Consider the following 60808-nt stretch of genomic DNA (forward strand, 5'->3'; position numbering starts at 1 on the left):
GATTTTCAATTTATTTGCAAAGCATCAGTAAATCAGTGAAAAAAAAACAGTTCCACTGTTTGCATAACACCCTTTTGATAACACGTTCTGTGTTTGGTGAATGGATTGATGAAGCAATACTAACTATTTAGCAAAACATAGTGAACATTATGACCGATGTGCAACATTGATGAAAGATTCTCTCTCATAAAGGCTGTAAAACTCAACTTTGCAGTCCTTGACGTCTTCGTCACTTTGCAATTTTGAAACCTTTCTAAACACAGCTGAATAGTTTTACTCTATTTTGATTTAATATAGTCAGCCAAAAGCTTGCATAATATTTCTTTATTGCAAATTTATTCTTAGGCATCAAAGTTTCCCATTCCTGTATAATCAAGGACCGCATTACTATGGGTGACATTTCATGATTCCTATTTATGAACCCAAAGAGATTTATAAAGACTGCAGCTTCACACAGTGTTATAAGGCATCTTTCAGCTCACAGCTGTGTTTTACAGCCCACAACTTTGCTGTTTACTTGCTGCCTCCAAGAGGCCAAAAGTTTTGCAAATGCTGCTTTAAATTATATAAAGCACTCTGAAAGTTTTCCACCTGTTTTAGGCACATATTTAAACAGTTTTAATTAACCTTCAATCAGGATCTGCGTCCATCATTGAAAGCTTTGATGACTGAATGCTGTTTAGTGTGCAAATATATAACTGAAGCCCACACAAAAAAAGAAAAAACACACATCAGCCACTTCAGGCTTTTGTGATGTGTCTTCTCAGAGGATGATGGTTTATGTTGGTAGTTGTAATTTATAACCATTAGTGAAATGATTTTCCTCAACACCAGATTTATCATTGTTAGGAAGATTTATCCTACCATCATGCCGAGAACAGATGAGCTGGACTCGAAGAGAAATGCTCCTCGCTGTCATCTGGCGTTGCTACACTATAGTATATATGAACATGCATCATGCATGTGGGCGGCACAAAATCTAGTCAGGGACCTGAGAACCCAGACTCTCTGTACACTGTGTATTAAATGCAGCCAAAGTTTGTGTTTGATTGTATTATATCATAAAGGCGTTTCTCAGTACCTGGTTTCCCCCAAACATGGTGGAGGCAATTGTGACCAAAAAGTTCAATTTGTGTTTCATCAGATGAGAAGTCTTCGCTTGTTATGTTCTGAGAGTCTTGAGCTGCCTATTGGCAAATTCCCAGCAGGCTGTCATGTTCCTTTTAGTGAGGAATAGCTCGTGTCTGGCCATTCTGCCATGAAGGCCTGATTTGTGGAGTGCTTCAGTAGTGGCTATCCTTCTGTAAGTATCTCCATATGCGAACTTTGGATCTCAGTCATCGTGACTTGTCTGACCACATCTTTGGAAAACTTTCAGTTTTGTGCCTTGACACACTCCTGTCACTGATGTACAGAGAAATCTCTTAGCTTCAGAGTTTCGTCGTGATGCATCCTCAATCATCCAGGTGTTCATCTGGACACAGCATCGAAAACACTACGTCCAGGCTTCAGAGCTTAGGTTGTACACAGCATACGCCATTGACAGTGCGGCCTTCTGCTGACAGGTTCATGTTTTTCCTTCATTCAGATTAATTCAGTAGTCACAGGTAGCCTCCATTTAAGGACCACTGATAAAAGTGGGAGCTGTAGCACAAGTGATCATGCGGAAAAAGTGAATCGAGTTGAAATTAAAATGAGTCTGAAAGAGACCTAAAAATCCAAATGTTCTGTAAACATGAGCTTGTCCTGAGGCATGACAATAATTATTTGTCCTTGAGGGAGCACGCGCCTGTGAGCTCTTAGTCAAGTGCCATTAATGCAATGTATTTGCATCCTATTGTACTGTCGTGCTGTCAAGTCCTCATGAAGTTGTACTGTTGGGGCCTTTCTGAGATGTTCTGAGTTTACTGCTATTTATATTCAATACTTTATGATAATCTTAAATGCAATTTAGTAAGTTTTCAGAAACGCAGTTTGACTCTAACCCCAGAGCAGTCTATTCTCATTTTTGGAGCAAAAATATTACAGTTCTTTCAAAGTCCCTGTAATACACTGGACTAGGACAAAAGCCAGGCGGCTCACCTTGATTGATACATATATCGTACATACACACATTATGTATAGATTTCATTTCATTTTGTTTGACTATTGAAAAAGGTTTTACTCCGGTTGGTACAGTTGTTGTTTGGTTAGATCTTAGTTGAACTGCAGCGTGTGGCAATTAAACAACATATTTTAGGAATTAGCAGTGGTTCATGGTCAAAGTAGCCATTCATTTTACCTGAATCCTTGAGTCTCTTCCTTCCCCATTATGTACTTCCATCTATTTTCTTAGCACGTGAATTTCACCTTCCTCTGTCTCATCCTTGCTTCTCCACAGCTGGTGCTAGCAGCAGCCTCCTGTGACTGTGATTATTAGTTGCTGCTGGCAGAAGTCGCAAAAGTACAGAGATTCTGTACTTAAGTAGAAGTACAGATACTTTGTTACAAAATGCTCCAGTAAAAGTATGGATTCAACTTCTTTACTCAAGTAAAAGCAAAAAAGTACCGTACTCTAAGCAAGAAAGTTAAAAGTAGCTCCTTTAAGGACAATTCTACCATCTATTTTTACACAAAAGTAACTGGACCTTTTGCTATACAAATAATACAATAATTCTAGTACATGAGAATAAAAATGAAAGCACTCATCTTCTATCCGCTATTTAGGACACAAGCAGTACAAGAGAATTAAATATATGTGTTTATTTTTTCTCTTGCCTACATTGTAGAATGTGACTTTGTATAAAGTTGGTATAACAATTAAATTCCATCAATGAACCATCATCAGCTTAAATGTAAATGGTGAGCCCCCAGCAAAGGTAGGAAGAGGGACTGGTCGCATTAATTAGTTTGACTGGACGATCCAGTGTCAGCAATGAAAATGAGCAAATGGGCTGTTTACAGTGCTTGTAAGACTGGTGCACAGCAGCCCTTTAAGTGGAGCACATCTGTGCTTTGACAGGTATCTCACCTCTGTCAGAGAACAGTAGATGTTAAAAACCAGTCAAAAATAGAATCCATGCCATCAAAGATGACACAAATCTACAAATACAAAAAAAGACCATAAGTGGTTGAAATAAAGCCATCTACTTATTAAAATATGTGATAAAATGACAGCAGAACATTTTGTCTCTCTGATTTTGATGTCTAGAAGCAATGAGTGCTCCACCACAGCACGGTGGAGGTCAGCAGTGCAAAAAGAGATCAAAATCACGAGTTCATCAAGCTCCAGTCTGCTCTAAAGACTCTGTTTCTGAGTCGTTTCCTGCCAGAGCCACTAGTAGAAACCCCCCCCCAAAAAACTGTCCCCCACTAGTAGAAGAGGGGGATATCATTTTTTATATTATCTTACTTGTCATCTTAGACAGTCAGCCTTGGCTGTGACTAGTTCCATGCACTTGTTCAAACCTGTTTTCGAGGGCCACTCGGTAGAAGATGGTTAAACTAAAGTGAAAGTGTCCTCAGATGGAAAGCAGCTGAAATGACATGTAAATTGAACTGATGGGCTGCTTAAATTCACAGTACAAGATGAAAAAGGATTTACTGAACTATGAATAATGCTAAGCTGTTCTAAGAAGTTCAAGTATAAAAATATTAGAAATAAGCGTAGTAGTTCCACTAATTTACATTTTTGTGTTTTGTGTCCCACTTTGTCTTTTTCAAAAATTTGATGAAATCAAATATTTTCAGAATTCTAAAGGAAATAATGTGAATGATAATGTGAAGTTGAGTTCACCATAGGTGGTTTATAATAATGATAAAAAAAAAACCCCTAAAATGTAAATTAAAAAAAAAACATACTACAATATGTATGAGACAGAAAGGTTTTTTTTCTACATTTTATTCTAAGCACAGATCTTGTGGCGTTCTTGGTTGTGCTCCCACTAATATGGGTTTTGTACATCTGGCTTCACTTCACTGGCTCCTGTAAAATCATAGATTAAAATCCTTTACTTAACACTTCCTGTTTGACGAGGGAATAATATATCTCAGAATTCTCATAGCTATGTAATATCACAACAGTTCAGGCTTACTGTTCCCAGACCTGTGTGAGGCAGAGCCTTCAGCTGTCAGACGCCTCTCCTGTGGAACTTCCCATCATGCCCTGAGCACCTCTCCTCTACTCTTTTTCACTTCTTACCGTTTTTCTGTGTATTTCATGCAGCCCCTGCTTCATGTCATTAAATGTGTGTCTCTCTCTAACATGCTTCATCTTGTGTGGTTGAGCTTGGGATGAGTCTGGTCATGTTGGAGATTTCTTAATGGAACGTAAAAAGTTCCTGGAAATTACTGTTGTTGCAATTTGATGCTATATGAATAAAATGAATGACTTGAGTCGCCAATTTTCTTCTGGCTCCTCCTTATCTGTTATGTCCTGTGGAGATCCATATGGGCCTTTTAAAAATACCAGGAGGTAAGTAACTAGGAAGCAATAACAAGAAACCAGCAGGAAGGCAGCAGTGATTTTAAGCGTTTCTAATCTCTTTTAATCCTCTCTTGTCATTTCCTCTGAAGGCATATTAATGACAGTGATATGTCACACAGCATGCTCACATATTCTGAATAATCCCCATTTATTAGTTCATCAAGCTAAATGTATTGCCATTGCTTGACTTTGATAAAGGTTATCTAAAATATATTTTATTCTTAGATTTTATCACAACCTTCTATTCCTATGCTGCTCACCTATTTTAGCGAACCATCTATTTGCCATACTGATGTTTTAAATGTTAGCGCTAATGTTCTACTTTATGTTTGAAGTTTTGACATGAGCTGTCCTTAACAGAGTTCTGCACAAAGATCATATTAATCTCAGCTGTAAAGTACTGATTAAGCTGCAATGCATAAAATGTATTAATATAAAAAAACGAAAGTATCAGAGCCCCAAATATGTACGTTTTCAAAATGTATTTCTAAGCTTGTCCTTGCCTGCTGTGATGAATGCAAGGTTTTCTAAGCCTCACTTCTAAAACACTTTGAAATAGTACAAAGAGCGTTTGAATGGAGTTAATCAGGCTCTTGTTGCATCAGATCTCTAAATTTAATTGGCCGTTGACAGCGAATCTCAGTACACAGCTTGGTGAGTGACTTTAAAAACAGTAATGAATGGACTAATGGTGAGATCTTCATTGAGTTGCTCACAACCTGAATTTATAAGCATCCTGTGCCTGGATGAGAAAGATTAAAATTAGGATAATTAAATGCATAATACTACCAGACTAAGGTTAGAAATGGTTCATGCAACTTGTGTGACCACATCAAAAATAAAAAGTAATGATTTCACATCTTGCCTGCCACACTCAAAGGCAGCGCAGACTGAAAAGCCACCCATAGTATAAAGCGGGAGAAGCAATTTTGCAAAAATATTATACGCATTTTAGAAAGAGCTCCTGTGTTGTGTATTCATAGTGTTTATTTATTATGTCAACATGAAAGGTGACAGACACAGACAAAGGAGCAGAATTAATGCTCCTGTTCTATGCATGTCTATAGGATTTATTTAGTAAATGTTAAGTCTGCTTTACCCCTGCAGCAATGGTTAAATAACATGCTATGATGTGTGCATCTTGGCTCCTGGTAGCTCCTATTTTTTTATTCTGCCCACTTTCCAACACTTTTATTCTTTGTGTCTCTGCAGCAACTTGCAACATATGCTGTGAATCTGGATCAAAGTGGCATACCAACCAGCAAACCGCCACTGCAATCCTTATAGCCGTATCCACCTACTCAGATATAATACTGAATCCAACGTTGGAATTCTTTCTTTTTGCTCTCTCTTTTGATACAACTTAGAGGGGAACATGTGACCTCTTTGCTATTTTTAGCTTCCATTCACATGTTAAAATAACATCCTGCTCTGGGAATAATAGTGAGAACTTGTGCATGTATGACATGCTGATATATCATAATCATAATGTTCCTTCTCTCATGCACTGGATTTGTGTCAGGATGAGGTCGTGGACGAAAGAAGGAGGACCCAAACGCTGGACTCACGGTGCAGAGATGAAGAGGATTTATTGGAGGGTGAGTGAACAAAGCAGGACAGATGGAGTGACTGGCTGGCTGAAAGACTGGAAGAATGGCTGGCTGACTAACTGAACATACAGACGGAGGGACGACATGAACATCAACATCAATGACACGACAGAGAACTGGTGAAACCGAGGAACTTAAATACACAGGTGGATGATGACAATGATTGGAAACAGGTGAGTACAGGGCTGAACATAATCTGACTAATGACACGGGAGACAAGCTGGCACGGGAAAAAACAGGAAGTGAGAACATTAATGTGGCGAACCAAACTGAACACGAACAAACTGAAATCACTGGGTCAACGACCCAGGAACCCTGACAATTTGTCATCATTTTCAGAGCTGCAGTGGTAACATATAAAACATATAACCACCTGGACAGAACATTTTGTGACAGCACAAATGTGTATCAAAGGTTTGTGATATTAGGCTGCAAGTCATTCTTGGTGTTTAACTATATACCCCAAGGCTATACCTTCTGCCAGGCACCTCAGATACTCTGTTAGATACTTGTCCTGAGGATATACTTGGAATAAAATTTTTATTTTCTTTGTTCATAAGCTTTATATGAAGTAATGTGAGATAAGAGAATAGTTTTAAACTTTGAGTAACAAGAAACCAATCACACAGAGACAAAACTTTAGACAAAAAGTCATTCAGAAAACTGCTATTACCTCATTATCTTTATGAAAATAAATTATTCTGTAAAGATAACAATGACAACACAACATGACAAGATAACAGAATGTCTACCACTGAATCATTTTGATGTAAAAAGCTAGTGCTGTTAAGATATTTGTGCTCTTTTTGATACAGATGTCAAAATGTGAACTTTTAAAAGAAACCCTAACTGCTTAGCGAGCTTATATAGACACAGTACACACTGTGTATCTATATATAGACTTGCAGATTCTAGGTTAGACCCTCTTTTGCCTTCAGAATTTCCTTAATTCTTTCTGGCATAAATTGAACAAGGATATAATTGGTGGTATAATTGAGTCCATATTGACAAGACTGCACCCTACATCTGCTGCAGATTTGTCTGCATCACATTCATGATGTGAATGTGAACATTTACTATAGTGAACTCAAGTTCAGGAAAGCAGTTTGAGATTATTTGGTTTGTTTGCTTTGTGTTGCAACACATCACTGAAGATGAGAACACTGTGGTCACAAAGGGATGGACATGGGCAGCAATAATACTCAGGTAGGCTGTGGTGTTTAATAGATGCTCAGTTGGTACTAAGGGACTCAAAGTGTGTCAAGAAAGTTTCCCCTACATCATTACAATACCAGCAGCATGAACCATCGATACAAGCCAGGATTGGTCTATGCTCTCATGTTGTTTTGATGTGTACACAAAATTCTGACCCTGAATCTTGCAGTAGAAATCGAGACTTATCAGACTGGGCAACATTTTTCTATCATCCAGTTTAAGTGAGCCTATGTGAACTGTAGTTTCAGTTTCCTGTTCTTATCTGATAAAAGTGGCACTCATGTGGTCTTCTGCTGCTACAGTCACCTGCTTCAAGGTTCAACATGCTGTGAATTCAGAGATGCTCTTATGTATACCTTGATAATAATTCATTATTATCAGGATGTCCTAAAACCTCCCTGAAAAGCCTTCAGCTAATCCAAAATGCTGCAGCAAGAGTCCTGACAGGGACTAGAAAGAGAGAGCATATATCTCCTGTTTTGGCTTCCCTTCATTGGCTTCCTGTTAAATCCAGAATAGAATTCAAAATCCTGCTCCTCACGTACAAGGTCTTAAATAATCAGGCCCCATCTTATCTTAATGACCTTGTAGTACCATATCACCCTATTAGAGCACTTCGCTCTCGCTCTGCAGGCCTACTTGTTGTTCCTAGAGTATTTAAAAGTAGAATGGGAGGGAGAGCCTTCAGTTTTCAGGGCCCTCTTCTGTGGAACAAGATTCCAGTTTGGATTTGGGAGACAGACACTATCTCTACTTTTAAGATTAGGCTTAAAACTTTACTTTTTGCTAAAGCATATAGTTAGGGCTGGATCAGGTGACCCTGAATCCTCCCTTAGTTGTGCTGCAATAGACGTAGGCTGCCGGGGGATTCCCATGATGCATGGAGTTTTTCCTTTCCAGTCACCTTTCTCACCCGTGTTAATAGACCTCGCTGCATTGAATCATATCTGTTATTAATCTCTGTCTTTTCCACAGCATGTCTTTATCCTGTCTTCCTTCTTTCACCCCAACCGGTCGCAGCAGATGGCCCCGCCCCTCCCTGAGTCTGGTCCTGCCGGAGGTTTCTTCCTGTTAAAAAGGGAGTTTTTCCTTCCCACTGTCACCAAAGTGCTTGCTCATAGGAGGTCATTTGATTCTTGGGTTTATCTCTGTATCTATTATTGTATGATCTACTGTGCAATATGAAGCACCTTGATTTGGCACTATATAAGTAAAATTGAATTGAATTAAATCTAATTGGTTGTAAACATGGTTATTTTAGATACCGCTGCTTTGCTATTAGCTTGAAGCAGTCTGACCATGCTCCTCTGACCTCTGCTTTCAGTAAAGCATTTTTATACAGAGAACTGCTGCTCAATGGATATTTTCTCGTTTCCAGGCTATTCTCTGTAAAGCCTAGAGATAGATAGTTTTCCTAAACTGGCATCAGACCAAACTGGTACTAACAGCCACTTTATGTTCATAGTCACTTAAGTCAACTTTTGTCTGATGCTTGATTTGAGCTTCAACATGCTGTCTTGACCATTTAGATGCCTTTTTTTTTTTTTTTTTTTTTTTTTAAATGACATCAGAAACAGCAGTATGCGACATTACGTGATGGCAGAGCTTCAGTTCATCCTTTGTCTTTTTTTTTTTTTTTTTTTTTTTTTTTAATAAATAGGACAGGGGGAATGAATGAGAGAAAGAGGGGGAGAGAAAGAAAGAAAACCAAAGAGGAGAAGTGACGGTGAGAAGGGGGGGGAAGAGAGAGAAAAAAAAAAAGAACTCCTGGGTCACCTGTATGGAGAAAAAAAAAAAAACAAACAAAAAAAACAAACAGAGGAGACAGCAAACAACAAAGAGCAACATAATAATAGAGAAAACAAAGCACCATCACAATAAACTAGCTAGTCATAGATATCAATATTTACTAAATAATAAACGATATTGTGCAGCACGCAAGATAGACAGCGCACAGTGTGCTTTGAGGCAGCAGCCAAGAAAGCTTTAGTCCGCGTCTGTGAATACCCATGTGTGCATACCTGTGTGGATCAGCATGCTTGCATTCCAAAGGTTTCTCCATGTAATGATCTGCTAGGGAGTGTGGGGGGGCCACAGCCCCGTCCTCCAGGGTGTGAAGTGGGTATGGAGGAGATCAAAACTCCAGACATCCAGAGGCCCCCAGAATACAAGAGACCATGGAAGACCAACAGAGGGGCAGCCGCGCCACTGTTCCAGTAAGAGCTGAGGAGAGTCCCAGATGAGGGCTCGCCCAGCAGCTGCGGAGCAGAAGTCAGGGGGAGTTGCAGTGACGCGCCCGTGAGCTCCGCCGGCCCCCAGCTGCGCCTGAGTGACCGAGCCCCAGGCCGAGAGGCCGGGGGCACCCCACCTCCAAAGGGGCCCGAGCGAGCCCCAGGCCCCGACAAGCGGCCGCCAAGGAGTGAGCCGGTGTGTACCCGGACGCCCACCCCCAGATACAAAGAACCACCAACACACCGACACCTGAGGGAGTCCGCCACCGGCAGGGGAAGTGGTGGTGGGTGGAGATAGGCCTCCAAACCTTGGAGGACCATTTAGATGCCTAAATAGATTGAATTACTGCCATGTGGCTTTCTAGCTGCCACTGAGATTGGATATATCCTGCAGTGACAAATTACACAGGTGTACCTAACACACTGGGTGGTGAGTGCAGCTTCCTTAACTGCAGAAAGAAAGAGAGAGACCATGACTTCTAAAAACGAAATGTTTAAAAGTTCTGTCCAGAGACAGAAGATGTTCAGCAAAATCCTACAACTATCTTGAAGATGTCTCACCTGTAGTTAAGCGTGAAGCAGTGGAAGGCTGTTTAGTAAGACTGTGGAGTGCTTACCAGTTTGGTAAGTGTCAAAGCTACACATACTTATGTGCAAGACATATACATACACACACATCCTTTGTTATTACAAAATAGGCTCTGAAAAATGTCTTTATGCTTGAGCTTCAATATGCAAGTATGAGGTGCTATAGAGTCAGTCAACCACGGCATCTCATGTCTCCCAGAAGAGGCACAGTTGTAGTGCCTCTTCAGATAATTGGCTGTAAATATGGCATATTGCTGAGATTTTCTTTACCACATCAGTGAGTGCATGCTTACATATATGAGTTCATGCCAAACTTAACATTTTTGTTAATCTCTGGATGCCAAAGCTGAGATCTGCTGAAAAAGAATCCGATCTGAGCAGTTTATCTCAGATGCTTCAATAATAAAATCCTGTCAGGTGCTGAAAACAAATGCATTGCCCAGGCTGTCTCTCCTGCATTTTGTGCTTCCCGTTTAAATGGAATTCAGGTGAGACTGTTCCCTTGCTCACTCTCTCTGCCTAGCTCACACTCAGAAAATTAAATTTGGAGAAATAAAGAATGGCATTAACACTCTGATGGATCACAGTTAGTCTCAAAGTGTATTTACAAAGAGGTAACTGGAGACTGTTACTGCGCGACTCTGCCTTGAGGAGCCCTTTCATAAGGCTCTAGCTACAATAATGGGAGATGGTTTCCATGACAATGATGCACTTTTGAGGGGTAAATGAGCAGGAGCTTGAATATGAACTTTCAAATACCCCAACCCTCCCACCACCCCTCCCACCTGTAGGCAATGAGCTCCTCTTGATTGCTTTTGTCGCTGTGTGAGGTGGAAAAGAAATGTTTAATTTGCAATCATGATGACATACTGTACCATTAGATGAATCTGTGCACAGAGACACATTTTCAAGATTGCTTTTCATTTGCGTTTAACTTGTATCTCATCACAGTGACTGAGCATATCAGTTTTCTATTCCCATCTTAATCCTCTAATAACATAAAACCAAAGTAGTAATAGTGCAAAACAAAACAATCACACCAATCAATAATTGCATTAATACTTGACTCTATAATGTATGAAGAAAAAACTACTCCCAAGTTGAAATTCAGCCTCATTTTAAGATCTTTGAGCTAATTGTTTTGGCATTCAGTTCAAATATTTATTTATCTGGTTCAGTATCACTGTTCTCTGTAAACTAATACATAGGTCTAGTCAAGGTTATGACTGTACCCAAGCATGAAACTTAGCACCTGCCCACTATCTCCAATCAAAATAGGAAAAAAGGAAGAAAAGTGACTCATCATCAGGCTTAGAAAACAGTTAATGATCCATCCTGTATCCTTTTTTTCAGAGTAGAGATGGAAATGAGCAAGCGGCTGTAAAACAAACCTCTGTAAGCTGTCATTGTTCCCAACATCTACAATATTTTTTAATAAAGAATAAGCGCAATTTAAAAGTTCTAGAGTCACCACTTTACTGGAGTTCTACTATGGGAAAAATGCTTATTAATTAATTAACTAATTTATTGATTGATTTTTGGTGCTTTTATGATGTGAATGCTGCTATATTTGCCACCATTTGCCAAAGACAAATTTCCCACGCAGGATAATAAAGTTTATTCTTATCTTATCTCACCTTGCAATATTTAGTGGGCCAGGAGCAATATTTCTGTTGGTGACCAAAACACATAAAAGAGTGAACAATGAATGTGGATTTGGCAGATGGACAGATACTATCGTGCTTGGGCTCAGATTGGACAAAAAAAGAAGGCAAAAATGAAAGTAAGTGGCTCAGTAGAGAGGTCTCACAACATGAACACGACCAGGAACTGCCAGATGAGAGAAAAGGTGTTAGAGGTGAGTAAGAAATTTGTGATGTAATTTTGAGACCTTACTTGTTAGTTTCTCAGGAGATTTGGAGGGTCAACGATGGCAAACAGCTGGATGGCTCAGGTATGAGTACCTGGCAGCGTTTGTAAAACTCCTCAGGAGAATGGGGATCCAAGATAACAGATTTGTCAAGCAGGCTTTGGACAGCAAACTGGGAAACAGATGGAGAAACAGGGTTACAAGACAAAACGCAGAAGATCTCGCATGTTTCAAAGAGGGCCTGATTATCACCGCACTGGTGATAACATTGACGGAGGAAAGCTGCCCTTAAATATCATGAGCTTGATGAGTTAACTCTGAGCATGTGCGGAAGGATAACCCTTACAGAGAAGCTCCACCCACAGGCGGCCCACAACTCCACCTGAGACTTTGAGAGATGCTGACTTGAGATTAATGTTAATGTTACTCTGTGGCCTCTAAATGAACAAAATAGGAACTTTGCTAAGAGCCATAGCAAAGAGTCGCGGTTAAACAAACTTACCAAGTTAACTTTAGCTACTATGCAGCATCCCCTTTAACAACTTCCTTGCTATTCAACACTTCTTACTTCTGATTCCAGCAAGAAGTGTACTTAGCTACCCATGACTTGCTAACACAATCTCTGGAGAAAGCACGAAGGCCTCTTGAGGACTTAGAGAAATGAAAAACAGGAAAAATGGGTTACTGTTTTTCAGGAAAGCTATCTACCTGGAGGAAGGTGAGTGAAGCAAGACAATGAAAAAGAATTGAAAAGAAACAGTATGAAAAGAGGAGCAAAAGAAAGATGAGCAAGAGAAAAGCATCTTCACTGCATGAAGTAGAATTTCTATACTTCGTGACAAGTGCAGGCAAGATGAATTGTTGTAACCCACGTGTGTAACTGGATAATGGGATTGCCCTGCTTGTACATCAGAAAAGAAAAGCTGCCTGAAGAATAAAAATCTGTACACAAAGGGAAAAGACACACAGAGTCCGAATGTGTGGGAAGAAAAATGAAGAAAAATCCCATGGGCTAATAGTCACAGCATTAGCTGACTGCCATCCACCTTGACTGACCACAAAAGTCTCTCCACGGGAACTATCATTAAACCCTCCCAACAGGTGTCTGGGTGAGTGATTTTAACTAGAGTAAACAGAACAAGATTAATGGTGCGAAATAACACACAAGGGCCAGAAAGACAGCGATGCAACAGTGACCGTGTCAATGAAACGATTATTAATGTTTGGTAAGGTGCAGACATTGTCTTTGTCACTCTCATGCTTCTCATTGTGTGTTTTCCTGCTGCAATGTTTGGTGCCCTGGATAAACTAAGTATGTGTGTTCATGTGATCAAATGATTAGGAATATATTGTAAATGATTTCCAAAACATGGTGTGTAAACACCTCATTCAAACATGTATTACTCTATAAGTTTTGTCTTGGCATATTAAAGCAGCAGATGAAGTGAATGAGATAATAGTTTTTATAGCAGAGCTAATCAAAATACTTTATCATTGTTCCCTTTGTTGAATCTCTAGATTCAGCTGTTCAGCCCAGGCTGGTATGGACAAATCAATAGCAAATTTAGGATGTCAGCGCTGAGCCGGTAGCTTATTACATGAGCCAGTGTTATTTACTAGCTTTGGGCTGCCTACTCCTCCTTGGCCCTCCCTCCCTCTCTCTCACCTCTTCTCTTCTTCTTCCTCTGCATGTTCCAGGTAGTAGTACAAATAGTCCACCACACAGTAAAACCCACTCCCACTCAATGTCACCAGGAGATGATTCAGAGAGAAACCAACCTGTTACATGCCATTTCCATCACAAAGTTTTAATATTAGTCCTACAGCCCCAAACACAAGGCCTATAGCTACTTGTAGCTGCATTCTCTCTAGTTGCCACAAGGGGGCGCCTCCTCAGGTATCAAAAAGAAGTCGCTGCATAAAGTCTATGGAAAAAAGTTCCCAGCTTGCTTGATTTTTGACCTCTGTGAACATTTTCTGATGAGTTTATGATCTTAGTCACTGGTTTCAGATCTTAGTTAATACAACATGATGTTCTTTTTTGTAAATTATGGCCCCCATAAGAGTCAAAGCACACGATAAAGCAGGGTTTGGAACAGGACTGGCTAATGGCCCTTAGCTTCTCAGTCAGATCCACACCTTGCTCATTGGTTTCATAAAGCTACATGATTATGGCCAAAACAGTTAGCTTGTAGCATCACAAAGGGAAACCAGCGGATCATGGTTGCTATGTCCACCATTTACATTTATTAGATCACCACCACATATAATGTCTATGCCACAGATGCTATTTAAATATAATCATCGCTGCTATCCAAGTATTTAAAATTCACAGTTCTAAAATATTTGTGTGTTCTTGTTTTTATGACAGATTTTATAACAAGTCTAAGATTTGTTATTAGACCATCTGCCCATAGATATATAAGCACTACATGGTCTATTGTCAGTAGGTGTGAGAGTTCAGTAGGAGGTCATACACTGTGAACCAGGACATACTGTATATGAGCACATGATGCTACAGTGTGGCCATATGCAGCTCAGATTACCTCTCTTTAGACTCTGATCCATTAGCTCATATTGTGCTCTCGGTATGCATTCACAAAAGATATGTAGTAATGCGGGATCTTACTAGGGTCTATGACCTCAGTCTTTAGACTGGGAATATACAGTACTTTCTGTCTTAGTATCTCTTTATTTTTCAAATAGCCCTTTAGTGCAGAAGAGATAAAAATAAATGATTTGGTAGTAGAAAATGAGACGCAGTTGTTAAAATCACCAATGTCACAAATAAAGGCTCCACAGCACAGTAGATCAACAAAAATACATTTTTAAAATGAGTCACAGGAAAGAAGAGTACAGCCAGGATTTAGTATTGTCCTTAGAGAAGCAGTTGTCTGAATTCAGTAGGACTGCAAGCCAAGCATCTCTTTTTCTGCTCTCTTTCTTTGCTGAGTTAAAAACTATTATATCCAAATTTATTTCATGGCAATGTACTTTTTAAAATTTACTAAACTTTATGTACTAAACTTCGATATAGCTTTCTATATGTGCACTATGACCTGTTAGTCTTGCATCAAGGAGCACAGGTTCATTGGTCATTGTTAACCAAACATGGACACGCCCATGCACATGGGCAGTGGCTCGTAGTCGAGTGAGTTTCCAGAAACACTGGTTAACTGTGCCAATGAGATGGCAGTAGTTTAAATGATGGATGCAAGTGTGCAATAAAGACATCCTTTGTTGGGATGAATGAAATAGATGGTTTTCACTTTGGTATGTTTTAACTGATGTCTGTTTTTGGATATCACTGGTCAAGCACTGATTGCTATGTCTGTCCCGACTAAATATAGATAGTGATATAAGCTTATAGTATGATATAACACATTAAACTTCACCACAGTACATAAAGAAACTATGATTACCTTCGCCTTAATGAGCTGTAACAACAAACGGCTGCTTTCCCAAGCATCAGTAATATGAATCCAATACTGTAACCTCACAGTGCACTGACAGGAGTGCTTTTGTAACATAGTCAGCATTGTTTTTGAGGTTTTATACACATTTTTAAGATGCATCCCATTTGATTTAAAAAAGCACCTAATTTTTACTCTGCTTTGTAGCATCAGCTGAATGTTGAGAATAACTAGGAAGTAGTTTGTGTTTTCTGTGATTGTTTTCATTTATTATGCCTTTTACTTTGAGTGCAGTCCAGTAATTCAATTAAAAATGCTTAATAACTTAAAAGAAAACTCACAGATAAGAGACCAGAGTAGATCAATGGCAAATTGCAGTCCTAAGGTCTGTTTTATAATACACATATTCAGAAATAAAATGAGTCATCAATTGTTAAAAAATCGAGAAAGCATGCATGTTTCTTTTGGTTTGGTTACCGAGGCAGCTTGGCCTGCTGTGCACCGATCATCCAAATGTTACTGAACGAGGAGGTGGCTGTGATTCTGCCTCTTCAGTGTTTACACACAGCTGTTTAACCAGGGAACTTTAGCCCACAGAATGGCTTGCCGGCAACATGGCAAAGGTAGGATTATGCCTCTGCCAAATGAGGCAGAACAGGCTAATTCTATTTGAGCTTACTTGAGTCAACTTTACGGCCCAATTAGCCCCATGTAGGAGGGTGATGGTGACAGGAAACAACAATGTTCCCTTTTTGCCAGCACAAAATAAGAGATATTAAATAATTCCTTCTTGTTTATTGTACTGGCTGGCTTTAACTTGGCATGGTGGAAAATTGGTCACTGGCCATATTGGTTTATGCTCATTAAAGAGGAAATAATACCTTAATTTCCCACTGGTTGTTTTGATTTTAGAGCGTCTCTAAAGCAGCTGATTTATTTCATGGTGCCTGTTCACTGTCTCTGTTTGTTTTAATGTCCGGTATTTTTGTCCCATGTATGTTTTTGTCAGACCCTGTTGTCTTTTTTTCTGGTTTTTTTTTCTTTTTGCAGCCTTTCAGCAGTTTAGTCTCTCGGTAATATTACATTTGGTGGTTACATATAAATTCAGATTAAATAAATAAATACATTTGACGACTGAAATTGCTCCAAAAGGCATACAAGCATGGTTATAAGGACAAGGTGAATTCTTGCAGACAATCCACAGCTGCAGCCATATATGTTGGCATCAAAGTCCAACTTTATTGCAGTTGTTGTTAAGGAGTGATTTGGCTATAGAGGCCAAACTGTTGCGAGTAAGCTGATAAATGTGGCTATTTATTTTGTAAATTTTGTAGATAAGCCAGTTCCTTGAAACCTGCTCACAGGCAGCTGCCTATACCAATAAGTACAGAGTTCTCTTCTTCTCTGTTATGTTCTAAAACACAAACTGAATCTGTGATAGGTAACGTTTGGTTTTTGGTTGAAATGGCATATTTCAAACAATAATCTATTCCAGAATATGAGTTAACAGTTAGACATCTACAGCAACAAACATTTCAACAAGATGATAATTGCTAATTACCTGCTTATTCTGTGACATCAAGGTAAATTAATTCTTCAATCAAAACATCTAATTTCCAATGTAGGAAGATTGTAACAAATTCCCTTTAAGTGTTCAGACAGCTGGTGTCAAATTTACAAATAGCAATAGTTTAAAGTCTGTTTCTAAAAGTTTGGTGTAAAGCTTAAGCTAAAACAGAAATAACATTAACATAAAATAACTAAAACAGCTTAAAAACTACTTTGAGATGGAATTGGAAATTTAAGTTAAAAGGAAAAGTATGGTAGATGACGAGGAATTTGTTTTTATGATTTGAAGTTTTTCATTTTTTATTTTTCAGATCAAATAACTATAGACTGAGAAATTATTTTAATTCGCTTTTCGAATCATTGTATCAGACTGTTTGATTCCTTCGAGTGTAGCAGTGGCTGCAAAAGTCGGGGATTTGCCATACCATTTATTTCGCAGGCATTTCTCAGAGCCAAAAGACCATTTTAGCAGCCAGTTGGAGGGTGTGGGTGACACACTGCTGGCCAGGAAGTCCTGCATCACTCATGATCCTTTTTTTGGTGTTGTCTTGGAAGGCAGTGTGAACAGAACTTTTCGTGCCGGCAATCATCTGAAGCATATCATCACTTGCATTGCTTGGCTAGTGAACAATCCCACCCGACTGCTTTCCAAATAAAATGGCTCAGCAGAGCAAAATTCTCTTTGTTTCACTGCCCAGTTAAACTGATGGGACATGAGGTGACACTGCTAGTCCAAATATCTGTGATGATGCTAAGGGCCCAATTTTCAGGCAGTAGACTGTTGGTGTTTTGTTTTGGTTGTATGAATTAACTAACACAGTGATGACTATTCATTTATACTAGAGATGGCACGATACCACTTTTTTATGTCCGATACCGATACCGATATCATAAATTTGGATATCTGCCGATACCGATATGAATCCGATATAGTGTTTTTTAATCAACAAAACTGTTTTTTAAATATCTTGCTGCATTTTGTATAAGTTCATACTCAAGTTTAAAACAACAACTACACTAAAGCTATTCTGTTATACCTGTATGCAAAAAAATATATTTCATAGTTCAGCAATACTGATCAATCTAATAAACTTAAACCTACACCATCCTCCCTATTCTGGTATTTTAAAGAGTACTTAGCATATATATTAAGCAACCTAACTAATAGAGTTCCAACTCCCAGCAACAATAAAAATAAATAAATAAAAAATAGGGAACCACCCCTCACGCTCCACCTCATGATGCTTAATCGACGTAATCAACCTTAATTTGATGCAGTGTGAAAAAAAAATGCACAGAAATCAATTATTTTTCAAGAAATATTAAATAGATTCAACATCTTTCTTCAACAAAATTGCAGACTGCACAGATGGTACCTTCCCAAAGGAAAAAGTACTATAGCTTACTAGGGTATATATATTAGACTTAATAGTTACTATATACAGTAATTGACTTCTATTCATTTTACATCAAATTAAAACTTTGGGTGTCAGATAATTATTTATTAAAAGCTAGACATTTTAAATGAGAATAAGAAAGAAAAGTATGTCTTTGTGCCCCCTTTTCCCTGTTCATGCCCTATCGGCCCCCCTGGCTAAACTTTGCTAGATCCGCCCCTGCACAGTTACCAGCGTCAGCTACGTAGAAAAAGATCCTGGTGTAGAAAGTAATATTAAATACATTCTAACAATAGCTGATCAAGCTTAAACGTGCTGCTGTTGTTCAGCCGCTGGTTTCCTCTTTCTGGTGCAAAGTGGGCCAAAAGCAAACTAGAGACACGGACTCGCGACAGAAAAGCCGATCAGCTGATCGTTAAGCAGTTTCATGATTGAAGTAGCAGCAAGAAGAGGCAGTCGTTTGTTAAGCTTAAGGCAGGAATGCTTTACAAACATTCAGAGATGGACTTACACACTTGCTTTACTTCTCTCGGGATAACTTTGTCGGAGATGAAATGCCGGGTTGCTAGCGAAGCTCCAAATGCTATCCAGACCACCACAGGTCCCGCATGCCACAGCCGCTCTATCACGTGATGCATACTGCTCCAACGTGCTAACGTTCTGAGGTGAGTTACGGCGTGTTGCAAGTTTTGTGAGGTGCTTTCGTGATATTTAATGGATCGGATTACATTTTTTATTTTTCTCCGATATCCGATCCAGTAATTTAGGTCAGTATCGGACCGATACCGATACGTAATATCGGATCGGTCCATCTCTAATTTATACTTGGACTCATATTCTCTGAGAAGGCAGTGAATAATTTCGAAATTAACAGCTTGACCTGAGGTGTATAGTAAAGATTTATTGTGAGAATAAATATTTAATTGAAAGGGTGAAAAAATACCACTGAAAAAAGAAAAACTAAAAGATATTTATGACATATTTAGACGTGAAACTGACATACTGATTTGTAAATGTTTAAGGAACAATCATCTTAGAGCCTCCTCAAGTATATTGTTTTTCATCTCAATATACTTGAGGAGGTAAAAGGCAACAGTGAAAGGATTGTGAAAAGCATACTGTCATGTGGAGAGAGTGCAGAGAGAGTTAATTGAGTATCACATTTCTGTTGTTACTATCTTTAGTAATTTCAGTCTTTATACAAAGAATGAAAAAAAAAGTACACATAATTGGATATCATTTCTATAGATAGCCTACTCCCCGCCAGGCTTTTAATCTGTTATAGAATAATGACTCACAAGTATATAAAATTATCTGCTGTCCAACTGATTCTTTGTGTAGAGATGGTCACAGATTTCTAATTTAATGCCATGTCTTTTAAAAGTCACATAAAGATAATTACAATTGTCTAACCCTTTAAATCGGGAAATAAACTCAGCTATTAATACAAGGAATTTTACCTTGCATCATCCATTGAAACAGCTTCTTTTCACTTAAAAAGGAAAATCAAATTAAAGGGTCATATTTGAGATTATTTGGGACACTCAGTAGGTGACACTAATCATTGTGTATGAAGCATGAGTCTTCATAAATGTGGATCTTAACAGCAAATGAAAGGCTCCCAGAGAAACACGACCACAAGCTGGTAAATCAAGCTTATTGTCATGTACACCGCAAAACACAAGTGGTTACACAGAGCAATGAAATCCTTACTTTGCAGGTTCCCTTCACACAACTAAATAACAACCAACTAAAATAAAGAAGAATAAATTTAAGCCTGAGCATAGAAAATAATAAATAAAGTAAAACAGTGCTTTGTAGCACTTGTAGCTTATGTAGCTTATGTGTGGGTGTAGTCAGGATCTAAAGTGCAAGTAGCTGCAAAACTGTCACAGTGGTAATAAATATAGATGATGCAATATTAAAATGTTATGTTATGGTATATATATTTACAAAATTGCACAAATGTACAAAATAATTTTACCGTAAGTTATTTTAAGTATTACCAAAGTAAGTTTATGCAGTCCACAATATTGAACCATCCATGATGCATGAACATAATGCATAATAAAAAAAATATGAAAAGCCAAGGTTAAGCCACTGTGTAATAGAGCATGTACCCCTAAAGTGTAGCATATTTACATATTTACAGTATAAATTACTTAAATATAATTAGTATTTCCTCTAGCTGACCAATGATTTATAATCTAATGGAGTTTTTGTCTCGAGCAAGATTAAAAACCTCTGCAAGAACTTGCAGAGGTTTGCACATGGTCTGGAGTTGTGACTGTTGTGCATTTGCCGTACATTGGAGTAGTAATTAAGGTAATCTCCTGCAAGTTTCAAGCACAGCGATTTTCACTGCATATCAAGCTGTGGCTGCCGTCAGCAGCAGTTATGCAATTTGAGACAATTTTATGGTTCAAGTTACAATGAATAAGTGAAATACTTTATTGTTAATATATGTGTGTGATGTAATGTATGTTGTTGGCTGGAAATACATTTACAAGGGTTACAGAATGTTTCCGGGGTGGAACCAATGTTTAGTCTGTTGTTTGGGGTGACAATATTTTCAGTTACACGCCACACTCGGTAGAGCGCAGCATGCTTTTCGTCTCTCTCTGGTGGTGGTAGAAACATGTAGACGCATGCAACGGAGTGTTCGACTATGGGAAAGAGTGACACTACAAGAAGCGTTTCATTTAACCCCTGCAAGTTAATGCGGCCAATGAGGTATGCAATTTGTATATGTTGTGATAGAAAATAAGATGTTTGTTTGTGATAGAGCGAGCGAGTTTATGGTAACCACGTGTATATGTTAGCATTTTGTGAAGGTAAATTGTAAGCATTTGTGTTGTTTAATGATGTACCTTATTGTTTATTCTCTATGAGAACAATGTACGGTGGAAATTGATTATTTTATGTTGTTGTACAGTTCTCACGGCATCGTTACGGCATCTCTGGTGGCATCGTTGGTGGCGCCCGTGTGCAATAAATGCCAGTAAATCAAGAACGCCTTGTGTTCGTTTTTCAACTTGGAGGGAGTTACAGTGAGAACTCAGTCTGCTCGGCATGAGGCGAGGAGACGAGTAGCGGTGTCCTCATCCACTGGGCAAGAAGAAATTCATCGCACGCTAGCATCAGACAGATAAGACTATGCATACGCCAGTTAACCTAAGCAGCAAACAGTTGAAGTTTACATGGACGATCCTTTAAGTGATGCATTTAAAACAAGTTAAATGTTAAGAAGTGGGTCAACTTTGACGACTGTTTAACGGAACACTGTAAGAACTGAAAGTAATCTGTGCTCTGCATATCTCCTTTCTAAGTTCATGGTTCTGTCTAATAAGATTTTTTATAGGTGAAGTCATTTTACCTATTCGTGTTATTTGGATGCTAGAAGTGTTGTAGAATTAAGTGCTGCGTCGTATGTGTTGTTGGTTTAGGAACAAAGTTCACCATATTTATACGACTCAAGATGGTATTCATTCAGATATTTTATTAAGGTTTAAGGTGTTGTAAAATCTTGAAGGTATTATCCATTCTTGATGTTTTGGACAAGTTCACCTAAAGACAAGGTTAAGCTTGTAGCTATTAATATTTCAGGCAATTGAGCTGGTCTGTTGTTAAACCGCATGTCTGTTAAAGGTATAGCTAGAATTTATTTTGTGCCAAGTAATAAGTAAACATCGCAGAATGGATCAAACAACTGAATATGAAACTAAGAACGGCGACTTACTTGAGGATAGTAGTGCCACAAATGTACAGCAGTCATGTGAAGAAGAGCCACGAAGAAGTCAAAGACCTCGAAAGCTTACTGAAAAGGCTCAGCAACTGCATGATGATAAGTCAAAAAAACTTCAGCATCGTTTCACTACAACTTATGATAAATGGAAAGCAAACGCCAAGCAAGCTAAGAAAATGATAAAGGGAGCCCCCTCTGTTGAGGTTGTGAAGGATTTGATGTGTAAGTTAAGTTGTGCATCAGCAGATGTGAAACACGCATATGAAGATTTGCGCAAATGTGCTTCCCCAGACAGTGAGATCCGTCGTAGGGCAGACACCTGTGACGCGGTATCCAAAATAATCTTGGACAATGAAACCACTTACCTTCAGAATAAAGATAACGAAGACGTTCAGATAGAGGATTTAGTCTGGCCTGAGTCTAGTTCAGTGTTTTCATCTTCAGCTTCTCAAGGCACAAGTAAGGGCTCTCAAAGAAGTCTAAGCTCTGCAAGCAGTTCCAGCATAAAGTCACAAAAGTCAAGCCTTTCCTCCATTAAGAGACAAGAGGCCGTAGCAGAGCTAGCTGCTACACAAGCTGCACTAAAGGTCCTGCAAGAGATAGAATGTGAGCAACAAGAACTTGAAAGTCTTGAAGAAGAAAATCGAAAGAAGATTGCATTACAAGAGGAAGAAAATGTGGCAAGAAAGAAAGCACTGGAAGAGAAACGCAGACAAATAGAGCGCTTACAGACTGTTAAGGAGCTAAGTGCGGCGAAGGCACGACTCCAAGTTTATGAACAAGACATAAGCTCGGATGAGGAAATAACAGAGTTACTTCATAACCACGCAGCTCAACAACATAGATCTCCAGGAGTTGTAAGGAGTCCACGTGAGCATCCCGTGATACACCAAGCAGATAGTATCACAGTCCTCGCTGAAGCAATAGCAGAGTCTATTAATGTAAGCCGTCTCCCAACACCTGAACCATCTATCTTCATGGGTGATCCACTAAGGTATAGCGATTGTAAGATGTCATTTCAAACCCTGATAGGCAGGAAAAACATTCCAGTAGGGGAAAGAGTCTATTACCTTCGTAAATATGTTGGCGGACCTGCAAAAAAGGCCATTGAAAGCTACTTCCTATTAGGAACGGATACAGCTTACAACTCAGCATGGGACATCCTGGAAGAAAGGTTTGGAAGTTCATTTGTGATAGCTAAAGCTTTCAAGGATAAGCTTGCCGCATGGCCCAAAATCGGACCCAAAGACAGTGTTGAGCTGAGGGATTTTTCAGACTTCCTTAGAGGCTGCCAGGCTGCAATGTCCCAGATTAAGGGTCTGGAAGTATTGAACGACTGTGATGAAAATCAAAAACTTCTAACAAAACTGCCAGATTGGCTGGTGGCCAGTTGGAATAGGAAGGTGATTGAGATAGAAGAAACTTGTAATGTGTTTCCTACTTTCAGTCAGTTCGTGGAATTCATCACAAAGGAAGCAAAAATAGCTTGCAACCCAGTGACTTCTCTTCATGCCCTGAAGTTTAATGATGGTGAAAAGGTAAAGATAACAAAGGCACGAAACATTGGTGCAAAGGTGCTTGCGAGCAACTCTGAAGAGAATGCAGAACGTAAGAAATGCACTTTTTGTGAAAGATGCAATCATGGCATACAGACATGCTGGAAGTTCAGGGAAAGACCAGTTGAGGAACGCGTTAAGTTTGTTCAGACAAGGAAGTTGTGCTTTGGATGTTTACAACCAGGACATCTCTCAAGGACCTGCAAAAGAAGGAGTCTTTGTGAGACATGTAAGGAAAAACACCCAACATGTTTACATGAAGACCGTGAAAGAGCAACCAGAAGAGAGAAAGGCAGTGATGAGCATGGGGAGAGTGTAAAAAACTCGAAATATGCTAAGTCAACGGAAGGAACAGAGAGCAAACATACTCCTGAACCATCAAATGAAGCCACGTCAAACAGAGTAGTGCAAGGTATGGACAGCATGTACTCCTCTACGGTTGTCCCAGTTTGGCTATCTACATCAAGTAACCCAGAGAATGAAATTCTTGTATATGCACTACTTGACAACCAAAGCGATACCACATTCATTATGCAAGATAAGGCAGAAGCTCTGGAAATGAAAGGGGAGGCTGTGCAGTTAAAACTCTCCACACTTTCATCCAGAAATACAATCATCCCGAGTCAAAGGTTAGTTGGACTGCAGGTGAGAGGTTTCTATTCATCAAAGAAGATTTCTCTCCCTGTAACCTATTCAAGAGAGTTCATCCCTGCCAATCTAAGTCACATTCCTACACCAAGAACGGCAAGAGCTTGGACACACCTAGAGCATCTTGCAGAGGAGATCGCTCCATTGATTGAGTGCGATGTAGGGCTTCTCATAGGATACAACTGTCCACAGGCTTTGCTGCCCCGAGAGGTCGTCCCAGGTAAAGACAATGAGCCATTTGCTCAAAGGACAGATCTTGGATGGAGCATAGTCGGTTGTGTTAGCCCATGTGTCGACTATGGTGATGCTATAGGAAGCAGTCACAAGATTGTCATGAAGTCAGTGAAACCTCACCTCCAGACATCTAAGAAGCTCACAAACGAAGTGAAATATATATGTCGAACCCAAGTCAAGGAGTTCATTTCACTGCCAGATGTGCTGAGGATGCTTGAGTCTGACTTCAGTGAGAGAAGAGTAGAGGATGCTAATCTATCTCAGGAAGACTTGCGTTTCCTAACCATCATGGAAGAAGGAATCAAAATCAAGGCGGATGGTCACTGTGAAATGCCGCTCCCCTTCAAGAAAGATCGACCAAATCTCCCAGACAATAAGACGTGTGCAGTCCATAGGCTTCGATGTTTGAAAGGAAGATTTGAAAAGAACAAACAATATCAAAGGGACTACACGACCTTTATGAGTGAAATCATAACAAATGGGGATGCAGAAAAGGTCCCAAGAGGAGAAATTAACAACAGTCCTGTGTGGTACATTCCTCATCACGGGGTGTATCACCCACACAAGCCAGGAAAAATACGGGTTGTATTCGACTGCTCAGCAAGATTTGAAGGCGTGTCACTAAATGATCACCTTCTTACCGGACCAGAATTAACGAACAGCCTGATAGGTGTTCTCTGTCGCTTTCGCAAGGGACAAGTTGCCATAATGTGCGATATCGAGCGTATGTTCCATCAGTTTCACGTCAAAGCAGAGGACCAGGACTACTTGAGATTTCTCTGGTGGGACGATGGAAACTTCCAGGCTCAACCATCAGTCTATCGCATGCGAGTGCATCTATTTGGAGCTGCCTCTTCCCCTGGTTGTGCAAACTTTGGGTTGAAACATGTTGCTGCCCAAGGACATGGTCACTACAGTGAAACGACCATTCAGTTCATTGAACGAAACTTTTACGTGGACGATGGGCTCACAAGTGTCGCAACCAAGGATGAAGCCATTAAGTTAGTAAAGGAAGCAAGGCAACTCTGCAGTGCTGGCAAACTGCGAATTCACAAATTCATTTCTAACGATCATGAGGTACTTGCATCCATTCCAGAGAGTGAACGTGCAGATTCAGTACGAAACCGCAACTTGGTTCTTGGTGAGTCCCAAATTGAGAGAGCTCTGGGAATCAAATGGTGCATTGTTGCAGACCAGTTCCATTTCAGAGTGATTGTGGATGAACGCCCACTTTCTAGAAGAGGAGTCTTATCAACTGTGGCATCCATCTATGACCCTCTCGGCTTTGTGGCACCATTTGTTCTGGTTGGAAAGCAAATACTCCAACAGATGTGTCAAGACAAGGTTGGATGGGATGAACCACGGTCAGAAGAGCTCAAACCACGGTGGGAGTCTTGGCTATTGGATTTAAGGAACCTGGCTGACATCAAAATTCAGCGCTGTTATCTCCCAGAAGGTTTTGAGAAGGTCGAAAGATATGAACTGCATCATTTCTCAGATGCGAGTGTTAAAGGGTACGGTGAATGTTCTTACTTGAGAGCAATCAGTGTTTCAAACCAAGTCCACTGCTCTCTAGTTATTGGCAAAGCCAGGGTGACTCCTACAAAGGTCACCACAGTACCCAGGCTTGAGCTATCAGCAGCAGTTATTGCCGTGCGAACGAGTGACCTGCTTAAAAGGGAGTTGGAAGTTCAAGCCAAAGAATTCTTTTGGACAGATTCGAAGGTTGTTCTTGGATACATCAACAACGAGGCTAGAAGGTTTCACATATTTGTGGCAAATCGCATTCAGCGTATCCAAGAAGGTTCCGATCCAGACCAATGGAGATATGTGACTTCTGAGAACAATCCCGCTGACCATGCATCACGGGGTCTGACAGCAAAGGGACTAATTACTTCCAGCTGGTTCACCGGTCCAGATTTTCTCTGGCAGGATAAACTTCCTGCTGATGACATTAAGGTGGGAGAGTTGGGAGCTGAAGATCCAGAACTTCGTAAGACTTTTGTCCATAAGACACTGACCACAGAAGATTCGTTGCTCAATCATTTCTCAAGATTCTCAAACTGGACAAGGCTAGTTAAAGCAATTGCACGACTCAAGCGATACGTCAAAGAGCTGAAAGGTCTGACGTACAGAACAAACGAAATCACCAGTCTTGAGGAGAGGAAAGAGGCAGAGCTTTTCATCATAGCTACTGTTCAAAACGAACTGTTTTCTGAAGAAATCAAAGATCTGAAATCGAAGCAGACAACAACAAGAGATCGTGCAAATAGGTTGCACAAACTGAATCCTTTCTTGGATGAAAAGGGTGTGTTGAGAGTGGGAGGTCGGCTGGAGCATGCAGATTTACATCCACAAAACAGTTACCCTACTTGAAGCTGAATAGTTCAGAATTCTTGTCTCTGTGATCTATGTGACTAAGGGACTGTATACACTTGCCTTTACAACGAGGTTCAGTTGAAAAATCATTAATGATTTGGTGGGAGTGTGGCTGCCGTCAGCAGCAGTTATGCAATTTGAGACAATTTTATGGTTCAAGTTACAATGAATAAGTGAAATACTTTATTGTTAATATATGTGTGTGATGTAATGTATGTTGTTGGCTGGAAATACATTTACAAGGGTTACAGAATGTTTCCGGGGTGGAACCAATGTTTAGTCTGTTGTTTGGGGTGACAATATTTTCAGTTACACGCCACACTCGGTAGAGCGCAGCATGCTTTTCGTCTCTCTCTGGTGGTGGTAGAAACATGTAGACGCATGCAACGGAGTGTTCGACTATGGGAAAGAGTGACACTACAAGAAGCGTTTCATTTAACCCCTGCAAGTTAATGCGGCCAATGAGGTATGCAATTTGTATATGTTGTGATAGAAAATAAGATGTTTGTTTGTGATAGAGCGAGTGAGTTTATGGTAACCACGTGTATATGTTAGCATTTTGTGAAGGTAAATTGTAAGCATTTGTGTTGTTTAATGATGTACCTTATTGTTTATTCTCTATGAGAACAATGTACGGTGGAAATTGATTATTTTATGTTGTTGTACAGTTCTCACGGCATCGTTACGGCATCTCTGGTGGCATCGTTGGTGGCGCCCGTGTGCAATAAATGCCAGTAAATCAAGAACGCCTTGTGTTCGTTTTTCAACTTGGAGGGAGTTACACAAGCTAAATGAAATGAAAACAGATCCCTGAAAAGAAATCAATTTGGTATCTACAGTCTGCTCTGGGAAATGTTAGGCAATAATGCAAAATGTGTAAGTTATATTGAAATAGATGTAATTAGGCAAAATCACCACAATAATGAAACAGATTTTTCTGTGAGCTAGATATAAGAAGAGTAATCAGTGAACGCATTTCAATGACTGTGAAGTCTGTTGGATAGAATATAAAACATTTTAAGAGAATATGAGCCATTTACTCTCAGCACGGTTTGGTAAACAGGCATTATTCTTGGAATAAAAAGCCTCATATAATTTCTGCTAATGACACAAGTAAAAATTAGAAGAGGGTAAAGTGTCATGGATAAATAATGGATCAATACATATTATAAAGATTCAGTGTCACAAAATATTACAGTACAATATGAATGCAGTATAGTCCTGTTTGCTGTTAAATCTGAATCCATCTCCCAGTTTATTTTATAGAGGAAAAAAAAATCAATGCTCAAATAGAAAAAAAGGAAGATACAGAAAATTGTATTTACCATCCTGCTTTCTCTGCACTGATACTCCCAGCCCCTACTGTTCACCCTAAGCATTTATGTTTGGAAACTGGGCAGGGCGGGACAGTAAGGAAAATAGTTTTTCTGTAAAAAATAAGTGGTTTACCACATGAATGATAATCATGGTGCTGTTGGTTGCTTGGTTACCATCTCTTGAAATCAGAGGTTGTCGAGGGACAGGAAAGGGTTCTTTGATCCTCTTGGGGTTTGTGTGTTCCAGTGTCTTGAATAGCACGTCAGATAAGGACAGTCATTTTTAGGTTGAGAATTTATTGTACATTTAAAACAAATATTATTTGTATCTATATTATTTAAATATATTAAAATAACATATATTGTTATTTGCTTCAAGTGTTGACTGATAGCTCTGTCTGATCCCATTTCCAGGTAGGAGTAGAGAAAAACAAACATATCACTGAAGTTCTCTGCAAAAATTTCAAACACACTTAACCGATGATTTCACTGTGTGGGAGAAGTTTAAATGGATGTTATGTAGGTCGGTGCGGCAGTTTGGGGCCTGAATAAACACCTAGCAACAACCTCATCATTTAACTAGTCATTAATATTTACATTCCTTCAAAGGCCCAATATGTTCTCTTTTCTAGATGACTGATTACAATTAAATAAAGTTCATTAAGCTTTAATGAAATGCAAGCCTCTGTATATTGCTCTTGCCTCTATAACACAAGAGCAATGTGAGAAATCATGAACCAGCTGTAAAGGGTAAAATCAATCACTGTTTTTCATTTAAATGCCAGGCAAAGAAGCATAAAACCATAGTGAGCGTGTTGATTACACAGCCTTAGACTAACCAGCTTTCCAGAGAAAGAAATAGACCAACCATGGTTCATTTCTCAACACCAATCAAACTTTTCAAGGACTGCAGATTTTCAGTTTCTGTGTTTTGCCCTTGAAGACGCTTCCACCGATTAAGCGTAACAAACCCCTGATGTACGGGCTTCAAGGACAGCCATATAGACATATACACTTTAAGGAGTTTAGTTTGACGGTCTACTGACTGAAAATCCTGCTGTCAGAGCCTAACACTATACATAAATCTTTAAATGTCTAAAGATGCTGTGACGGGCCTGGGGATGAATATGGGGGCAGGAGTTCAAAAAGTTGTACTGTTTTAAGACAAAAAGACATTCTGGTTTCAGTGTGGCATTAGAGCATGCCGGAAAACGCATTTGTAGGACATGTGACAACTGAAGGCAAATGCATTTATAACAACTATGAAGAGCTACACTGAAGTGACGCAGTATGCTGACAGTGTTTTCTGTCTAAAGTCATCAGTGTTGGGACTATTATTAAGTAACGCGTTACAGTAACTACGTTGTTATTGTGGTATTGAGCACGGTAACTAGTTATTATGCCAAAATCAGGAACGCGTTAATCAATACTGGGATTTAGATAGGCTTGTTATTCGTTACTTCGTGTGGTGGCTATCACGGAGCTTCCACAGATTCAGAAACATTAGCAAGTGGTGGAGGCCAGCAGGTGGATGAGGGAAAGGGGAGGCAGGAGGAGAGCCCGAGGCGGCCGCCGGTCCGAGCGTCAGGTGAACTGAACTTCAGGTAAGAAGTTATAACCTGCAGTCTATCTGGGTCAGATATAAACCAAGTTTAGGTGGAGTTTATTTTCGTTATGCTGACTTTTTACAGTCAGTTACAATAACTCGTACTGCGTACTAGCTAGCATGACGGAGTTTCTATACAGCTGGGTGGGTGCTATGATGTTACTGATAGTGAACTTTATTTTGTTCATAAGGTTAATTATTAGAGTGTCCAACCGTCCCCTAACAAACGGAATCGTCTCGTATTCAGAGAAAATATTACGTGTTTCGTATTGAGGTGAAAAGGAACAGTTTGTCCCGTGCTTCAGCTAGAATGAAAAAGACACAAAGCTGGAGTTATTCTGTGTCTTTGCTGCACAGCTGCCTCTTCTTCTCTCATTCTCTCCCCCTCTCCCTCCTGTTTCTACTTCAATCATGAAACTGATCAATGATCAGCTGATTGGCTTTTCTCTCTTGTTTGTTTATCTCTCACTTCGTGCCAGAAGAAACCAGCGGATGTCGCGCTAAACAACAGCAGCACATTTAAGTTTGATCAGCTGTTGTTAGAATTTATTTAATATTACTTTCTAGTATCAGCTGATGTTTGCTGGAGCCACAGCTGTAAAGCTGCTGGTCATGATGTCGGTTTGTATAGCTGGTGAGAGGGAAACATGAAGATGAAACCAGGAGATGTCCTTACTGGATCATCAGAGCTGTGATGGAGAAACAGGTTTACCTTTTAGGTGAGTTGAAGGGAAGTTATGAACTGTTTCTGAGAGACAAATAACACCAGGATCCTTTTTTATGTAGCTGACAGCTGCTAACTGTGGGTGGATCTAGCAAAGTTTTGCCAGGGGGCCAGGTAGGGCATTAACAGGGAAAGGGGGCACAAAGAATACTTTTCTTTCTTATTCTCATTTAAAATGTCTAGCTTTTAAAAAATAATTATCTGAGTCTTACAACAAACGATTGATAGATTGATACATATATACCATCAAGACAGTGTACATCACTGTCACAACAGCGTTTGTTTTCATTCAAAGGCTTTATGATTTTTCCTATAATGGTGGGCCGGTCTCTAGTCAAAACGCCCGGGCCGATTTTCTGTCCCAGTCCAGCCCTGTATGCAGCTCATCTGCAGTCTGGTGTTACCTACATCTTCCTATTCAGAAGTAGGGCTGAACGATATATCGCATTTGCGATAATATCGCGACATGATCAAGTGCAATTTTCTAACCGCAAAGGCTGCGATTATACTCTGGACATGTCCAAATTCATGGGCTGCATCCTCCTGAGGCCGCATTTGTAGACCGATTACGTCACAGCGACGCGCCGAAGGCTGTCCAAATTACTACCATATCCCAGAATTCATAGCGCGGCCCAGCCAAACTCCAGTTTCCAGCAATGGCGGCCGCTACTAAGTTTTAAAATTACTCATACTAATCTTTCTGGGTCACAAAATAAACTTTTAACATATTTTCAGGCGAGAAAGTAGTTGTGTAAACATCAAATATCTGCTCGGTTTATCAAGATATCCCATATTTGCAAAAGTGCTTCGACGTTTTCAGAGGCGTCTGCTACCCACCAGCTCGACAGCTAGCCGGGAGCTCGAGGGTTACTGATGCGGCCGAGAACGGCACAACTCCCGGCACATCATTTTCAGATCACCGCGGAGTTTCGCTGCTCGGGTTAAACGTAATATATAAGTCACTTAGACAACCTAAAAATGTTATTGTTGGGCTTTTTTCAGTGTTTTGTTTGTTCGTGAGTAAATCGGTTTGGCTGAGATTAAAGTTATTAGATTAGATAAAATAAAACTTTATTAATCCCCCGGGTGGGTTCCTCCTTGGTTTTCACACAGCTGACTAAACGTCAAACAGAAAACTTATTAAACAGAAGTATGAGACAGTCGAGAATTTACGCCAGTGTCTGGTTATATTTTAGATAGCAAGAAGCAGACGGTCGAGTTTATTAAACTCCACCGAGACAGCGGTGACGCTAATCAGAACTAGACCGTCCAATTTCACGCCTTTAAATTTTAAAGGCGTGTTTGTGTGTGTGTTTATACAATTGCTATTATGTTTGCACTTTATGTGTAATGTTACTGACTGCAGAGATCAGTAAGATGTGTGTATTTTTTATTTATTAGTTTTATTTATTTAATATTATTTTTTAATTGAATGACTGTCTAGTAGTTCACAGATGTCGAAAAACTGAGTGTGGTAAAGCCACTGATTTTTTTTATGTATATTTCTGCAATCTGCACATTGTACTGACTTTCATTTTAATGTTTACACCAGGGTTCCTTGTCAGCACTTTATGCTCAGATGTTTGTAAGCTAAAAATAAACTATTGTGTATGTTCAAATATACTGTTGTGATTGAAGAAGTTAAATAAAAATGTCAGTCATCAATTCATGCATCACCTCATGTCATCATAACAGAGGTCTGTCTTCCAGGAAAGAACAGTTTAAAATTAATGTAATATAGTATTGGCCATACTATATGATGTATTGCTTGTCTTTGTTTAATAATACAGAAGACAAAGACCTTAAAAAATAATCGCATATCGCATCGCAATCGCAATATTGGGGCAAAAAATCGCAATTAGATTATTTTCCATAATCGTTCAGCCCTATTCAGAAGGCAGAATTTCCGAGTTCTGAGTACAATCAAAAGCTGTGACGTAGGCTAGAATCATGGCAGCAGTCAATGACGGTCCAGGCGTGGGATTTCTCTCGTGGAAATATGCACATTATTTTTTCCTATCTGTTGGTAGGTGGCACAGTGCACTTGTGGCAAGTAAGCAAGCTAGAAGACTGGCAATCTTGCTGGGTATCCAGTTATGGAAGCAACACGTTAACAAGAGAATTCTGAGTAAAACCAAAGTTACTTTCCCTAGTAACTAGTTACTTTGAAAGTAACGAGTAACTTGAAGTAACTGAGTTACTTTTGATGGAAGTAACTAGTAATGTAACTAAGTTACTAATTTAAAATAACATGGTGTTCTGCCTTTTTGTTCGCATGAAAAGTTATAAAATAGCAATCTCTGTACACTGGGACAGGATCTGGTTAAGGTTTGCATCTCACAAGATGTGGAAACTTAAATTACTTTGTACAGCCTTTTAAATTCAGACACTTTGCAGGGGTGGAGCAATGGAGGGTTGAATGTCGAAGGTTTTGTGAGCCTAAAGAAAGATTTCTTCGAGAGGTGAGAACATTATCAGACCTCTTCCACCGTAACATTGTTAGATATTACACGTTTTGGCTGGAGGATACTGAATACGAGTGGGACCTTAGAGATGACAGTTAGCTTGTTATGCTAATAAAAACTGGAAAGTTGGAAATTATTTCTGTCTGGTCAACCCTTTAAGTTCATCAACACTTACACAGGGAATGATATAGGGTTGCAGTGAATACACCCCTGGGTATGGGACCTTTTCTGAAGGTGTCCTGGCAGTTTGCTAAGAAACTTTATATAACTTTCCCTGTAACTTACATATATATTTGTGGCCATTCTTTTTTAATTTTGGCTTCAGCAAAAGCAGATGGGCCTGAAGAGATGAACACATAATATCTGTTGCCAAATTTAAAATTCATATCAATTTAATGCTTATCTGAGCTCAGTAAAGCCTTAGCTTAGAAAAGAAAATATTAAATAAAATTTTAATTTAAAGGTTTATGTAATTCTGTGTAAATATCACCAAAACAACCAAAGCTCAGGGTATGGCTATCAGTCTGCCACTACACTTGTAACCTTTGCAGCCAGTATGTGTTAGGCAGTGTTTTTTTCTAACTCGAAACCAGTTTGGCAACGATGAAATAAAACTGACTGGTGCATGCCAGAATCCACTTATCGTGGTACCTGATTGTTGCAAAGTTTTATTGCAATTCAAACTACTTTCATGGTAAGTGCTATTCTTCCACAATTCTCTTTTAGAAATTGAGCTTAGCCTTCAGTGGAAGCAGTCATCTATAGAGTGTACCTGAAAATGAGCAGATTTTTTGTAGCTTCACCCTGTTCCTTGCCTCCATTATATCACTTGAAACACCTTGACAGCAAACAATTCAAAGGCTCTGGTGGCCCTGAGAAGAAAACAGTCTCTGCGGTCCTCTGTCAGCTCCGACCGTCTTTTGCCTATGTCTATAAACAAACACAAGGCTGCTGACAAAATTAGTGGTCGCATTCTTTTCTGCTTTCCCTGAACAGAAACTCCGTTTCACCATCTGTGGCTGGATTTTGAGTGCAGGTGGGTGATTTCCCTGTAAATGTTAGTCAGTTGGCTGTAGACCTTCAGCGTTCTGCCAGGTCTCAGTGTAGAGGATTTGGCTGAGTTATAACTTGCATATGTATGCTGCTTTGTGAGGCTGGACACCATCTGCAGAGTGTCAGCTGTCCCTCCGTGTGTGTGTGTGTGTGTGTGTGTGTGTGTGTGTGTGTGTGTGTGTGTACACACAGCAATAAGACTCTGTAAAGGGGCTGGATTTTCATGGGTTGGAAAATGGTATTTAAATCCTAAATGAATGTAATTGTTATTGTCATTTTAAGTAGAGATTTGGTTTTTTACTACACATAGAGGCAATTTTATAGAGGCAAATTAATTTACAAATTTTATTCAGTCTCTTGAAAAATATTTCTGGCTGCATGAGGGTTTTTCTTCTTTTTCTTCTCATCACAAATCATGATGATCACACCTGGTGAGAGAACACACAGCTTGTGCTCAGTGCTTTTCAGTTTAATTTCGAGAAGTACAATTAAACCTATCATACTGAGGATTCCCAAAGAACGCGAAGTGAATTTTAGAGGCGGCATGGATGCATGTCAGTGAAGAGACATAATTATATGCAAATACACCCTTGGAATATTTGTCTAAACTAAAAAGGTTTCTTCATGAGCAAAAATACATGTGAATCCTGTGTTTCAAAAATATACAGAAAATGGAATTAAAAAGAAAAAAACAAAAAACTAAACAAAATGGAGGAAAATAAATTGAGGTGGGTTAATCCAGAGGCAAACTGAGTTGAAGTGTCCTTTGCTACCTAGTTTACAACTAGTGTACAGCTGGGATGAATTAACCAGGCGTGAGGAGTCAAAATAGTGTGAGTGATGTGAAGCCAGGGTTTTCTTTTCTTACTTTAAATATGCTTTGATGCTGACAAAAGAAGGACAATGTAACATCAAAACATTTGACTGCAAAGAAATGAGGGGTGCAAAGATTTGAGGTACCCCTCATTTCTTTATTTTGGAGTTAAGACTTTCTTGTAATGTATTAAAAGTGCACCACACTTTCTCAAGTTTCTGAAGTTCAAAGTTTCTTTGCACATTGGCCTATCAGTCATCAACAAATTATTCATTGCTCATTTGTTTGATGGAATCTATGAAAAATGCCAAAGACAACACAATCTGGGATCATCTTGATAGAGAACAGAACAAAAGACAACCAACGTCCAAAGAAGAGCTTTGCAATGCCCTCCAAGAAGCCTGGACAACTTAAATAAACTACAGGAATGGCTCCCTTAGACCAGGGGTTGGCAACCCTAGGCACGCGTGCCATAGCTGGACTGGCCATCGGGCATACTGGGCATTTGCCCAGTGGTCCAGTGACTTTTTTTTTCTTTGTAACGGTATAAACAATGAAAGGTGGTGGATTGGCCAGATGCTGGCCGGTGTGTAAAAATAACTCAGTTGTTTGGTGGTGGCTATGGCGGAGCTTCCACAGATTCAGTAACATTAGCAAGTGGTGGAGGCCAGCAGGTGGATGAGGGAAAGGGGAGGCAGGAGGAGAGCCCCGAGGCGGCCGCCGGTCCGAGTGTCAGGTGAACTGAACTTCAGGTAAGAAGTTATGACCTGCAGTCTATCTGGGTCAGATATAAACCAAGTTTAGGTGGAGTTTATTTTCGTTATGCTGACTTTTTACAGTCAGTTACAATAACTCGTACTGCGTACTAGCTAGCATGACGGGGTTTCTATACAGCTGGGTGGGTGCTGTGATGTTACTGATAGTGAACTTTATGTAATTCATAAGGTTAATTATTAGAGTTGCCAACCGTCCCCTAAAAAGACGGAATCGTCCCGCATTCAGAGAAAATATTACGTGTTTTGTGTTGAGGTGAAAAGGAACAGTTTGTCCCGTACTTCAGCTAGAATGGAAAAAGACACAAAGCTGGAGTTATTCTATCGTTACGCTGCAGCTGCCTCTTCTTCTCTCATTCTTTCCCCCTCCCTCTCCTGTTTCTACTTCAATCATGAAACGGATCAATGATCAGCTGATTGGCTTTTCTCTCTTGTTTGTTTATCGCCCAATTTGTGCCAGAAAGAGGAAACCGGCGGATGTCGCGTTAAACAACAGCAGCAAGTTTAAGCTTGATCAGCTGTTGTTAGAATTTATTTAATAATAATTTCTAGTATCAGCTGATGTTTGCTGGAGCCACAGCTGTAAAGCTGCTGGTCATGATATCAGTTTGTATATCTGGTGAGAGGGAAACATGAAAATGGGACGAGGAGATGTCCTTACTGAATCATCAGAGCTGAACAGGTGATGGAGAAACAGGTTTACCAGAGATCACATTAACATGTGTGTCTCTGTATTAACAGACATGCCATATTGGCCCAGTTTATTTTTCTTATCATTGTTGTGAGGAGATCATAAATAGCATTTGCATGTTCTGTTATACAGTTCATTTGCTGTTATGGAGTTCTTGTTATGGATAAAAAGTGTCTTTTTTTTGTTTCAAAATAGCTGATAACTATTCGCTAATAGCTGCCAACATCTGCGAACAAATATAATTCTATAAAGTTGTTCTATATAGTGTATAACTGTTAATATAGAGCGTTATTAAATTTATTGCTAATGCAATCATGTGGCACACTGACTTCTGAGGAAATTTTAAATGGCACTCGTCATCAGAAAGGTTGCCTACCCCTGCCTTAGACAGTTCAGGTTGTGTTGAAGAACAAAGCTGGTCATACCGAATCTTGAACTTGAAGCTTGTTAGAATTGTAAAGACACTGTTTTTGCCGAATATACTTCATGATATTTGGCAATCGTCTAAAGGTGTTGTGTGTCGGCTGTGTGCGGACAGGAATAGGACCCAAGGTGCAGACTCCAGAGACAAACTTAAACCAAAACAGCTTTAATGCTGAACTCAAACATAACATAACTGGAAAAAAATCAAAATAAACTAACACCGGTGGATTGACAAAACACACAGCAAAATAAACGGTAGATCGCGACACAGACACAGAGAAACACAGAGCTAAAATACACAGAAGGAGCAATCAGGGAGTGGGTAACAGGAGGGAAACACAGCTGGGGCAAATCAGGCCTGACGAGACAAAGGAGAAGCAAAACCAAACACATTAACATGAGACAAGGACTTTCAAAGTAAAACAGGAAACATAACACAGACTCACAGGCAAGCACTATAACAAAGGGAACAGAGACGTGGGACCAGGGCAGACACTGACTGGACGTGGGAATACAGCAGACAGGGGAGACAGCAACAAAGGAACACAGACAGAAAACCAAAACACTAAAACTCTAACCAAACCCCACCCAGAGGACCTTAACTAAGAAAAACCCGTAAAGCAAAGCTAGAATATAATGAAATAACAAAATCAAAGAACCAAAAACACAAAACACTGGGTCAACAACCCAGGGACCCTAACAAAAGGAGGATGAAGTCATTATGTCCATTGATGGAGAATTGATTGAAAGAGTTACTGAATTTCGTTTTTTGGGTGTAATAGTAGATGAAAATTTGACGTGGAAATCTCATATTGAGTATATTAGAAAGAAGATGGTTAAAAGCATTTATATTTTGGGAAATGTAAGAGATTTATTAGATTATAAAACAATGCACATTTTATATTTTTCATTGTTTTTCTCATATTTTAGTTACTGTGTTGAAGTTTGGGGGAATACATATGAGAATACTATAAAACCTCTAAATGTATTACAGAAGAAAGTGATACGAATGATTCATAACGTTAGAGAACATACAAATAAATTATTTATAAAATCAAAATTATTAAAATTAGGAAATTTAGTGAAATTACGCACACTATTAATTATGTTTAAGGCTAAAAATAATATTTTGCCCTTTAAGTTACAAAGAGTATTTTTAATGTGTTCAGGGGGAGAAGACAGCAGAAGGAAATTTTATTTTAAGCATCAGCTAGCTAGGACTACACAAAGATTAATGAGTCCAACGGTTAGGGTTATACGACTGTGGAACTCTCTTCATTATAATTTAAAGAATTGTATAAGTTTACATTGTTTAAAAAAGTGTTACATGCTTAAAACGATAACTCAATATGAAGAATGCGAATGAAATTGGAGTTCATTGAAAATGGATCCATTATAATTTTTTGTTTTATTTATTTTAATTTTATTTTCTCCTTGTTACTATGTGGAGTGGTATATTCTGATTGTAAATTTGTTGTTTGGTTTGGGTTAGGACCGGAGATAAATGTTAATATTAGTTTTTTCCCTGATTTTTGGTGCCCACTTGTAATATAAGTTGGAATGTAGATAGGGGGCAGGGTTTAATAAGAATATTTTCTTGTTCCTGCTCCTTTTCACACATGGTTGTAGGGCTTTATTGATAGAAAGTGTGGTTGGTTTGTTTGATCTGTTGTACCAAGTGTGAAATAAATAAATAAATGAAATGAATGAAATGAAATGAAATGCCCACTTATACTGGCACAATCTCCCATTTACCTAGAAAAATATAAAAACAAAAGCATGTCATTTTCTCATACAGTAACATACACTCAACAAAAATATAAACGCAACACTTTTGTTACTGCTCCCATTCCCCATGGGATGGACGTAGAGACCTAAAATTCATTCCAGATACACAATATAACCATCCCTCCCAAACAGTGGTCACAAATCAGTCCAAATGTGTGGTAGTGGGCACATCTGCTATATTGAGATAATCCATCCCACCTCACAGGTGTGCCACATCAGGATGCTGATCTGACATCATGAGTAGTGCACAGGTGTACCTCAGACTGCCCACAACAAAAGGCCACCCTGGAATGTGCAGTTTTTTGCGCTATTGGGGGTCTGGGGACCCAGAACCGGTCAGTATCTGGTGTGACCACCATTTGCCTCATGCAGTGCAACACATCGTCACATGGAGTCTATCAGATTGTCAATTGTGGCCTGTGGAATGTTGGTCCACTCCACTTCAATGGCTGTGCGAGGTTGTTGGATATTCGTGGGAACTGGTACACGCTGTCGTATACGCCGGTCAAGCACATCCCGAACATGCTCAATGGGTGACATGTCCGGTGAGTATGCTGGCCATGCAAGAACTGGGACATTCTCAGCTGCCATCTGCCCTGAACAATGTGAACCATGATTCATCCGTGAAGCGCACACCTCTCCAACGTGCCAGACGCCATCGAATGTGAGCATTTGCCCACACAAGTCTGTTACGGCGACGAGCTGGAGTCAGGTCAAGACCCCGATGAGGACGACGGGCATGCAGTTGAGCGTCCCTGAGACGGTTTCTGACAGTTTGTGCAGAAATTGTTTGGTTGTGCAAACCAATTGTTCCAGCAGCTGTCTGGGTGGCTGGTCTCAGACGATCTTGGAGGTGAACCTGCTGGATGTGGAGGTCCTGGGCTGGTGTGGTTACACGAGGTCTGCGGTTGTGAGGCCGGTTGGATGTGCTGCCATATTCTCTGAAACGCCTGTGGAGACGGCTTATGGTTGAGAAATGAACATTCAATGCACGGGCGACAGATCTGGTTGACATTCCTGCTGTCAGCATGCCAATTGCACGCTCCCTCATTGCTTGTGGCATCTGTGGCATTTTGTTGTGAGACAAAACTGCACATTCCAGGGTGGCCTTTTGTTGTGGGCAGTCTGAGGTACACCTGTGCACTACTCATGATGTCAGATCAGCATCCTGATGTGGCACACCTGTGAGGTGGGATGGATTATCTCAATATAGCAGATGTGCCCACTACCACACATTTGGACTGATTTGTGACCACTGTTTGGGAGGGATGGTTATATTGTGTATCTGGAATGAATTTTAGGTCTCTACGTCCATCCCATGGGGAATGGGAGCAGTAACAAAGGTGTTGCGTTTATATTTTTGTTGAGTGTAGTTTCTCTGTCACTGCTTATGGGTTTGGTTCAGATATCATGTTCTCTTCCATTTTAAATTTCAATATTACATTTTGATGACGCCATTTGAGCAATAGTAAAGACGTACCTGAAGCTACTGATGATGAGAAATGACTTCTGGTGCTTGTCATAAAACAAAGCATTTGAAAGCTTTAATCACAGCATGGGCGACTGCAAGGGTTCAGATGAAGGATGCTCTAACAAATGAAAAATAGAAAACATTCTGGGTACATGACTGTGATTAGTGATTCTATGCTACACAGCATAGATGTTTTCTATCTTGACTCCTCATTGCTTTTACATTCTTAAACATTAAAATAAATGAAAAAATTTGGATATAGATACATCAGAAAATGGAAGCAAGTTGACAGACAGCTGATTTATTCACTGCTCTTTTTTGTGCACTATAACATGTAACTTACATCCACAAAAAATTACATATGCACGATATATTATGATGTAATCATGTTGTCTAGCAGCCATCTAACAACAGACTCAAACCACAGGCAAAATAATACCGCAGTATGGGCGTGCACTAGCAAAATAATTGTACAGGATGTAATAAACCCAAATATGAACTACAATACTGAATTGCTGTTTAAATCATTGCATTAATATGAGTTACTTCTGATAACTGAAAAGAAAAAACATGTTGATAATACATTTGCTTTACTTTGATTCATAAATAAAGTCTTGTATTACAAGATTTCATTTTTCTTTACCCCTATTTAGCATCCCCTCTTTTTTCAACAACAGTCTGTAAACACCTGGGATCTGAGGAGGCCAGCTGCTGCACTTTTGGGAGAAGAACTGTTCTCAGATATAGGAGTCTAGCTGCTTAATATTCCTGGGCCTTCTTTATTGCATTTTCCATTTAATTATGTGCCAAATGTTTTCAGCTAGTGAAAGATTTGAACTGCAGGCAGACTAGTTCAGTTCCCAGTCTCTTCTACTATGAATCCATTCTGTTTTAATAGATGCAGTATGCATTTATCAGTGTCTTCAGGAAGATACTGATAAACTAAAAGACCTTCCCTGAAAGCTATATGGAGCAAATGTTGCTTTAAAAATGTTTTCTCAGATGTACTATTGCCATAAAATTCAAAGTGAGCCAATATTTTTCATAGAACAGTAAAATATCTGAATTTAAGCATTTCAACAATTTAAACATTTTAAATATTTAACCCTATTTTCTGTGTTTTATTTTGAATAAAGTATTGGTTTATGAGATTTTTACATCATTGTATTTTGGCTTTTATTTACATTTTACTCAGCATCCCGGCTTTTTTGGGACTGGGGATTGTTTGTTTTTGATAGAATAGAATAGAATAGAATAGAATTCAACTTTATTGTCATTGCACATGCACAGGTACAGGGCAACGAAATGCAGTTTGCATCCATCCAGAAGTGCTTTAGTGATATAGATATATTACAATATATATTAGCAATAATATAGATATGTGAGTATATTACAGAAATGGGTCTATTATGGTATGTTATAATGTACACGGTATGAAGTATGTTGTGAATATTCTATAACTATAAGTATGTACAGGCTGTAGTGAGTACAAGCTATGTACAGGCTATGAACAGGATATAAATATGAAAAACTATACAGAATATGAAATAAATAAATAAATAAATAAATAAGGTAGGTATAGGTATATTGTGCATAGTGTGACATACTTTTTAGGGATATAGTGATGGTTCATGCAGACTAAAGCACACATGAAATGAACAAAAGTAAACAAACAACACCATTGTTGATGTCACAAACAAACGGTTAACGATGACCTTTGAAACCTTTTTAGGGGAAGGTGGAGAAAGGCAGTAAACGCACAACTTCTGCGAACCAGTGTCACTGCTCACCTCCTTTACACACATCACATAATGGCCGTAAACAATGTGTCAGATCAGTGCAGAACATCTGAACAAAGCTGGTTGAGAGCAGAAACAATGCATGTAATGGAGGCCAGCCATTCTTAACCTCAGCTACCCATTACACTCACTGAGCTATTTCTGTAGCTGTAGGTATGGGGACAAACACATACACACAAAAACAGAACTTAAAACAGATATGACTGGATTAACGGGGGGATAATGGCAGGTGTTGATGGGCTGGTTCCATTATTTCTTCCATCAACGGCTGCTTGGTGTTTGTATAACAGTCACAGTAATAGCAGGTGTTTTTACTTAAACCAGAGGCCTTTGGGGTACAGTTTAGTCGGCTGAGATAAAATCCTGATGTGTTTGTGATACTCATTAAAATAACAACAAAAAGCAAAAAACAATTGTGGTTATTAGGTGCAGAATATCACTTTACAAGCTTTGAAAAACAAACAGCGTTTGTTAAAAAATTCTACAAATGGCAGATGCTTCATATTTCAGTTTTCCGACACAGTTTTCCTCAAACTTTTGCAAAACATGCTGCAGTGATTGATTCTTGAATAAATTCTAATGAGCATAATGATCAGATTAAAAAAAAATATTACGTACATAATATCATGAAAATAGTATTTCCCCCCTCAATGATTTCTTTTCTTTTATGGGTTATTTGTCACATTTAATGTTTAAAATCATTTCATTTATTAAGAAATTAGAAAGGGGGCAAACACGTTCTCTGGCACCTTTCAAAACAAAGAATCATTTTTTACATTATCTACATTTCTCATCTCCACGTTATTTCAACTATTGTGTAAGACTGAAAAAAATTACATTAGAGGAGCAGGAAAATATTTTGTTTTCAGATTTATGCCTGAAGATGTTCGAAGCTAATGGCATCAAGTGATGATCAGAGAATCTTAAACTTCACAGAAATACACCCCCCCCCCCCCAAACCCCCACAAAAACAAACAAACAAAAAAACAAAACAAAAAAGACAAAAAACAAACAAACAAAGACTGCAACAACAGCTTTACTTTAGGGGTGCAACATTAATACTGAAACCGTAGTCATTCTTTACTTCATTTTTGTCTTATTGATCAGACTTTGATGGGAATAACCAAATTATTTCTCAAAGAATTTTGATTCAAAAGATCTTGGTGAGCATTTTGCTTAGAAATACAACCTTTTTTGTGAACCCACATCTATTCAGTGATAGACACACTGTAAAAAGCTCTGATAATGAAGTAAATAATAATGAAATTGTTTGACTTTGATAGAAAATGTTTTGTTCTGTTACGGTAAGAAGCTGATTCCAGCTAACGGCTGAAGGCATGTGCAAACGTTTTATTCTTCACAGTTTCTTTTCTCGTCAGACACAAGAAATGTTATTTTCTTCACGTAGGCAGAAAACTGCATTCAGAAAGTCTCTTTGTGAGACATTTAGCAATCTTGTACAATCTTACATGTACAATACACATGTAAGTATTTGAATTTAAAACATAATCTCACTTCATTCTCCGTGAGGCTAAATTTGGTTTACCATGGTAATTTCACAGAGGTTCAAAGATACCACACATGCATAAAATGCTTGATGTAACTATCTAGCAAAACAGTTGAAATTTTATTAAATCTGAACATGCATCTTAACAATGTCACTTTCAGGCCTGACATAAAAGGAATACAGCACTAACGCAGTACTTCTTCATAGCCACATGTTGAGGGCAGACTGGAATCTACACTGACTCTCTGTCGCCTCTTGAAGTACAAACAAGACAGGACTGAGTGAACTAGTTTGCATGCACACTTTTAAGTTCTCACTCCAGGTGAAGAGGAAGATGTCTGTGACTTAATGTCAAATCTGCCCTTTACCTCTAATAAACTAGAAGTGCTCTCGCTCTGTGTGTGTGTGTGTGTGTCTGTGTGTACGTTATTTGCTTTTCTTGATGACCTTTCATTGAATCTGTGTTGACATTAAATACTGTTAAAGTTAAACAATCAGTCATGACTGTTATTACTTTTTCTGACACTGATGTATAGAAATATTTTTCGATATTACTCTAACAGAGATATTAGTATAGCGCTAGATAAGAGTAGGTAAGAGTTTCTATGATATAAAATGAATGTGTTCACTTTTATGACACGTTAATTTTTTCACAGTCTGTTTCAAATAGGTCATCTGACAAATAGGCTCTGTTATTATTACCTATGACATATAACAGCTGTATTGTGGAAATTAGATCGAATGATAAATGTAAGGATGAAATATTTAAACACTAGTTAAAGATATTATTTGTTATATTGATCAAGCATCGATCTATCCAGTTTCTTAACTGCTTTTCTAATTTAGGGAGAGGACTGGAGCCTATTCCAGTTGTCATGGGATAAAGGGGGAGTACAGCTTAGAGTGCCACCAGTCTAGCACAGGGCTAAATATCATCAGAATGATTGACACGTGAATCAACCTAATAACTGCCTAATCAAATGAATTCATTAATTAATGGTTGAAAAAATATTCCTAGACTACTTTCAAAATTGAGCCACATAGTGTGAGGGGTGGGGTTAACATTTCCTTAACTGTGCTGGTTATTCCAAACAGGATGTTACCTATGATCTGTGTGATCTGTCTGAGTGGGAAGACTTAAATATTAAATATAGGTCATTCAAATGTACCTGGCTGATAATTTCTACCTTTCAATATTTTGGACTTCATGAAAAAAAAACAATACTTATTACCTGGTATAAAAAAGTTTTGTGAATTTTTTATTTATTCACAAACCTGGTAATTTGATCTTGCATGGCATTTAACTATCTTCTCACCTGCAAAACTACTGCAGAGACCGTTTTATATTATTATTATTACTATCATTAAAATGTTAAAAGTTGCACTTTTAAAGTTACTGTTAATCTTTCACTGGCGGACTGACTTTGTACATGGTGTAACAGGTTTAAATAGATGCTATCATGAGTATGTTTGTATTGTTAAAATAGAAACCTCATGAACAAACAAGAACAATCATGCTCAAGTACACTCTTCCAATGCAAATATAAAGAGAAACCCAGTTCTGAACATACATGCACGCATAATGAAGGTTGTTATGCAGCACTGACGCAGTGATGGAACTTGGATGACGGATGTTGAAGCGGATCTTCCACCTCCAGTTTGCGATACTACTGTTCATAGAGTGAATGTACATAGAGCAACAGAAGCTCCGCACCGTGTGAACTACAGTGACCGCACAGGTTAAAGACAAGCTGCAGAGAAAAGCATGCAGGATCACAATGTATGTACACTGTTTAACTAACAGGACCATGTAAGGGACAGTCGAAAGTGAGTACCACAACAAATGCTGAGCTGAGCTTCCTTTAAAACTGCTTTGAAATTGAGTTTAAAGTGAGCTCCCTTTATATGATTTTTGGCAGACCAGATTAGAAATTGAAGCCCTTCGGGGTTTTGGGAAAGATACTCACTTTCAGCAGGTTGAAGTGAGTGAGTCGACCTTTTAAATAAACCAGGACTAAAGGTACCAAGGTATTAGCTATTTTTGAGGGGGGAAAATTTGGCTTTTGTGATGACTGAAGTTTAAAAATAATAACCCAAAAGAATTAATAATTAATAGCTCAAGTTTATTTCTGTCTATGTGTAATGATAATGCAGTTTGTTTAATTTAAATCAATTTTATATATTTAAATATATAGCTATATATACAGTTATATACAGCTCCAAGTTGCAGTAGCGGTTACCTCAATGTGCTTTACATTGTAAGGTAAAGATCCTACAATAATAGAGTAATCCCCTTTGATTAAACACTTCGGGAGCTTAGGAAGAAACCCCGGCAGAACCAGGCTCAGGCAGGGGCAGCCATCTCCCACGACCAGTTGAGATGATAAAGATGCACATATTACTTTGCAATTGGTACTAGAATACCTGTTGCTATATTTTGCTAAAAATGTATTTTTGCTAGAATCCATGCACCCAACTAAGCCCTGCTGATCTGTCTGTTACTTTTGTTTTATATGCATAAATTATGTTAGTCACATTTTGTGGATAAGCCTTCCGATCCCACAATTGTGGGTATCTGTATGAAGTTCTATGGATGAAAAATCCTACAAACACCGGTAAAAACACAACTTAAGCTACTATAGGAGTTTCTCAAATGTAGATTAAATCCATTAATCTCACTAATAAAACTTTACAAGCAGGGCTCTCTTCACTGGTGTGATTGCAGGAGGCAGGGTGGAGGGGTGTAATGTAATTCATCTTATTACTTCAAAGAAGAATTACTATCATCTATTGTTCATAATGGTCTAATGATAAAGTTTTAGTACTGTTTACTCTTCAATATAAATAATTAATCATTGTAATTCTAATGATTGATTATTATTTCAGTGTTTTTGTGCACCTTCTGGCACTTAGTGCCCTGAAGACGGTGCGTAATGTGTATGTAGTGCTGGGTATGTTGTTGAATGTGAGTACGCCTTTACAATTAGTGCCAAAAAAGGACTCTACTACAGTTACCTACAGTCATATGAAAAAGAAGGTACACCCTATTTGATTTCAAGGTTTTAGGTGAGAGCAGCTTCAAACTGCTCTCGTGTATCTTGCCGGCTTCTAAAGTTTTTTCTGGATTCACTAAATCTTGAGTAGTTTTGAAATTGTAATTTCTGCTTGGCACTCTTTTCAACTTTAACGGTGCAATCATTGCTGACCAACACACCCTGAAGCTTCCTTACTTGGTTCAATTCCTTACAAGGCTAGCCTGGCTTGCCTTGTTTTTTAGCCTGTCTGTTTGCAGCCCTCAGTCCATGGCTGTCTGTGCTCAACCAGCATACTCACAGTTACAAGAGGATATCCAGTGACTGAAGCTCTACCTTAGGAAGAAGAATGAGCTTATAATACAGTTTGCATCTGTGACCACCACACAAGTGTAGCACCTGGCTTCTTTACACGTTACCTGCTGTGGCAACATTGGCAGCTGCTCCACCACTCAGTGCTCGGTCCCAGCAGCTTGCTGTGATTCCCCACTCCCCTGGTCTGGTTCAATAACCTCTGGAGGAGAGCTCGTCATCTCAGCTGATCTCCTGGGTCTGGCTGATGAGATGTGGCCCATCCTCATGGTGAAGCCAAAGTCCAAAGTCTGCTCCACGTCCTGTACCTCAGAGCCGTAGGCCCTGGAAAGGGTAGCAAGGGTCGTACTAGACACCCACTCCGTCTACACCCAGAGGCTAAACAGCTGATGAACACATTTTTAAAACTGAAAAATGTGAACACACCATGATCTCCCGTGCAGGACCACCTGAGTGACCACTTAAGTTCCAATGGACTATCTGCTCCACAGCGGGATGATGCTTCTGCCTCCATGGCTGCTGGAGACACCGGTGACCATTTAAGCACTGAAGATGGGATTGCTGCCCAATCTGTAGCTTGCCTCCACCAGTGTGTGAATGTGAGAGTGAATGAATAGTGGAATTGTAAAGCGCTTTGAGGGTCTCAAAAAGCACTATATAAAATGCAATCCATTATTATTATTATTATAACAGGGATGCTGCTCCAATTTCATTCCTCAAACTGACCCTTCTTGTGATACCCCAGTCACTGTACCTATCCGGGGACCTGTGTGAAGGATATTACTATTCAGCTGTTGAAAACCCACCATAAACCCTTGGCAATAGTTATCCATGTCAGCACTAATGACTGAAAACATGGTCAGTCAGAGACCCTCAAACAAGACTATTTACCTTGTGGACAGTCTGCTGGACACCGGAAAGCAATACCACTGGTTCAGCCTTGCAGAAAACAAGACTTTCGGTTTTAAAGTTGGCCACCTCATCTTTACCAATTTCAGTGATTATAAGGCATAAACGGAAAAAATCTTATATTGTCCATATTTGTACACCCAAACTCAGTGATCTAATTACTGTGCGACAAAGCCTCTTCCTCTCGAGCCCGTCTCTCCTGCAATTATTGTGCTTTTTAACAATATAGCTTTATTTAATAAACCATTCATACTTAACAATTTTGTCACAGCTCAGAATTTTGATATTTTCTTTGTCATTCAGACTTTGCTTAAACCAGACGACTGTCGTCCTCTTCATAGAACTTTGCCCAAGTTCTTGAATTCCCCGAGGTGCTCAGGCCATGGTGGGGGAATAGCAGTGGTTTATAAGTTTTATCTAATTTGTGTCCCATTTGATGCTTGTTCTTTTGACTCCTTTGACTTAGTATCTTTCAATTATAGCATCACTGATCATATCCACCACCAAAGAAGAGAAGGCAGAAAAGCTAAATGTAGACAGAAAAAGACTAATTTATCTCCATGTTCACTCCAATATCCATATGAAGGAGTTACTAGTCATACTCAACCAACTCATAAAAGATGTGAGAACATTTTTTTTAGAAGTTTGATTAACAATAACAAACATAGTCCGAAGTTTTTATTTGACACCATCAGCAAACTTCTTAATTCTCCTTAGTCTGATATCACTCCCATGCCTTCCAATGAGTTTGAATTTTTTTAGATTTCTTTACTGGAAAGATCAACAGTATCAGGTCACAGCTCAAGTCTGTACCTCTTCCATCAGTATCAAACAGATATTTCAGAATTCATATTAATCAAAGTATGTCCTCATCTGCACCGTTCATATATGGAGTGCCCTGGGTTAAATCCTTGGACCAGTTATGTTTTCCTTATGTATGTTACCCCTGGGCCAAAGAATTAATATCTTTTAATGGAATCTCTTATCCCTGTTATGCAGATGACAGAGTTCTATTTTCCTGTTAGCTCCAACAACCTGAGCAGCTCCTGCTTCAATGTTTTTCTGCCATTACAAATTGGATGTATTCTAATTTCCTCCATCTCCATTCCGAAAAAATCGAGGTTCTAGTGTTCAGCCCATTCAGTTTCTCTAAGGAAGTATAGCCCCTTTTCCATTGGTACCCACTCAGATCGATTCACAGTGGTCTTTAATGGTTTTCTGGCTTTTCCATTAGGTCATAGTACCTGGTACCAGGTACAAAAATAGTACCTGCTAAGCTGGGGTTCCAAAGCGATCGACCAGGTACTAAAATGTGGCATCGTCAGACTCCATGCCACTGATTGGCTAGTCATTGGTGTCACTTGATGAGTCATTAGAGCTTCTCATTCAAGAAGATCAAAGTTGCCATTTTAGAAACTGGCCATTGGGGGAAATGGCTACAAAAAACAATACTGTGGTCCCTGAGTCTGATGAAAGCCACAGACCAAGCCGCAGGTACGTCATCGCCTCGATGTCTGCCTTTGTTCTGGCGTTCGTGTCACATACTAATTATAAAGCCTCAGATGAACAAGCAAAAGTTGTGACATCTGCTTGATGACATATGATGCCACATCAGCTTTTACTCAACAGAAAAATACCTAAAATGCAGATGCAGTGTTTAAGCATACCCTTACTTGCTTCAGTACAAAGGGTGAGTCGCAGCTAGGTGCAGTTATTAAAATGCATATGATTACTTTATAAGCAGCAAATGCGGCCATCACTATAACAAGAGATGTTTTGGCAATTTGTTGGGGTGGAGCATTCAGGTGTGTGCTCACACAACGCCAAGGAGCAAAGTCATCAGCAATGATCTTAGCGAAGCCATTTCAAAACAATATTGAATGATGTTCATCATTCTACAATGTAAAAGAGTGGAAAAATTTCAAAAACATTCTGGTGGAAAAGTTGATGTTAAATGTCAAATTTCATGACACTACAGTTAGAATAAGACTTAAACGTGGCTTGTTTGCAATGGTTGCCATGAAAAAGCCTTGTCTTCCTTAAAAGGAATGTAATTGATTACTTCAAACTATTTCTGCTAAAGCTGCTTCTGTAAGTTTTTGAATCATGGGCTGGACTTGATTTTCAGGCTCTTCTTCTGTGTTTTTGCTTTAGTTTTGTCAAATAGATAATGACAAAGTGTGATTTGTCATGTTCTGTAGTTCATCCAAGGTGGTATTTACCTAGAACTGGGTAAGGACCAGATTATTTTACTACATTCTGATATGTTTAACCGCAGAATTGAAACAGGGTTTATTTCTTTTCGCATGTGACTTTATTTGATGGTTAAATATCAGTGCATGTGTCAAACAAATGTCACAAAGTTAAAAAATTCTAATGTTTAGGTCAGTAAAGGTAAAAAAAAAACTTTGAAGCATACATCATGTGCTGTTTTGTGTTCATGTCAGTACTGATTTTTTTTTTCATTCCCATGGTTACTACACTTACACAATCACAACTTGTGCTACACAAGTGTGAGTGTCAGTAACTACACATATATCATTCTTTTTGCACCTATAGATGATTATAACACTGCTCAAACTTAAAACCACACAAATCAGGTCTCTATCCTTGCTTGTGACTACTGAAGGTGGAGACATGTCCATCTGAGACAAGGTCGTACCAGCAGCCCATAAACAGGTTTAATCAAATTCTGGTTGTGAAGGAGTGTTTAGCCTCACAAACTCCACATGATCTGTTCCCACACTGTGGCTTTCAAATGCTGGTATGAAATTCTTTATGCGAGGGAAATCTCACTGAATGGTTTTATAGTCAGTGGCAGATTAGACTGAAATGAAATGCTTTAAGTCTCATCTGAAAGGCCCTTAATTAGAGAATTTGTACTAAATATTATGCTTATTCACAAAATAACAAACTTAGCCTTTAAGAAAAGAGCTAGTTTCATGATGTCATAAAAACTGAATAGAGTAGCTGTAAGGTGGTTCGGGTTTTTTTTGTTTATTTGAGTGGAAGCGAGCCAGAGATGAATGATATCTCATAATTAAATGCAGAGTGTGTAAACATATAGTGAGTGAAAAAGGGGACTGAAGAAAAAACATTCAATGCATCATGGACATGGACAGGAATTAGTAAGAGTTTAGCAACTGTCCTGGATGCGGTTTTCCACTTTACCATTTATCTGGTCCATTTGTGCAATAAAAATAAAAGTCCATATCCATGCTCAAGACTGTGTCACTATTTTCCTCCTGGGACATGCGAACTGAAATCAGCTAAGAGTAGAGAGGGTGTCTGCCTCCCAAAACCTGAACTGGAAGCCACAGAAGAAGGACCTGAAAGCTGAATGCTCTGGCTCCCTTGCTACTTTAAAATATTCTAGCAACCACAATAAAGTTTAACTTTTGCTTACCTGACTAAAGACTCCATTCCTCCACATAAAGCCTCTCCATTTCAAGTTTGAATGTACTTATTGGTTTGGGTTCACCCCGTTACAGAATTACAGATATTTTTAAGTGGGTGGAAGCAAAAGTACCTAAAGAGAAAATATAAACTCCACACAGAAAAATTCCAGAATGGATTTGAATCTAGACCATCTCTCTGTGAGCCAACAGTGCTAGCAACCACACCCACTGTAGAGCCCATATAGGCAGACAGGTAGGTGCAGGAACCAGATCAAACTCAGAAAACAGTGAGAAGATGCAGCACATGAATGAAAGAACAGTTTATTCCCCTTATTTACTGATTTTTTTGTTAGGCAAGATAAATCCATCTTAGCTGTGAGTAATTATAAATGGCTAATTACAAATGAGTTTATTGGAGTGTGGCCTTATTGTCCCAATAAACAATAATAGCATACAATTTTTTTGAATGCATCTGAAATTTTTTTTTAAAAAAAGGGTTATATAGGGTCATCGGTTTAAACTCATGCAATAACATCTATTTAATAAAAAAATGTGCATGATGCTAATTATCATAAAATTAATTAATCAAGAATTGTGAATAAAAATAAAACATAAATAAAAAAGGTGAATACACTATATATTAAAATACCCATAAATCACAAACATGATGAAATTCTATGACCCTTTTCAACAAATAAGTGAGCGCATGCAGTGAACAATCCAATATTTCTACTAATATAATCTGGAAGACAGATACCCATGAAATGGGAATCCCAGTATTGTATTGTGTTTATACACTACAAACTGTGCTATCAGTTTGTAGTGAACAAACACAGAACAGAACTCTGTCTCTGTCACCACCCCATAGGAGGAAGTGCCATTGCCAAACTTTGAAGCTCAAGGGAACAGATAATGGCCAATGGACAAATGAACTGGAACAGCCATCAGTATTTATATTCCTTTCAGAAAACCTGGCTTTCAATTCCAGATTAGTTTTGATTATATATGCTGATTGACATGGATATGTCAGCAAATAGACAATATTTTTGATCCCACAAGAAGTTCTTGCTGTAGGCATGACATGCGAAGGAATTCATAAAGTCTATATATCTTCACGAGTTCATGCCTAATACAAGCATGAAAGGCAAAAAAATGTTTTTAAAATAAAAGAAAGGTTTATCAAAAATAATCTGGCATTTTGTGGTGCATTTTTTTTTTTAATCATTTGTTTTAAAATTGAAAGACAGCACCGGAGATGTAAAAGTAGATGTGTTCTGATGACTGCTGATACAAAATCAAGGGTGAGATTGTCATATTTTTTTCCACACACACCTTTTGTAATAGGTGAAAGCTATTTATTTAAAGTTAATAAGCAATAAAACAACAGACATATCAACAACATGAGAAACATGCAACCCTTAGACAACCCTTAGTAGAGTAAAGCAATGCTAAGCTGTGCCGCTGCAGTGACATAATTTGTATTACTACAATATAGTTTCTTATTAGTATGCAAAGCTAGTTTCTTTAGACCAAATACCTCCTCTCAGTTTACATGTTCACTTTGGAAGAGAGACCTCAAAACAGATATGTACTAAGATTAACACCCTCTGTTAACAGACATTGCCAGTGGCTGAATTTAATTCTACACTCTGGGAAAAGCTTTTTTAATCCTGTTTAACTTTGTGCTAAAAGTCACCCTCTGTGAGAAGTCAATGAGCTCAGATGGGGTACACATGTGGGGAGATTTTCCTGGATAATGGTAAAAAAGAAGAACAATATGTTTACTCCTGGGGACTCTTTGGACAATTCTGTGTCAGCCAGTGAGATCAATTCTATTTACTGCAGCAAATCTCAAACAGATTTACAGCATGGTTTCCTCTATTTGTGCCCTCTTCAGCTATGGCTTTCATCCCTTACATTGAATTACTCGTTCTGCAAATAACTTACACATTAAATATCTGTTTCACAGGAACCTGTCAAAGGCTTTATGTCATGCAAACTGAATAACATGACTTTTCTTTCTTTATGATGCCAGATTATTGTATTTGGAAAGGTTGTAGCATATGCCTGGGATCTTGTTTGTGTATATATATATATATATATATATATATATATATATGTATATATATATATATATATATATGTGTGTGTGTGTGTGTGTGTGTGTGTGTGTAAGCATATTCATGACCATATGTTTTGCCTGTATTGTTGAGCCTGTTTAAACAAGCTTGTGTCACAGACCCGCTAAGCAAAGTCATAAAACGCGTTATCACAAATTAACTTCTGCTTTTTCTCTCACTTTGAAAAACAGTTTCATAACATTTAGTGGACTAGCACTCGAGGGCACTTACTCACAATTATAGTGTATTTTAAAATATTATAGCGTGCCCTTACCTTCTCATTATATTAAGTTAAGTTGACATAAAGAAAACCCCATTGCATGCATGGATGAGGCAGATAGAGTCCTGTTTATGCAACCACAAACTCACTGAGGAACACTGGGTTTGTGATTTCAATGTAAAAGAACAAACTAAACAAGTGAATTTGTTGTTGTTGTTAACATGTCTGCATATTTTACACTGCAAATTTTAAATGTTTTCTCTAATATGAACTTAAGAAAAATTTGGATTGAAAACATCAAATAAAAGAATTTAACAGAACTGTAAAACCCTTATATCATACCTATCCAATGATGATGACATGAAACCCCGATTTACAATAATTTAAAGTTATAGTTAAACAACTGCGGGGAATGTGTGTATTTGCTTTCTTGGAGAGTGTTAAGTGATTTTTTACAATGCAGCCCTGAGCTTGTCTTACTCGTCTCAGCTATGTGAGAATGTTAGCGTCTCACTTAGCTGGGATCAGACATTAAAACATCTTTACTCAGCCAGCTCCCTATTATCAAGTCAGGGTAATGTGTCATGTGAGAATTGCCATCCCTTGCCTATCCAAATGTAGTATTTCCAATAGTGAGGACACATCTGAAGCAGACATGTCAGAAAAAGCAACTGGAGAATGTCCTGACCTGATTGTCCAACACTGTCCTAAGCTTTACTTGTTTGAACACACAGCAGATGTTTTAGCTTAAAAACAGTAGTTTGATTATTTAAAAAAAAAATTTAAAAAAGAAAAATGCTGAAAATTTGACTTTGCTTGACATGGAGGCAGTATTGAGACTTAATTCAAAAAGCAAAATAAAAGACATGTATAAAGAAAATCCCTTTACTTTTGGTTCGAAACAGTAGGCATCTCCCTCTTCAGCACCTCTGCAATCGCCTTAGACTGTCAGGATCCTGGGTCTCCTGACCCAGCGTGTTTAGTTCTTTGTGATTCTTGTATTTTGTACTCGTGTGATTTATTCTATGGTTTCTAGTTTTGATCCCGTGCCCTTCATGTTTCTCTGTGCCCCCTCTGTTCTGTGTACGTCTGTGTCTTTGCATGTTTGAGCTTCTTGTTTTCTGTCACTCTGTATTGTGAATCATGTTCTCATGGTTGGTCTTTTGTTACTCCCTCGAGTCTAGTTTCTTGTGTTCCAAGCTTAGTATTTCCCTCTGTGTGTTTTGGTTCTTAGAGTCCTCTGAGAACCAAAATACGCAGAGGTTTATGACATCTAAAAAACTCAGACATGGTTTATGTCTGTGTTTCTTAGTTGCGGTCTCCACCGTGTCAAGTCCGCGTCTCTGTTTTATACTTCCTGTTTTACTTTGAAGGTCCGTGTCTTATGTGAATGTGTCCTGCTTTGCTTCCTTGTCTCGTCAGTTCTGATTTCTCCCAGCTGTGCCCTCCTTCTGTGTCTCATTCCCCTCGTTACTTCCCAGTGTATTTAAACCCTGTGTTTCTCTGAGTCAGTGTTGTGTTGTCCCTCATTCTGTGTGGAGTGCCCTGTGTCTCTAGGTTGCTTTTTGTATAACTTTCCCCTTCCAGCAAATAAAGCTGAGTTCTTTCCTCGTGCCTGCATTTTGGGTCCAACTCCTGCCTGCCGCACAGCAATTTATGACATAGACAACCACCAGATTCAAACCCAGATCCTTCTTGCTGTGAGGCAACATTGCTAATCACACCATGCCTTTCCAGCATCAGGGAACAATACGTTTTGATTGTTCAGAGGCTTTTCCATTCAAGTAAGCTCAAAATGCAACACACAATGGAGCATAATCATGTGAGGAAATGTAATTTGCATACAGTATGGCATAAACATGTTTTTAAATTTGAAGGAATTCCTTTCCAGTAATACTTATCTGGGTACTTGTCTATGTAGCTGAGATGGACAAGTGTCGCTGTAAAATATCAATGACACTTTGAATTAAAATACAAAAACTTATGTTTGTATTTTTGAAAGAGTAGCTAGGTTGACGTAGATATCTACTTTAAACTAAATTTTAGGGTGTATACCATTTTGGTTACAATGCCCATTCAATTTCATGGTAACCTGCAAAGATGGCTTTTCACCTTCCACTTTTCAAATAAATGTAGATGTAAAGATGAGTGCTAATCAGAAATTACACACAGGTTGAATGAATGCCTTGTGCTTTTTGGGGGGGAAAATATATTGTGTATGTCAGTAAAATCTCCTTTACTATTAAATAAAATGTACATTGCTGCTCGTACAGTTAGCAAATAAACACATGAGGAGGCAGCTAGAAGATTAATGACAAAGAAAGAAAGAAAGAGGAGCAGAGCTAGAGAAGTATGTAGAGGAGGAATTGCCTCTCTCATTTGCGTAAAGAGGATAATTGGTGGCTGACCCTCTGATGTCCATCAACCTCTACTGAATAGTGAGGTGAGAATGACTAACAATGTTCTGCTGCATCACAAGCTATAAAGCACACTGCAGTTCACACTCACACACCCACAAATTCTCATAGACACACATTAAAACCTATAACCTCGCACACAGAGTCTTATTTGTATGTGTAGTACCCACTCACTGGAGTCATCACTCACTAATGCCTGTAATTAGGGCTCTTTGATCAGGCTGGATGAGTACTCAATAAGTACACTGAGTAGTAATACAAGAGGTTTTGTAGCCATTTGCCGTGTGTGGGGGATGAACGAGATTTCATACATTTATTTACTGATCTATTTTCTTTCTTTTTGGTACATGCTGTGAAAAAAAGGTTAACCTGTAAGAACTTGTAAATTAATGTGCTTCTCTGCAATCAATTTTAATATGCAGTGACTTGATCATCTGGGAGTGTTTGATAATGTGAGGTGATTTTCTAAAGGCATGGAGATGTTACTGCCATATAATTAAATACTATCTGTTTGCATATGAGTCAGAGGGAAAACGTGGCACATTTTGAGTTTAAAAACAAAAACAGCCATCATAGTGCAGCATGTGCTCGTTCTCCCGGATAACTCATCCAACAGGAAGCAATATTATACCAAGGACATGTTTGTATGTGCACTGTGGGTGTTGGCATCAAACAGCAAGAGCTTCTCTGTACACATCATACAGATGACATATAGGCCTGATCAAATATTCTCCAGTGGAAGAAAATGATGCTATAAGGATGCTGTAATTCCAAAGTAAACCAAAAGCTAAACCCAGTGGTTGGCTCTTCTCGGTGTTAACTTGTTTGTCTCATTGAGACAGATAAAATCCTAACAGAGAAAAGGGACTGGCTGCCCTATAAGTCAGCACCAGATCACCAATTTGTATCTGGACATTTGTGATGAAGTATCAGTTGCAGATGGAACTGCTTAACGACACATAACGACATCCTGATTTGAAAGACAAGATAATAAGCCAATTTGTCTAAAAGTCTCGTGTTAGACGTGTTTGAATCAAATGTATGTGTTTTTTTCCACAAATATAATCATTTATCATAATGTTAAAATTTGCCAGTTTTACTTGATATGCTTGAAAAAGATTCCCATCAGCCTCAGCTGTGCTTTGAATTTAGTGCTGATCAGCAATTATTAGCAGGATAACACAGCTACAATAGTGGCAAAGGTAAACATAACCTTCTGTGCCAAATGTCATTATGCTACCAGTCGGGCTGGGAACCGGTTCACTGATGTTAGACTGGCTACTGCTGGAGGGTAGAGCGAACAGCATGAAGCACAGGCAGACACAGCTGCAAATGATTGTCAGAAGTATTACATGTGCTCCTATAGTGCCTCAGTGCATTTTCACAGCTTGGTCAGTTCCTGTCGACATCTTTATTTGGTTTGGTCATATTTTTTGACAGCCAGCCCAAGCGACTGTCACTGCAGGATGAATAGTAGAGTTAAACACGTTGAACATCAAATATTTACCGTTAATGTATTTGTGATTTCAATGTGTTTAGCTTTTTTATTTTTCCATTTCATTTGGGCGTTTTCATTTGCCACTGCTGAGAGTTTTAAGGCAGCAGGGTTTGAAATTGCTTCTACTTTCCAGTGACTTTGTGACTGATGGTCAATCAGGCACAAAATTAACAAATCTGCATACAGCACCTCCTACGTTAACATTTAGGCTCAAGTGAATCTGGCCAATAAATAAATTAATTAATTAAACAAAATAAATGTAATTTCTTATCACAACAGGTACTTTACAGTGAGCCTCCTGCACATTTCTCAGCCTAGGTCGCAGCATGCTTAGAGAATCATTAGACTGATAATTGGGCAGACTTGCAGGGCTATTTTTGCTGCTAATGCTTCCATAGCAGGTTGTCAACTCTTAAATCACAAAGGACAGATGGCTAATTTTTCACACTGGGGTTAGGTAGCTACCTCTGAACAACATAGTGTTGATTATTAGACGATGACTCACAATTCCCTGAGGTGAAATAAGTGTGATGATCCTCTACTAATAAAAATAAATTCTGTTATTATTGACGTTCATTGTGTAGACAGGTATGACTATGAGAGGACATGGAGGAATTATACTGTACCTCAAGAAAAGTAGAAAAGACATATAAAGATACACTCTTTTTATGTGCGAGATACAAACTCATCAGCGCTGGATATTGTGTTCGTGTCACTTTACCTATTTATCTCGAGTACCAGTCATATATTATATTATGCGTCACAGATAACCTTGACAAAAGGACTAAAGAGTTTATTGATGTACTTGTCAACAAATGCAACTTCTCATGTGAAGCACTGGTAGCGTATATAAAACTGTATGACTGATAATACACCACAGGTGTCGTATACAATGATACTGCACCACACAACCTTTAGAAAAACAATTCTCGAAAACTGCCAGAATTTCAGGCCACATCTAGAGTTGATTTGTAGTTTTTAGATGCATCTCATAAAATATTTGAATGTACAATATTTATGATATAAAACACTGAATGAATAAGACATACTCAAATATGAATGCAGAGTATACTGTAGAAATAAGGCTCTCGGTAAACACACGCAACATTAGGCTGTTGTTCCCTGGGAACATTTATTAAAGCCTTATATAATAATTATTAACAAGGTAATTGAGGTTTACGACACAGATTACTCAAGCGCATACACTACAGCACATTCAGTTGGAAAAGACAAATGAAAGCAGTACCATCTGAGATGATGAGGGATGCTGCCTCCATCTGCTGAAGAATGACTAGTACTGCAGTTTTCTACGTGAGACGTTAAGCACAACAAGTTATCTGAATAATAAATAATTTTCTGAAGGTTCTGATCGATTTTAAAATCTGTTCCCCAGATTCCCCCTGATTTAAACAAGAAAATGAACATGTATGTGACAAATTTGCCCCTCATGATATACACTACTTTCATTTCTGCTCTTTTGCACTCAGTTTAGATGCATCCTGACTTCTTTAGAAGATGCTTGATGGAGAACAGTGCAAACAGCCTCATTTTAAAAATACATTTTCCTACATTACCCCCAAATGACTAATTTTGTGCTAATATACATTCATTATTGATTATTGTTTGATTTGCATTGTATATGTAAAAACTCTACACTCACTTTCTTGAAGCTGTTTTCATTGTTAGAATCTTATGTCATCAGTTGTGGTAATTCATGATTAACTACATTGAAAATGCATTGGAAAAGGAAATATTACTGAAATAAAATTCCTGTTCATCATAACATAAAATGGTTAAGTTATAACCCAAAAGCTATACTTTAATTTTGTGTAATATTAAGATGGCTATTTTATTGTATAATGATTTCATTAATGCAAATCACCTGTTGCACATTCTGAATTTGTTCAATGTATTTGTGTAAGTTTTGCATTAACTGTTTAGGAATTACAACAATTTGTATACCGTTTCAGAGGTTCAAAAGCAGTTGGATAATTGACTAATAAACTGTTTTATGACTATGTGAGATTGGTTCCCTCAATGTCTAATAAAACATTTGACAGATAAAAGATCTGGAGTTGATTCCTAATGTCATTCTTTCATTTGGTATCTGTTTACAGGAACGCTCAATATGAAGTTCAAAGAGACGCTGATGCAATTGCACCAGCAGAAGCACATTATCACAGAGCTTCACTGTTGATACAGGAAGGCTCTTTCACTGATCAGTATCAAAATTTATTAGGTCAGATCCTCTGATATGTAGCTTCATATAGATTATCTGTATGTGTGTTTATAAACAGTTTTCAGTCAGAAGATAAATATAGAGCAGTCTGTGATAAACGTTTTATGATCTTTATCAGTTTTCAATGGCAGTTACTTAGAGAAAAAACTCTAACCCTCTGAACATTCAAGTGATGCAGGTTTATCAATCTGACATAACTTTTATTCTTGGGATTACATGGAAATGCAAAGAAAGGATCTTTGACACCAAAGCAAATATATACTTAACTGATCATACTGTTGAATGCAAAGATTATCGTTAAGCTGACAACAGAGCCCAGACACATTTCCTTTCTTCAATTGTTTGCCTGATTTTTCAGTTTGGTTTACCCATGTTTTGAACAAACTAAATGAAAAGGAAATTAAAATGTAAAGGAAATAAAAAGAAAACACATTTATGTAAGATGTTGAAAACGGCAATCTGTTCTGCAGTTCAGATTTTGATGCACACAAAGGTCATCTTCACCATGACATCCTTTTGTTCTTCATAAAACCATATTTTACATGTGTTTCACACTAATATGGTGACACTAATTTTTCGTGCGTACCCAGTTAATTCCTTTAAAGTCTTTACTTAGGTGTAATCAAACAGCAGGAATGTGCAAATGCAAATGGTAAAAATGGTAAATGGCCTGTATTTGTATAGCGCTTTACTAGTCCCTAAGGACCCCAAAGCGCTTTACACAACCAGTCATCCACCCATTCACACACACACACTGGTGATGGAGAGCTACATTGTAGCCACAGCCACCCTGGGCGCACTGACAGAGGCGAGGCTGCCGGACACTGGCACTACCGGGCCCTCTGAACACCACCAGTAGGCAACGGGTGAAGTGTCTTGCCCAAGGACACAACGACCGAGACTGTCGGAGCCGGGGCTCGAACCGGCAACCTTCCGATTACAAGGCAAACTCCCAACTCTTGAGCCACGATATTATATTAACATTTTCCACACAAGCATTTAAGTGCAAATAATTTTATTGACATAATGACAAAGACAGAAGACAAAGCAAATCTGAAAACTGTTATTTGAAGGTCTCCTTTATGTAGTGTTGACTGCGTATCTGTAGTTCTCACTCTAATAATATAGATTTTTTTTATTTACATTTTCTACCTACAATCCAAAGGTAAGGTCTGTGAATTGCAGATGACAACTCTGCTGGATGTCATGTTAATGTAACTTTAAAATGACATGATGATCCAGTGATCATCTCATGATGATGACTGAATCATTCAGGTCAAATATGGATTTCTGCTGAGGGACAGGATTTGTAA

The 60808-nt window shown here is 38.7% G+C and overlaps 2 protein-coding genes across 3 annotated transcripts in view; one reads left to right on the forward strand and one right to left on the reverse strand.

Moving 5' to 3' along the window:
- Positions 1 to 20738: 20738 nt before the first annotated feature.
- Positions 20739 to 27700, forward strand: LOC309708328 (uncharacterized protein). Of its 2 annotated transcripts, XR_014277231.1 has the most exons (3): positions 20739 to 21091; positions 21294 to 27386; positions 27589 to 27700. XR_014277231.1 is itself a non-coding variant. In XM_082536274.1 (2 exons), exon 2 carries the CDS (start codon positions 22055 to 22057, stop codon positions 26915 to 26917), a length of 4863 nt encoding a protein of 1620 aa, XP_082392400.1. In that variant the 5' UTR covers positions 20739 to 21091; positions 21294 to 22054; the 3' UTR covers positions 26918 to 27700. The 2 variants fall into 2 exon arrangements, 1 of the variants encoding a protein (XP_082392400.1); XM_082536274.1 differs by having other exon boundaries at positions 21294 to 27700.
- Positions 27701 to 60493: 32793 nt separating this feature from the next.
- LOC309709120 (ependymin-like) overlaps positions 60494 to 60808 on the reverse strand; it is a 4521-nt gene continuing 4206 nt past the window's right edge. The window contains exon 6 of the mRNA XM_082537576.1: positions 60494 to 60808. This exon is cut by the window's right edge and continues 188 nt beyond it. The gene's annotated coding sequence lies outside the window, so the exon portion shown is untranslated.

Source organism: Aulonocara stuartgranti, assembly GCF_965226115.1.
Source record: "Aulonocara stuartgranti genome assembly, chromosome: 6".
Lineage (NCBI taxonomy): Eukaryota > Metazoa > Chordata > Actinopteri > Cichliformes > Cichlidae > Aulonocara > Aulonocara stuartgranti.

Excerpts from the sequence above, each read along its gene's own strand:
- LOC309708328 (XM_082536274.1), top strand. The coding sequence starts at position 22,055 with ATGGATCAAACAACTGAATATGAAACTAAGAACGGCGACTTACTTGAG.